The sequence below is a fragment of the Citrus clementina genome, unplaced genomic scaffold, assembly GCF_000493195.1.
Source record: "Citrus clementina cultivar Clemenules unplaced genomic scaffold, Citrus_clementina_v1.0 scaffold_9, whole genome shotgun sequence".
In the NCBI taxonomy this organism is placed as follows: domain Eukaryota; kingdom Viridiplantae; phylum Streptophyta; class Magnoliopsida; order Sapindales; family Rutaceae; genus Citrus; species Citrus x clementina.
The window spans coordinates 17,310,278-17,382,366 of NW_006261964.1; the positions used below are offsets into that span (position 1 = coordinate 17,310,278).

At 33.7% G+C, this 72,089-nt stretch overlaps 1 protein-coding gene and 2 non-coding genes across 3 annotated transcripts; all 3 read right to left on the bottom strand.

Moving 5' to 3' along the window:
- Window positions 1-9,285: 9,285 nt before the first annotated feature.
- LOC112101591 lies at window positions 9,286-9,392 on the bottom strand. Its single transcript, XR_002907616.1, has one exon. It is a non-coding gene; the product is annotated as a small nucleolar RNA R71 (small nucleolar RNA).
- A 20,380-nt stretch (window positions 9,393-29,772) lies between these two features.
- LOC18031913 (receptor-like kinase TMK4) lies at window positions 29,773-33,924 on the bottom strand. Its single transcript, XM_006420976.2, has 2 exons — window positions 31,469-33,924; window positions 29,773-30,682 (listed from the first exon to the last, which is right to left on the bottom strand). Exons 1-2 carry the CDS (start codon window positions 33,747-33,749, stop codon window positions 30,162-30,164), a joined length of 2,802 nt encoding a protein of 933 aa, XP_006421039.1. The 5' UTR covers window positions 33,750-33,924; the 3' UTR covers window positions 29,773-30,161.
- A 21,873-nt stretch (window positions 33,925-55,797) lies between these two features.
- Window positions 55,798-55,901, bottom strand: LOC112095483. The gene has a single exon (XR_002903855.1). It is a non-coding gene; the product is annotated as a small nucleolar RNA R71 (small nucleolar RNA).
- Between the last annotated feature and the right edge of the window lie 16,188 nt (window positions 55,902-72,089).

A 72,089-nucleotide genomic window follows, 5' to 3' on the forward strand; every position in this document is an offset into this window, starting at 1 on the left:
GGTGTAGTTTATGAAGAAAATTTATGAATAAATGGGCTGCAATGATGATGAGGGTTTGTGTTTTATAAGTGACAGACAGAAGGGGATACTAAATGCATTAGAGAATGTATTTCCTCAAGCTTTAAAGAGATACTGCTGCAGACATAATTATGCTAATTTCAAGTAAAAATTTCTTGGTTTTTTGCTTAGGAAACCATTCTGGCAAGCGTGCAGAAGTGCAAATGTTTCTGATTTCAAGAGACACATAGTTGAACTGATTTAAATCAGCCCTGCTGGACATGATTGGTCGATGCAAATATCAAGGTATGTTGGGTGAAGCATTGTTTCTCTACCCACACTAAAAGTAGCCATGTCACCAATAACATGACCGAGTCTTTCAACAACTGGATTAAAAATTTTAGACGCATGCCGATCCTCCGAATGCTTGAAGAAATTAGGAGGAAAAAAATGAGACTCATTCACACAAGACAACAATAAGTTCTTACTTAGTAGGATGAGTTGCCTCCAGTTGTGAAGAGACGAGTTATTAAAGAAAATGAGGCATCTAGATCATTGATTGTGACATTTGGTCACAACAAAACATTTGAGATCATGAAAGATTTGTCTAAGAGGACTGTTGTAGATTTGTTAGCAAAACATAGTGATTGCAATTAGTGGGATTGAGTTCTTACTCAGTCATAGAGTAGGACTGAGTTTTTGCATATTTTGTATAAATGTGATACTAACAAACTCATATTGTAGTGACAATACCATGTATAAACCACTAACTCAGCTATCAGTGCACATTGTTAGCACAATTGTTCTTTTTGTCTATATGGGCAACTACTGGATGTATAGGCTGATGAAATTCAATCAATTGTGATTATTACCAACTGTAAGAGCAGAAATGCACATAATAAATCATTGCATTTTAAATCATGGTGCCATTATGCTTAATGTTATTTTCTTTTGGGTATAAATTTAAATGTTTGTTATTTATGTTGCTGGTTTGGTGATATACAACTTGAACTACTGTCACTTATAACAAACCTCGTTTGGTTTGCAATTTCAAGGATTGATTCTGCACCTTTGCTTGATGGTTTTGTATTTATTTATTTTTTAACCAACTAAATATTGCTGGTTTGGTGGTGATAGAAGCCCTGCTAAAATTGATTAAATGTGGTATAGTTTATTTTTAGCTTGGTGGAGTTGATTTCAGCCGCAGAAACTAAATTATGTTTTAGTGATGTTTTTCTGATTTCATGCGACAGGGACCTATCTCCCGGGAGACAAGCGCCCATTGCTTAAAATTAAAAAATAAAACAAGCTTCTTTAATTTGGGGCGACAGACACCTGTCACCTAAGAGACGGATGCCCATTGCTCAAAATTACAAATATGAAATACTTATTGTGATTTTGAGTGACATGCACTCATCTCCTCGGCCACAGGTGCCCGTTACCCTAAAGTACAACAAGCATGTTTTTGAAATATTGAGTGATGGGCACCAATCTCCTAGAGACAACACCCGTCGCTCAAAATCATAGCAACTCTTGTCTCACTATAAGGATTCTCACCAAGCCACAATCAACCCATAACACAAGATATAAAAAAGGACATAATGATGTATAAGGCGCACTCATAATATTTTGAATTGTTATGAGACAATCATAATAAGTGTTTGAGAAGTCTGAAACTCGACACAAGAATCATGTAGTAATACACACTATATCAACGTCCACAAATTGTTTTTATTTCGTGTTGATGCAGAGCAAGAAATTGAAGAATCCTAATTAGATTCAAATGTATAATATTTAGAAATATTTTAATTAATTTGTATTCTAGTTTAATTTGGTTTCCTATTTAGAGTTTTATTGTTTCGATATTACTTATTTAAGTAATATTTCTAATTTAGGTATAAGTCTTATTAAAATAGGTTTTCTAATCATATTAGAATAAGTCTTAGTTAGTATAAATAAGTGTCTTTTGTAGTTTTTACAAGCAGATGTTCGATTTCAATAATATTTTCAATTTTTAAAATTCTTTGTGAGTATTTGAGTACAGTTAATTCTCGGTATTCTGTGGAATCAATGAGTTTTAACCCCTAAATTCATGACATTATTTTGAATAAACGTGAATTTAATTGTTCTTTTATTCCGACATTCTCTAGAATTTGCGGAATATTTTGAATATTAAGCTTCCGCTGCATCAGCTTGGTATCAGAGCTAAAACTGGTATCACCAATCTAATCCCATCTACCACCAAACATTTCCTTTTTCCCTTTTTGATTTTTTTCCATTTAACTTTGAAAAAAAAACGAAACAGAAGCCAAAAAAAATTCAGCCTATGGCCACCGTCCAAGGCTACCGGCTTTAGTTTTCAGTCACCGATCTAGACGCAACCACCACCATCAAAGACAGAAATAACCGGCCACTAAACCCCGAGCAAAGGAAACCACCGATCAGCCTTGGATCGTCGAAAAAAAGGGCCATTACGGCCGTGACTGCCGCCACCTTTGTTCACACTTTCCGACGTGATTCGACCTCACCACCACCATCAATTAACTCCTCTCCACGAGCTCAACCTTCCTAACCAATCACCACCATCGATCAACGTACTGATAGCTGGAAATCAAAACAAATACAAACCCGCCGGCTTTATTTCCAAATTTAAGCCAAAACACCATCTTTTCCGACAAACCACTATTACCATCATACTCACCAACCCAAAATCTTTCAAAACCACCCATCCTTTCCGACAATCGTCACCGGAAATCTAGAACTTTTGCTTAATTTCAGTTTTGGCTCAGTACGTTCTCCTATTTAAGTACTGCCCTATAATTTTCTAATGGGTAAAAGCTCGTTTAATCCCTATATTTTGAAGTTAGTGCCCGTTTAGTCCCTATATTTTTAAAAATACCTCAAACCATCCTTACCATTAAATTATTGACACTTTTGCCATTATCTTTTGTTCCTTTTAACTTATTTTTATAATATTGCCCTATTATAATAATGTTTTAGACATTATTAAAAAGAAAAAAATAACCCTATTATAATAATTTTTTTAGACATTATTAAAAAGAAAAAAATAAATTACCAGTTTAACACCAAAAAATAAAATAAAATAAAATAAAAAATATATATTAATTTTTATGGAACACACTCTTGAGTTAAAATATTAATTTTTCTAAAAAAATTGATAATGTAATTTTTTACGATATTAATTTTTTAGACATACGTGAGCTTCCACAAAAATTAATATATACATTTTTGGTTTTTATTTTATTTTTGAGTTTAATTTGATAATTTAATTTTTTATTAATATCCAAAAAAGAAACATTATTGTAAAAATGTAATATTGTAAAAACAAGTTAAAAATAATAAAAAATAATGGCATAAGTGTCAATATTTAGTAGCAGGAACGTTTTGAGGTGTTTTTAAAAATACAGGGACTAAATGGACACTAACCTCATAATATAGGGACTAAACAAGCTTTTACCCTTTTCTAATCTTAACTAAAAAACCCAAACCCAAATAAACACCCAAAAAAAGGAGGAAAAAAATTGAATCATGAAACCACAACATCGATGTGAAGATTTCGTCTTGAGAGATGTTTTAATTAAGATGTTGAGGATTTTAGGTTTGATTTCTCAAGATTTAGATAAACTTCGAGATAGAAAATCTTTACATATAAAGTAGGCATATGCATTTGATAAAGTTGTTCATGATGATGTTTGTTATGAGGATAATGAGGAAAATGGTAACTTTGTTTCTCTTGACAATATTATTCCTTTCGAGGAGAATATTAATTGGCCATTCATGTCTACAACAAATCCTCAACACAAAGACATTGATTTGGATCAATTGCCGAAATTTGATGAGTATCTTAATATTATGGGACGAGAAGAGGTAATTGTTCATCCATCTTTTGATCTTGTGGAGGAAAGAGAGATAGTTGTTGATACAATCTCTTATTGTTCTCTTGATTTGCCAAAAAAAAACAAAAAAAGTTGTGATATTTTTCAACAGTTAGTGGATTATGAGAAGAAATCGTTTTTCCTCAACTATATTGAAGTTCGATACGAACAATGCGAGAAGACATTATTAGAGAAATTGTTGATAGAAGAATTTATTTTACATTGTTGGAGTGATTGGATGGACATTATTACAAAAGTTGGAACATTTAAAGTTCGTCGTCTATGTCGAAGCTCTGTTTTAAAAATTAATCCTTATGCACATGAAGTTATTCTTGAAGACTACAACATACAAAATTCAAGGACGAATTTTCTCCAGCCTAGCGAGAATGATGCAGAGCAAGAAATTGAAGAAATCCTAATTAGATTCAAATGTATAATATTTAGAAATATTTTAATTAATTTGTATTCTAGTTTAATTTGGTTTCCTATTTAGAGTTTTATTGTTTAGATATTGCATATTTAAGTAATATTTCTAATTTAGGTATAAGTCTTATTAAATTAGGTTTTCTAATCATATTAGAATAAGTCTTAGTTAGTATAGATAAGTGTCTTTTATAGCTTTTACAAGCAGATGTTCGATTCCAATAATATTTTCAATTTTCAAATCTCTTTGTGAGTATTTGTGTTCAGTTAATTCTCGGTATTCTGCGGAATTAACGAGTCTTAACCCCTAAATTCACGACATTCTTTTGAATCAACGTGAGTTTAGTTGTTCTTTTATTCCGGCATTCTCTAGAATTAACGGAATATTTTGAACATTAAGCTTCTGCTGCATCACGTGTCTTCCTGGCCATCAATGTGGCCATTAAGCCTAGTACAATCTAATGAATCCATATCACAATAACCATTATTCTACTAAGCCTTCAAAAAAACATAGTCAATTCATTACAAGAAAAATAAATAAATGTTATATTTTAGCATAGGATAGTAAATCGACGATTATAACTCAAGTGTCTTACCAAAAAAAAAAAGACATATGTATGTGTGCAACGTTGATACAAGGAATTTAGATATTACTTCTGCTTATCACTTATCAAGCGATAGTATTCATGGATATTCTATACTTGGCAAATAAACGTGTCGGATAATTGAAAATTAATCAGAAGTAAATTAAATAAAGATTAACAACAATTACCTCATCCCCTAGCCACCCCATTAACTCTCTCCCCAACTGTATTTTATAAAATTTCATTGACTAATAGACGTCTTGATCAACTACGATGTTACCAACAAGCCATTAGTCGAACTCATGAAATAGTGTAGGATCGTCCATTCTTCTAAGTGGATTTATATCCACAGTCGTCCTTTCATTGATCTCGCCATACGTCGACTCTATAGGGGAGGGGGGGACTTGTAATGCTCCTTACTCGCTTGTAAGTGTGTAAGTATGGACTTCTAAGGACATATGGCGTCCTATATGAACAACAAAATTTGCTAATGCTGGGATGTGTTTCTTTAAGGATTTGCATGTTGTCATTATTTACGTCCCTATATAAACTATAAAATGACAGCAAGGTGTGATCATGAAGACCTCGAATATCGTTAGGGGTCTGTCAACAATAATAACTGTTATTGTTAAACACCGTAATTACAATGTAGTCAACAAAAAAAGAATAACTATTTAAATAGCTTACCATGTAAGAACTTCTCATTGGGGTATCACTGTAGGATCGCTTGACTGAATTGTTGGTATATGCATTAATAAACTCCATTACAAATTTTGCAAACTCTCTCTGCTCTTTTTGCTCAACCTCATCATCTAACAAAATCTTATTCATCATTTCTTTCATGTCAATAATTGAATGATCGACCCTCTCTATTCGACGAATAACATAATCATAGGAAAGCTTTGCTTTTGTCTATGACTAGAAACCAAAAAAAAATTATGTATAATTTATTAAATCCTACATCATTGTTCTTAAAATAGTTAAAATGCTGAAAATAACATATAACCTCTACATCATGCTAGTCATCAACTTTATATTCATTGTGAACAGGTAGCTGATTGTTCACTTTATATTCATCACCTATTGGTCCTTTATTTTTGTCCTCTTTGATGGGTGGCACGTACATGTTGGGGTGATGCTGCAACAAAAATAAATTATACAACTCACAGTTATTCGAGATTGAATGATAACACTATAACTAAGTTCAATAATTTAGTTCCATTATGGACCCAATGTAGGACTGGTTCCGTGTAATCCTTAACGCTTTTCTAGAATAGAGTGTCCTTCTCGTGCATAGTTGGATTTGTTTAACAATTCCTTATGCATAAAATAACCGAAATTTCTTATTAGGCAAATTATCTATTATGTAATAAATCTTTACAGCCAATGTAAAAATATATGTAATATTTACAATACGAGTCTTGTTGTTGAAAAACTTATACACATCAGTAAAATATATTCTCGAGGACAAAACGCCTTCCCACTTTAATATTTGCTGACTCTTCTTTTTGGTTTTGATAGCCCACTTTTCTTTTAGAAAACCTTCACTTATTTCGAACAACCAAGCCTGTAGCAAGCGAAAATATAAAGTTTGAAACCAAAAATATGCTAATGATTATTAAGTACAAAACAAAATAAGCATTATTTTTTGTCTTTTCAACATACCTGCACTCCATGACAAAAGCCATAAATGTGGTACTTCACCTCTTTAAGAATATTATCCTGGAAAAGCTCTAATTTTTTGTTCAGTGCAGTGTCTAAACTGTCATATACAGTTTCCTAAGATGAACGACCCCATGGAAGACTTCTAAGGTACTCTAGATCATCAACATCGTTTAGCAATAATGAATTTGGTTTACGTTCATCTTTTCTTCCATTGAGCACTCTATCTGCAAAATAATATAGCGTGACTTTTAGCGCATCAACATCATCCATATCATCAAAATTCAAATCCTTCAATCTTGCATCAAATTGTTTAAGATTCACTTCTAGATTGCCATCAAAGTACAAATCACGTAACCTGTGGCTCACCGCAAAGTCTTCTTTTCTGTGTATATCGTATGCACCATAGCAAAGTTCGGTAATTAAGCACCACTCAGTGATCGATAACCATGCTAATTGGCCACTACATTCAAACCATAGTTGATTTTCATCACGCTTGTCTTGTGCTACTTACCTTAGTAATGTGTTGTGCATGATTGCTGATAACTCTAAGAAATGAGAGTTATTACATCTATTCTAGACTTGAATAAAGGCCATTTAGAAAGCAAATAATGTATTTTGATTACATTTTGGTGAACTTTTGCATAAACATTCATTTTAGTTGAGTCTTAACAAGTTTTGCTTGAATCATAGTATTTGTGCTAAAAACAGGTTTTAATTTGTAGGTTTTAAATTCGTAAAAGGATTCAGAGACATTATATGAGAAAGAAGAGGAAAGAAGATGATCACAAAAGAAGGAAAGCACAATCAGAAATGACAAAAGTGCTATTGCGGACATTAGAGCAATCAATGCTGCAGCAATCTGGGAGAAACGCGGGAAAAAATATAGGCGCGGGTCAGCAATTAAATTACAATCTGCATGTTTCCTAATTAAAACACAGGCACGCGCATGGGCGTTGGTTTGGAAAATCTAATTTGCAAATATATAAAGGAGGCATGCACCATATAGAAGCGGCAGTGGAATTAACATTAAAAAACAATTAAAAAGGCAAGAAGAAGATCAAGATTAAGAAGGGTTATTCAGCATCATTGAAGCACCGAGGAAGATCCTTAGACTTTCATCGTGCTCAGCTCATATTATCTTTCTTCCTTTGATTGATTGGATGTATTCTGCGATCAGTATATTTATGTTTATTTTTCTCATTCAGAGTATGAACTGAATTTACTTGTAATTGAGTGACAAATAATCTAATGGGTTCTTGACTATTCTTATATGATGTTATGATAATGCTGTAGCATTATACTTTAATAGTTTTTATGATATAATTGTTATTTCGGTTGACCACCCATTTAATAGTTTCAGTTAAGATAGAGCAGCAAAAGGGCATGTCTTAGCGGACATTATTAGAGTATTACTTGTTCTTAAATTGAGTTTCCTGGATTAGGTTATCTTAAATCCTATAAGGGTAATGCTTGAAATTAAGATTTGTGATATCCTAGACATAGGTGTTCACCTTGTAGGGTAGAGAGATTAAAGATCATAAAGCCATACATTAAATTTATGAGCAATTGGTCATTGTTAGTAGATTTAAAGGTATGAGATTTCCAACATGCGATAGCTACGGATGCAGATTTGTTCTACCCAGTGCTGCAGCACTTATCATAACAACTAGTGCTAATTCGGTAATCAACAGTCACCCCATTAGGAGAGTTTGATCATTCAACTACTATATTCTCAATTGAACCTTGGACACATTTAATTAAGTTTATTTTATTTCGATATTGCTTTAATTCCCATCTTTCACAATTATTATTTACGATAGAATTATTTGGCAATTGTTTGTTTCGGTCTTTAGTTGACGTGCATTATTGTGATTGCTTTAACATTTTGAGTAACATCAATCCCTATGGAGATGATCTTGAACACTCATCACTTTATTACTTGTTGTGTATACTTGCACATTGGCATTGATAATAATTGATTATACAAATCAACCAACAAGTTTTTAGCGCCGTTGCCGGGGATTGATTGTTTATTTTTGGAGTGTGAAGTAAAATGTGATAGCACCAAACTTAACTCAATTCATTCTATTGATTGGCAGATCAGTACGTGCATGCACAAAAATAAATCTGAGGTATTCTAATTCGATCCTGAGATTGAAATGACTATCAGAAGATTGCGAAGAGAATAAAGAAATTCAAAGACTACTTCAGGCATGAATAACTTGCAAGATGAGGGAAATTTGAACCCTCACGGACCTTTACAACCAGTAAACATTCAAGAAGAGTAGAATGAATATGCTAACGAGAGACAACCAAGAAATAACAATATTATTTACATGGCAGACGATAGGGACCGAGCTATTCTAGATTATGCTGTGCTAACTCCTCAAGTTGTCCATCCTGGCATCATCAGACCTGAAGTAGATGCTGCCAACTTTGAGTTAAAACCAGTGATGTTTCAAATGTTGCAAACAGTTGGGCAATTCAGTGGACTGCCAAATGAAGATCCTCATCTCCATCTTAAATTGTTCTTGGAAGTAAGTGATGCTTTCAAAATTGCTAGAGCAACGCAAGATGCCTTAAGGCTGAGGCTTTTTCCTTATTCCTTAAGGGATCGAGCAAGAGCATGGTTAAATTCATTACCATCTGATTCCATCACTACATGGAATGAATTGGCTGATAAATTCCTAATGAAATATTTCCCACCGACAAATAATGCGAAATTACGGAATGAGATTACCTCCTTCCATCAAATTGAAGATGAAAGTTTGTACGAGGCTTGGGAAAGGTTCAAGGAATTGCTCAGAAGGTGTCCTCATCATGGTATTCCTTGTTGCATTCAATTAGAAATTTTCTACAATGGGTTGAATCCGAGTACAAGGTTAATGGTGGATGCTTCAGCAAATGGAGCTCTGTTATCCAAATCCTACATTGAAGCTTATGAGATTTTGGAGAGAATTGCCAATAATAACTATCAGTGGCCTTCAAATAGGCAACCAGTAGCAAGAGGATCAGCAGGGGTACATAGCATTAATGCAATTACAGCCTTATCAGCTTAAGTAACTTCATTGACTAACATGGTAAAAGCCATGACAGCTGCTCCAGCAACAGTAAAACAAGTTACTGAACTTTCTTGTGTCTATTGTGGTGAAGATCATGATTTTGATAATTGCCCTGGAAATCCAGCCTCAGTAAATTATATGGGTAACTTCAATCGACAACCTCGGAACAACCCATATTCAAATACTTACAACCCAGGCTGGAACAACACCCAAATTTCTCTTGGAGCAATCAGAATCGAAATGCTCCAGCATTGAATGGACTAAGTAGAAACACACAACCACAACCACCTGGTTTTCATCAACAAAGTCAAGGGCAAAAGCATATCAGTCAGGATCCAATCACTTCATTGGAAATATTAATCAAGGAGTACATTGTAAAGAATGAAGCAATTGTGCAGAGTCAAGTTGTGTCCTTGAGAATCAAATGGGACAATTAGCTACAGCAATGAGCAGCAGAACTCAAGGAAGCTTACCTAGCAACACAGAAGATCATAGGAGAGAGAGCAAAGAACACTGTAAAGTGATTACTCTGAGATCTGGAAAGCATGTTGATATCCTAGTTGAGGTGACAAAAAATAGGATAGAATGCTTTTCAGCTCAAAAACCAACTCAAAAGGAAAGCATGTTACAGCAAACTCCCCATCAAGACACTGATGCAAGGGACCCAGCTACAGCAACTACAAAAGAAAATCAACTAGATCTTGCTGAAAAAGAAGTTACAACACCAGTAGCCACAACCTGCACTAACTTAAACAAACAGAGTTTGGTACCTCCTGAATCTAACCAGCAGTTTAGACATCCACCACCCTTCCCTCAAAGGTTCCAGAAACAAAAATAAGACAAGCAGTTCAACAAATTCCTGGAAGTGTTGAAGCAACTGCACATAAACATACCTTTTGTGGAAGCTTTGGAGCAAATGCCAAATTATGTAAAATTTCTAAAAGATATCTTGGCACGAAAAAGAAGGTTGAGAGAGTTTGAAATTGTTGCTCTAACACAAGAAAGTAGCCATATGCTTCAGAGTAAAATTCCCACAAAATTGAAAGATCCAGGGAGTTTTACAATACCCTACTCTATAGGGAATAGGTATGCTGGTAGAGCACTTTGTGATTTAGAAGCTAGTATCAACTTGATGCCATTATCTGTATTTAAGCAGCTTGGAATAGGGGAGTGCAGACCAACAACTATCACTCTAAAATTAGCTGACAGATCTCATGCATATCCTGAAGGAAAGATAGAGGATGTACTGTGAAGGTTGACAAATTCATTTTTCCAGTGGATTTCATTGTGTTGGACTTTGAAGCTGACAAAGAGGTACCCATTATACTTGGCAGACCTTTTCTAGTAACTGGAAAGACTTTGATAGATGTGTAGAAATGAGAGTTGACCATGAGAGTGAATGATCAGCAAGTCACATTCAATGTACTAGAGGCTATGAGAAACCCTGATGAAATAAAAGATTGCAATTTCCTAAGTGTAGTGGATCTTGTTGTAGCAAACAGACTGGACAATGCTGCAGTAATACACTTAACAAAGTCACCACCTTTGAGGAGGTTGAAGAGGAAGATGTTGCAGCAATTCAAACAGATTGGATGGACAAACAACAATCTAATGGGCACAACAGAGTTATTGAACACCTGAATCTTTGAGACAGGGAAGTAAAAACAACTTTACCATCTATTGAATCACCCTCTAATTTTGAATTAAAACTGTTACCTTTACATTTAAAGTATGTCTATCTTGGTCAAAACAACACACTCCTTGTAATCATTTCTTCTACTTTGGATGCAGGTCAAGAACAAAGCCTAGCAGATTTGCTGGGAAAATACAGAAGAGCAATTGGATGGATCATGGCAGATATAAAGGGTATCAGCCCATCAATATGTATGCATAAGATCCTTTTAGAAGACTGTTCCAGCAATTCGGTAGAGCACCAGAGAAGGCTGAATCCTATTATGAAAGAAGTGGTGAAGAAGGAAATCATCAAATGGTTAGATGTTGGAATCATATACCCAATATCAGACAGTTCATGGGTAAGCCCAGTTCAATGTGTTCTAAAGAAAGGAGAGATAACAGTGATGGCTAATAGGAAGAATGAATTTATTCCTACAAGGACAGTGACTAGATGGAGAGTGTGTATGGATTACAGGAAACTCAACAAAGCAACAAGGAAAGACCATTTCCTACTTCCATTCATAGATCAGATGCTGGACAGACTTACTGGAAAACAATACTACTGTTTCTTAGATGGGTATTCAGGCTACAACCAGATTGCTATAGCACTAGAGGATCAAGAGAAGACTAAATTTACTTGTCCTTATGGAACATTTGCCTTCAGAAGAATGCTATTTGGGCTATGCAATGCTCCAGCAACTTTTCAGAGATGCATGATGTCTATATTTTCTGATATTGTAGAGTAGACCTTGGAAATTTTCATGGATGATTTTTCATTTTTTAGAGAGACATATGGTAATTATTTACACAACTTGGAAGAAGTTCTTAAAAGATGTGAGATGACCAACTTAGTACTTAATTGGGAGAAGTGCCATTACATGGTGCAAGAAGGAATAGTGTTGGGTCACAAGATATCCAAGGATGGTATTGAGGTAGATAAAACCAAGATAGAGGTAATAGATAAATTGCCACCTCTAACCTCAGTAAAGGGTATTAGGAGTTTTTTGGGTCATGTTGGATTCTACAGAAGATTCATCAAGGATTTTTCCAGAGTAGCCAAGCCTCTATGTTCATTGCTGGAGCATGATAAACCATTTCACTTTGACAAAGAATGCCTTCAAGCATTTGAAGAATTAAAGAAAGCCTTTATCACTGCTCCAGTAGTTATATCTCCAGATTGGAATTTACCATTTGAATTGATGTGTGATGCTAGTGATCATTATGTGGGAGCAGTATTAGGGCAAAGAAAGGATAAGGTTTTTCATTCCATATATTATGCAAGCAAAACTCTTACTCCAACTCAGATCAATTACACCACTACAGAGAATGAGTTGCTGGCAGTAGTTTTTGCTTTTGACAAATTCATAGCTTACCTGGTAGGTACTAAAGTAACTGTTTACATAGACCATGCAGCCATCAAATATTTAATTTCAAAGAAGGATGCCAAACCAAGACTAATCAGATGGATCTTATTGCTTCAAGAATTTGATCTGAAAATTACATATAGAAAGGGGACTGAGAATCAAGTGGTAGACCACTTGTCACGGTTGGAAGCAGACACTAGTACATTGACAAGGAAGGGCATCACTGAAACTTTTCCTGATGAATAGCTGTTAGCAGTACAGCAAGCACAGATGCTGCAGCAGTCAGAATCTTCATGGTATGCAGACTTAGCTAACTATCTAGTAAGTGGGTTACTACCACCTGAGCTGAAGTTTCAAGAGAAAAAAAAATTTCTTCATGATGTTAGAAGCTACCAGTGGGATGACCCACATTTATATAAGTTATACTCAGATCAAGTAATAAGACGATGTGTTGCAGCAGAAGAAATACCCCATATACTAGAGTCATGTCATGCTGCAGTACATAGAGGACATTTTGGTGGTCACAGAACAGCTGCCAAAGTTATGCAATCAGGTTATTATTGGCCTACTATTTTTAAAGATGCTTATGAATTTGTTAAATGTTGTGAGTGGTGTCAAAGGACAGGGAACATAACCAGCAGACATGAGATGCCATTGACCAACATACTAGAAGTAGAAATTTTTTATGTTTGGGGAATAGATTTCATGGGACCTTTTCCCCCATCCTTTGGAAACTTATATATCCTTGTTGCTGTAGACTATGTCTCTAAGTGGGTGGAAGCTACAGCATTACCTACCAATGAAATAGATTTCATGGGACCTTTTCCCCCATCCTTTGGAAACTTATATATCCTTGTTGCTGTAGACTATGTCTCTAAGTGGGTGGAAGCTACAGCATTACCTACCAATGATGCTAAAACCGTGGTGACTTTTCTTCAAAAAAATATTTTCTCTAGGTTTGGTACTCCTAGAGCAATTATTAGTGATAAAGGCGCACATTTTTGCAACAAAATCTTTGTTGCAGCAATGATGAAATATGGAGTCAGACACAAGATAGCAACTGCATATCACCCACAATCCAATGGTCAGGCTGAAGTGTCCAATAGAGAGATTAAAAAGATCTTAGAAAAAGTGGTGAACCCAACAAGGAAGGATTGGTCTTTACATTTGCATGACTCTTTATGGGCCTACAGAACAACATACAAAACCCCACTCGGCATGTCTCCTTACCGAATTGTTTATGGCAAGGCTTGTCATTTGCCCTTAGAGCTAGAGCATAAAGAACACTGGGCACTGAAGAAACTAAATTGGGACATGCATGCTACAACAGAACAAAAGAAGCTTCAACTTTGTGAGCTTGATGAATTAAGGCTGTTTTCATATGAAAATGCAAAAATTTATAAATAGAGAACAAATCATTGGCATGACAAGCATATTCAACATAGGAAGTTCATCCCTGGTCAATTAGTGTTGCTCCACAATACAAGACTAAGATTGTTTCCGGGAAAGCTCAAGTCACGATGGTGTGGCCCGTTTAAGCTATTGAAATCTTACCCTCATGAAGCTGTTGATCTTTTAGATGAACAAACGGGTCACGAATTCAAGGTTAATGGGCACAAGGTTAAGCATTACAGACACCCACCAGCAGAAGGGTCAAAGGAATTGTTATCCCTTCAAGAACCCCACTATTGAGCAAAGACAGAAGGTCAGGCTGAAGGACCTTAAATCAAGCGCTTCATGGGAGGCAGCTCATTCAGGAAGCAGCCACATCAAACCAATTTCAATATCCTTTGGTTTTATAGACATCTATTCCTCTTTACCATTTTATTTAATCTTGTTTTGCCATATTAACCATTTATTTTTATCCTTTTACATTATTGCATTCCTTCTTTTCGATTTACTTTAATCTACCTTATCTTAATAATTTTAGACTTAATTTTAGTTTGAAATAAATGTGACAATTGAATTTCATATTGACAAGTGCAAGTATATGGTGGCAGAATTCAAAGGACAACAAACACGTGTCAGACGCTTTGGTATGGATTCTGTACCCGTTGTTGGAATGAGCAAATGGGGGCTGTAGCAACATATTTTCCCGTTACAGTAAATTAAAGGCTGGAGCCTTCACTTATCGTTGGAGATGAAATCGTGACAGATAGGCGCTCGGATATGGATAGAAATTACATAAACAAATCTCTGAAACCACAGTTTTAATTTCAATGACCGATAATTTTGGGATATGCACATTTAATTCAAATATTTTATTCCCTCAATTATCTCTAATTACTGTGGTTATCTTCAAATTACAGTCCACTATAAAAAGGAGTCACTGTGCTTAGTGTCCACGCCACTATTCCCCACCTCCTTCGCAAGTCCAACTCTCTTAATTCTTTAACACTTCTTCTCTTTTGGCTCTCAGGAACAATAGCCTAACTTTGTTACTGCTACAACAATGCCGCGATATAAGAAAACAGCGAGCCGCCTCAAAGATCCATCACGATTCCAAAGTTACCATGCCGAAGAAAAATACAAAGAATTCATAGAGCCATGCAAGATTCTGGAAGAAAAAGGGTTTCAATTTCCAGACCAGGAATTGTGAAAACAATTCATAATGCTGCAACAAAGCGAGGATGGCTAGAGTTTTGCAAACACCCTCGCAATGCTGTACTGCCAGTGGTAAAAGAATTTTATGCCAATTTGGTAAGCCCTGATCAGCACAACATCTGGGTAAGAAATACACTTGTTCCATTGGACTCTCGTGTTATCAATGCTTTTTATAACTTACCTGCTGAGATTACTTGTGAGTATGCTAAATTGTGTGATAAGTTAACCCCGAAAAAGTGGACCACCATTTTCACAACTCTTACCATCGAAGGGGCATCATGGGTTAACGAGGAAGGGCGTGTAGTTAACAGGATAGATTTGAAACCTATTGCTAAGGTGTAGGTGAAATTTTTGAAATCTAGACTTATGCCCACCACTCACACTACTACGATTTCACAAGAAAGATTGGTTTTACTATATGTCCTTGTTAGAGGGCTCCCCATAGATGTGGGTAGCATCATTGCCAAAAAAATCTGAGAATGTGCAGCCAAAACTCATCGAATTGCTGCTTTGCTATTTCCTTCACTTGTCACCAGCATTTATGTTGTTTCAGGTGTTCGTCTTGAAGCCAGCGATGATCATGTCAAGAATGAGGGTGCTTTTATGACACGAACAATTGAAAGAGTTGCTGGCGAGAGTGCTGGAACAACAACTGAACCAGCTGCTGTAAAAGGAGCACGACGAACTCTTGGATTAGAACAGACCATCCAAGCACTCAGCACCAGTATCAATCAATGTGTGGAAGCTCAGCAGAGGGAAAATGGTCTGTTTTGGAGTTATCTACAGCACCTGGATGGACAACTACACAAATTTGCTGAGTACATGAAACGCAATCATCGAAACTTCCCTGCTTCCTTGCTCCAGCAATTCAATTTTGACACTAGCACTACAAGTACTCCAGCAGAAACCAGTGAAGAAGCCACTGCTTCAGATAAACCAGCAAAGCAAGCTGCAACTGAACCACCAGTAGAAGTTGACTCAGAAGATGCTGAACCATCTAACCCACCTGAGGATGAAGGTGACAAATCTAATACGGATAGCTCACCCTCAGAGGCAGAGGATAATTCAGAGCATGAACGTGAGGAACCACCCATCCCCACCTAGTCCAAAATTAGGAAGCAATATATTATTCAAGAAGAGGAGGAGGAAGACCTTGACGTGGAACCTCCTATTCCAGTCTTTGTGGGCAAAGGAAAGGCCAAGGGTAAAGCAAAAATGGCAACACCTCCAGCCTCTGACGATGAAATGGAGCAAGTTGATGTTGAGTTAGTTGCTGCAGTAGTTAGAGCCATGCCTACATCTGAGCAAGCCAAACCACTACTTGAGGTAATAGCTGCCATCACAGCCGAGGGCCAGGCAGCTGACGCATTGACTCAAAAGACTCCACAGCCAAGTCCTAGCCAGCCTATCCGCACCGGTCCAAGACAACCCAGCAAACGAAAAGGCAGTACATCTGCGGGTACTGCTACAGCAACCCCAGCCACAACTCCTCTCACCAGCCCTGCAGCAAAAAAGACAAAGACATTGCCAGCTACCTCCCCAAAGGCTTCACCAAAGGATAAGCTGCGCAGTGCATCAAAGAAGCGCTGATAACATCACATCATGGGCTGCAGTCCCCACCACAGTGGAGTACTTTTCTCTCACTAGTTTCCTTCTTGTTTGAAAAAAAAAAGAATTGTTTGTCCATTTGTGTGTTTGTATTTTGTTTACTTGTGAGGACACAGCATCTCTCAAGTTTGGGGGGATTGTTTCCGAATGCATGTGTTTTATGTATGTGTTTATGTTTGTGTTGTGTGAAGCTCTATTATCTGTTATTTTTGTATGGATTTGAAAACCTAATGAAGATAAATTGAGTGCTGTTAAGTATTTATGAGAATGCCAAGTAGAGATAGTTATAGATAGAAGTGAAATTCTGTCCCAACATTTAGCCCGTGATTGAGTGTATGAGACTGCTAGAGCAAAACCAAAAGAATAGAAAATGTCTTAAGATTTGAAGGGAGAAGCATGTTGATTGACTGTGATATTTATGAAATAAAACTCTGCTCCAATGGCTTAAGTTGCTGAGTAACCAGATCTGAGTATACACCCCATATGCAGAAATGTGTAAAAAAGTAGCGAGAGTTATGAGCAGTGTTGTAGCATATATATATATATATATATAAGAAAAAAGTCCTCTGTCTAAGGCATTGAGTAGCCAGGTCTGTTCATGACCCCCATGTTCAGCCTTGAGTCAAAGATACCTTGAGATAATATTATACTACAAATATTGCTGCAGCAACTCTGATCTGGCATAGCTTGAGTAATTGGGTGTCATTATAACAAGTGATTGACATTCACATGAAAAATAAATATTACAGTGAAGAGGTTGATTATCCCACAGGTTATCAATATTAAAGCTGTCACAGTTTGAATATGTGAAATTTTTGTTACCCCTTGTAAGAATGAAGTATGTCACTGCAGAAATTTCTACAGCCCTTTGGTAATGTTATAGCGTATCTGGAATTCAATCACAAAGGCAGCACATACACAATATGGATAGAAAGAAGCTTAAGTCTAAAACTGATTTGCTGTGGGCATTTTGTAAGATTGGGATTATGATCTGAAGGTGGAATAATTTTTGCAAATTTGATAAAAGAGCTGAAGTTGTGTGCATGTTTGTTTGCGGGAAATGTTAGTGTGTATCATTGCTTGAGGACAAGCAATAGTTTAAGTTTGGGGTTGTGATAACTCTAGGAAATGAGAGTTATTACATCTATTCTAGACTTGAATAAAAGCCATTTAGAAAGCAAATAATGTATTTTTATTACATTTTGGTGAACTTTTGCATAAACATTCATTTTAATTGAGTCTTAACAAGTTTTGCTTGAATCATAGTAATTTGTGCTAAAAACAGGTTTTAATTTGTAGGTTTTAAATTCATAAAAGGATGCGGAGACATTAGACGAGAAAGTGGAGGAAAGAAGATGATCACAAAAGAAGGAAAGCACAATCGGAAATAACACAAGTGCTATTGCGGATGTTAGAGCAACCAATGCTGTAGCAATCTAGAAGAAACGCGGGAGAAAATATAAGCGCGGGTCAGCAATTAAATTACAATCTGCATGTTTCCTAATTAAAACACAGGCACGCGCATGGGCGTTGGTTTGGAAAACCTAATTTGCAAATATATAAAGGAGGCATGCACCACATAGAAGCGGCGGTGGAATTAACATTCAAAAACAATTAAAAAGGCAAGAAGAAGATCAAGATTAAAGAGGGCTATTCGGCATCATTGAAGCACCGAGGAGGATCCTTAGACTTTCATCGTGCTCAACTCATATTATCTTTCTTCCTTTAATTGATTGGATGTATTCTGCGATCAGTATATTTATGTTTATTTTTCTCATTCAGAATATGAACTGAATTTACTTGTAGTTGAGTGACAAATAATCCAATGGGTTCTTGACTATTCTTATATGATGTTATGATAATGTGGTAGCATTATACTCTAATAGTTTTTATGATATAATTGTTATTTCGGTTGACCACCCATTTAATAGTTTCAGTTAGGATAGAGCAGCAAAAGGGCATGTCTTAACGGACATTATTAGAGTATTACTTGTTCTTAAATTGAGTTCCTGGATTAGGTTATCTTAAATCCCATAAGGGCAATGCTTGAAATTAAGATTTGTGATATCCTAGACATAGGTGTTCACCTTATAGGGTAGAAAGATTAAAGATCATAAAGCCATACATTAAATTTATGAGCAACTGGTCATTGTTAGTAGATTTAAAGGTATGAGATTTCCAACATGCGATAGCTGCGGATGCAGATTTGTTCTACCCAGTGCTACAGCACTTATCATAACAACCAGTGCTAATTCGGTAATCAACAGCCACCCCATTAGGAGAGTTTGATCATTCAACTACTATATTCTCAATTGAACATTGGACACATTTAATTAAGTTTATTTTATTTCGATATTATTTTAATTCCCATCTCTCACAATTATTATTTACGATAGAATTATTTGGCAATTGTTTGTTTCGGTCTTTAGTTGACGTGCATTATTGTGATTGCTTTAACATTTTGAGTAACATCAATCCCCGTGGAGACGATCTTGAACACTCATCACTTTATTACTTGTTGTGTATACTTGCACATTGGCATTGATAATAATTGATTATACAAATCAACCAACAATTGCGCTGCTAAAGACATAGGCATCCATTTTTGCGAAATGGCCAAATACATCTTTTTTGAATAATCTTAATTGTTGTTTGGTTAACTTCCTCTTGATAACTTCCATCACATTTTCAAATTTAAAGGTATTTGTAATACGCCCGGGAAAATGTTCGAATGTCGGAATCTTCATCGTGCTTGGTTCTTTATATGGACTAGGTGGATTACGCTTAGACTGTGACTTTTTGGCCATTGTATTTGCAGGAAAATCTAATTTTTTATTCGTTAGTCATAGTCATAGTTCAAAATATAACTAATAAACACGCATACGTCTTTTTTTAATTTCGTACGATAAGCTTGTCACACAAAATTCAAAAACCAATTTCGTGCAACAAATAAGATGTCGCATGCATAACAAGCACAAAATCGCGTGCATGATAAGCGCGAGACGCGTACCCATCACGTGCGTGATTGTGTAGAAATGTAAAATGGCCTCTAAAGCTCATTGTCGCAATATTTTCGTGCGAGATGATGAGCTTACAAAACAGGACTTCGTATAAATGCGCCACCAACACCTTAAACTACCTAAAACGAGCCAAACAAACACTAACAGACATTTTGTCGAGCACCTCATGTGCCATTTATTAACTCCTAATTTCATTCAACCATTTTTAATATTTAGTGACAATCAATCCTAATGTTCATCTATAATAATCTATATACTCATCTGTCATCAATCAATCTTAGGCAAACGAAAAACAAAAAGAACTTACAATGTCACGATCGCCAAAATTACTGGAAACTAGAGAGAAATATTGCAACCAAAATGCTGAAAGTAGAGCCATGTGCTACCGGAGATAAACTTGTCGTCCAACACCCGTCCAACTGCCGTCACTTGTTGCAGGAAAACTCAAGACCTAGACTTAATTTAGACGAAGCGAACTCACTACGATTGCTAAACACCCCTCACACTTGGCACATTTACCTTCTCATGATACAATACATCTTTGCTCATAGTTTCATGTTCCTCTGGGAATCTCTTTGAAAGTTGGAATATCTGAACTGAGGAACCAAAGGAGGGTCCGAGGTCTCTTTCAGGAATCGAAAAATATGCAACAATAAAGAAGGGCTTGTTTTTGGGGCTTGTATGTGGGTGGAAGTCATTTTTTTTGTTGTCCCTTCACCGTCAAGAAAGGAAAGATGAGGGATCACTAGCGCGCAAGAAAGTCACATGTAGGCTCGGAGGGGATTTTGGCAGGCTATTTTGGTCCACAATTTTATAATGGGGCTATTTTTGTAAAAGTACCCTTACTTTATTGTTGCAAAAAAATTGGGCTGAACAATTGGTTTCAGTATTTTAGTCATTTCCCAGGTCAACTAACGATCAACTCGTATATATACTAACAGCAAGCGAGGTAAGTGAGAATTCATTCAATCTCGCCATCTAGCTGTAATTATATCAAACCTCAAGGGAGGTATTTAAAAATAACTCTTTCATTTTTACTTTGTAATTTATACAAGGATAATATGCGTTAGTGGTACTCCTAAAACTTCATAGATGGACCACTTTAATGTTGAACAAATACTTTCATTCTAAACTTTTATCATCAATTTTTCATCTTTAAGAGATATGCCACTTGTGTAGTATTATCCTGAAAATGAAAAAAGTAGTGTAATAAAGGATGTATAAATTTTAAGTGTTGTATGCATAGCTAACAAATCGAGGTAGTAATTTGTGACACCACTCATCAATTAGACACAAATCAACAATTTTAATTGATCTAAAATGACTACGATTATTAATCGGGTCAAATTGGAGTCACATTGTTGATTAATCATAAGGATTTAAGTTTAGAGATTTCAAAGACGAACTTATTTATGACACAATTAACTATTAATTAATTATATATGTCATACTAGACTTATCTTTCATGCAATATGTATATATTATGTATTTCATATTTTAAAAGTTGCTTAGTTATATGTAGATTGAAACTACTAAGAGTTTGTTGAATGAATATTTTTTTTTAAACCACCAAGATGATAGGGGTTAGACCAGACACTTACATATAATATATATATCAGAGAATAGGTTAAAAAAACATAAGGGGGGCACAAACCAACACCTTTAATCATAAAAAAATAAAAAGTACATAATAGAGGCATGTAAGGGCAATAATAAGACAAAAACGATATACAACACTATCGCCTAATTAACATGAGGGTTTTCCTATGCATCGAAATGAATAATGCCAGATAAACTAGGTGGAATACCAAAAAGCACTCATGAAATTGGTGAGTACAAGTCTAGTCAGCCAAAAACTCAGTGGCAAAAGTCTATTCTCAAAGAACATGCCTGACCAAGACAAAGAAAGCAGAAGACAGAATGCAAACTCGATGCAAAATATAGGTGTAATCCCAATGCGCATAACCTAGATATTGAATCCAAAAGACCATGATGTTCGAGTTAAACTCTACCTCATGCACAGAGTAACCACGCTGAACAAAAAGTTTTAAACTTGCAGAAACCACCATCATATTAGTACAAAGAATCAACTGATGGCTTAGAAAGGAACCAGAATTAGTTAAGACTATACATCAGTGATCATAGAGAATATAAACCCCAGAAGACAACTCGAGATTGGCCTTAGAGCAACCATCCACAATCAACTTCACCACTCTAGGTGTTGGTCACAACCAAGAAAATAATTTAATTGGCCTCCTTGGTGGAATAATAACTACCAACCCCGCCGCAATTCGAGAACCCAAAACTCCCTCTAATTGGGAAGGTTTACAACCAATGGTAGAGCTAGCAAGCCTAGGGTCCAACATCACTCGATAAATAACAACACCTAAGGAAAAGGCCACCAAGTCAAACCTGAAAGCATTACGAGCCTTCTAGATATGCCACAAAATGAAGCAAGGAGAAGAACTAAAAAATGACTACGATAAAGAGCACAGTGCTGCCAATGAGTAAGTAATTCACGAGGGGACAAAAAGAGAATGTTGCAAACCAAGAGTATGGAGAAAATGATGCCAAACCTATCTACTCCATCGGCAATCAAGAAAAAGATGCTGACAAGTCTCAGCAGCTAACTGCAGAGATAACAAGAAACCATATAAAATCCCCTTGAACACAAGGGATCATCAATAACCAAGAAGCCATGTAACAACCGCTAGAGAAAAAAAAAAAAAAAGAAATCCCACAAGGAATATGTCGTCACCATATAACTAAGGATGGCAAAATGCGGGCTTCGGTTGGGCTTTTTCAAGCCCAAGCCCAAGCCCATTATAGAGAAAGCATAAGGGTCGGATCTGGATCGGGCTTGGGCTTTCATTATTTTTTAAAATTTTATAAAATTAATCTAAATATAAAATGAGTTAATAATCAGCAAGTTGTTATAATTAATAATGAATTAAAGAAAATGAATATTTCAAAATAGAATAATAAATAAAAGAAAATGAAGCAAATAAAAGCTCACAGAATTAATTTTTTTTAGGGATATTATAATTTTACCACTAAAATTATTTTGACATATTATGTTAATACCATGCTTTGCTGAAAAGTGCATTTTACCACTAAATATTTGTGTTGTTATCAATTTACCACAATTCCGTTAAAAAAAGGTTAATGTTTAACAAAAAATGAGTTAAAAGTCGATTTTACCCCTAGAAAAATAAAAGACAATTTTACCCTCTGAAAAGAAAGAAACAATGAACAAAAATAAGATTTAGAAAACTACTAAAAATTGTAATTAATAAAAAAATAATGAATAATATGCATAATTACCATAAATGGAAAAGAAAACAATTAATAAAAATTTATGTTTAAAAATTAATATTATAACCTATGAAATTTTAGTATTAAACACAACTAAAAATAATAACAATTTAATAACAATTTATAATAACAATAACAATTAATAAGATTTAGAAAACAACTGAAAATTCTAATTAATAAAAATAATGAACAATACACAAAATTATGACAAACAACAAAAATAAATAAAAAATTCTACTTCAAAATTAATATTATAATCTATGAAATTCAAGTATTAATCACAATAAAAAACAATAACAATTTAATTAAAGAAAAAAAATTAATAAGAGAGAGGGGCCGATTTTAGGGCTATCAATTTCCTAATTCGCTAATTATTTCCCTTGATTTTTTTTTACTTTGTTTTATTGTTTATTTTACACTTGCAATGCAGCGTTTTGGCTTCAATAGAAAATGTCTTTGATGCCCTTATGACATCAGTAAAATATTAGCAAATTTTTAATTTTTTTTAATGAAAGGGTGGTAAATTGATAACGGCGCAAACGTTTAGTGATAAAATGCACTTTTTGGCAAACCGTGGTACTGATATGATATGTCAGAATAATTTTGGTGGTAAAATAATAATAGCCCTTTTTTTAATTACTATATCTCTAATTTAAACAACCTCTTAACTAGTTAATGCTTAAGAGAGAGTTTAATATTATAATTTTAGATTTTTTGAATTATTATTGATTTATGAATTAGGAATTTAAATTTTCTTTTTCTATTTTTCTATTATTTTTTAAAATTTAATTTATTATTCTAATTTATTAGTTTATCTATATCTATATATATATATAAAGCTTGAACTTGAGGAGGTGATGTGACATCACCATTTCTCATCTTTGTATATTCTTTATTATCTAATAAATAGAGAAATTGTCTTTTAGATTTGACTTTTCATTTTCTCATAATTAATTTGATTGTTATTACACAATAACAATTATGTAAATATTTTAATGAGGCACATTCTTTGTAATGAACATCCAAGGGGGAGTGTTATAAATTTATTAAAATAAATGTAGATGTTTATAACATAAAATCTCTTAGTCTCTCCACTATCTCCCATTAGCAACATTTAGCTTCCCTATAACTCCCACTATCTCACAAGAAATTATGATCCATAATTTTTCATTAATTTCATGGAGTGATTATGTAACTATAAAAGGAGAGCTCATCTTTTTATTTTGTATACACACAATTGGAATCAATAAAATCATTATATAATATATTCTTTTATTTTATTCTTTATCTTGCATTACTTCTTTATTTGTATTGCTAGCTAATAGCTTTTTATGTTTTTTATAAGGCTGCCTCATTTTAAAAAAAAATCAATTCATATTTTTTATCAGTTTATCAAGTGTAAAGTAGGAAAAAAGGATAATACTAAATTCTTTTTTCAAAGCCGCGTGAAGCGCGGTTCTATTTTTTAGTATATATATAAAGCTGGGACTTGAGGAGGTGATGTGGAATCACCATTTCTCATCTTTGTATATTCTCTATTATCTAATAAATAGAGAAATTTTCTTTTATATTTGATTTTTCATCTTTTCATAATTAATTTGATTGTTATTACACAATAAAAATTATGCAAAGATTTTAATGAGGCATATTATTTGTAATGAACATTCAAAGGGGAGTGTTATGAATTTATTAAAATAAATGTAGATGTTCATAACATATATCTCTTAGTCTCTCCACTATCTCTCATTAGCAATATTTAGCTTCCCTATAACTCCCACTATCTCATAAGGAATTATGATCCATAATTTTTCATTAATTTCATGGAGTGATTATGTAACTATAAAAGGAGAGCTCATCTTTTTGTTTTGTACACACACAATTGGAATGAATAAAATCACTCTATAATATATTCTCTAATTTTATTCTTTATCTTGCGTTGCTTCTTTATTTGTATTGCTGGCTAATAGCTTTTTTTGTTTTTTATAAGGCTGCCTCATCTTAAAAAAAAATCAATTCATATTTTTTATCAGTTTCATCAAGTGTAAAATAAGAAAAAAAGATAATATTAATTTTTTTTTCAAAGCCGCGTGAAGCGCGATTCTATTTTCTAGTTTTTTTAATAAAGAGAGAGCAGGGCCAACTCAAGCTTTTTTGTCCACCCTACATATAACAGAAAAACCTCATCCTTTAGTCAATAGCCTCAGACAAGCTCCCAAGCTGTTCGTAAATGAAATTTCGATCGAGAGCAAGATCCCAACAAATCAAGTCTGCACCCATACTAGAAATAGGAATCAACATAATCTATTTGACAATTTATGAGGGCAACATATTCAGGAGTTTACTCCTATCCCAAATAGTACCCGATCAGTAAAAGGAAACTAACACTATAGATGTCGCATTAGAATTATAAAAGAATAAAGGGAAAGAGTCTAGCCACCAATCATACCAGAAACTACACGCCTAACAGCCAATCATCCAATGCACATGAGGCTAAACAACACATTGAATCAAGTATTTTAATAAATATGTTAAAAAATGTTAGACTGAATTTTTTATTTAAAAAATTTATAAAATAAGTTGATGACACGGCTAATAAACCAGTCAGATTGATTCAAATTTAACTTGACACCCCACACCAAACTATAAATATCAATGAATTTACAAAAACAGAATGATTGTTCTCACAATAACGAGTACAATACTGAGCATAGAACAATGCATTTTAGACACATTATAAAAACTAAAATTGTAACGCTTAAAATACTTTCAAGTAATTAATCTTGGCCCTCACTTCGTTACGCTCCCTCATTCTCTCTTCTCCCAAATCCAATCGCCTAACAGCCAAGTAATTAATCATCCTTGTCTCTCTCATCCCATCTCTGACATATGGGTATGAGAGAGACAATGATGATTGATTTGGAAGAAGAAAGAGTGAGGGAGCAAGACAAAAGATAGAGAGAGCCCAGTCGATTGCTTCAGAGCGTTGATTTGGGTGTTATAATTTCAGTTTTCAAACTAAGTCTAAAACGCAGCGTTCAATAATGTCCCACTTGTTTCCGGGAAAGCCAATTCAAGCGAATTTGGAAAAATGCAAATAAAAGCTAAGTACAAAACTAAAAGTAATAGAGGTAGATGAAAAGCTTATTTGAGATTGAGGTTGGACAGTTGCACTTTAAAAGTTACAATACTAAAGTATTAGATAAATACTAACTGTTGTAGTTTCGAAAATAAGTTAATTTGATTTTATACTTCAATGATGAAAAATCTATTATATTTATATCTTTACTAATTTTATCAAAATTATTATTTAAAAATTATATTTATTATATAACATTGACTTTTATTTCATAATTATATATATATTTTTTTTACGACACTTTAATTCCAAACAGAATTGAAAGCTCAGTATGTTCTACCATATAATGTGTTATCCCAACTGTGACATCTCATTTCAACTGAAAATTATTTCAAATGACAAAATCTTACAACAAAGATACGTATTAATTGTATATCATGATGCAAGGTATTGACACCTCATATATTAAAGAAATTGATAAATATGCAACAAAACATATATAGTGTTTATTTTATTTGATATGTATAACACGGCAGAAAAATCGTAGTGTCCTTTCTATTGCATTAATTTCCACTTGCTAGTGGCTGCTATTCCTTTTGCCTTTATTTCTTGAAATTGTATACGTACACCAAGCAGGTTATAGAGCATTCTTTGCCAATAACGTTGAGTTTGGCTTTATACTGATATCTTTGTTATTGAAAAGGTAGAAAATTAAAGCAGAAATACAATATAATCTCTATAAATTATTACTCTATAAATTAATTATCTCTATTATGTAATAATTTTTTACCGTCCTGACTTAGGCCAATAAGTTAAATTAATAATTTTTATAAATTAATAAAATATTATTTTTTAAAAAATACTTATATCTCTATGGCACCATTCATATTATAAAGTCATAATTTACTAAAATTATAAATATAATTGTTATGATATTTTATATTATTACTTGTTTTTCTTCAAATATAAATAAAGTTGGATCTTATCTGTAATTTTACTTAGTACTTCTAGAAGTTTTGTGGTTGAATTATCAAATTGTAGGAATTTGAATTTTTTTGTTAGTTTATTCTTTATTAATGGATTAATTCATTTTTAATTGACTAGACTGGTAAAATACAATGAGCTTTTAATTGATCAAATGTATTGTATTTACACTCTATAAATTAATCTGTAAATTAATAAATATTAATTAATTAATATATCTATAAATTAATAAATTTTATATGGTCCCTACATTATTAATTTATAGAAGTTATATGATAGGATATGAGGGGGAGAGTACATGTTCTATTTTCACTAACATAAGAGCATATATATATATATATATATATATAAAACTAAAATATAAAAAAAAAAGCACAGATTTCAATTACATTGAAGAATGTTTTTTTTTTTAATCTTTTAATGACATTGTAATTTAAACAAGATAAAGATGTTCTCACTAGAAAATGATAGTGTGTGTGTATCATACGACTAGTGCAACTGAAAAAGTAATAAGTTAGATCTTCATGTAAAGAATAAAAAAAAGTTCCTTAATCTTGTACCATTTGCAATCACCAAAAAAAAAACTAATTTATTTTGTTTATTATTGTTATTACTATCTTAAAACAAAGCAAAATTTACATTAAAATAAATCAAAACGCAATATATTGAATACATTTTTATATCTTGCCTAAATCTAATTACCAGAGAAATTTTATCATAAGCAAATTTTTTATTTTAATAAAGTAATTGATGAATTAAAGAAAAAAAAAATACTCTTTTGGATGTAGTACATTTTATTTTGTACCATATTGAAGTATAGAGAGAAACAATCTTTTGAATCATTATAATTTTTTTGAAGTATAGAAAGAAATATATGCGCTAGTGGTACTTAAGCATACCTCCATCAAATGACAATGTGTACATAACATGCTTAAACTATAATATAAATTAGCTCTTCTAAACAACGCTTCACCATTAGATTTGGCACATCCAACTGATATACTTAAAAAAAATTATTTTTATTTATTTTAATATAGAACAAACCCATATAATTCCATTAAAATCAACAAAAAGCCCCAAAACTACCTTAAATCAATGCTTGGGTGAAAAAAAAAAACATTAACATAATTCTGTTAAGACCTATAATTAAATAATGGTTAGTTGTGGTGGGTAAGGTTTTCCAAAAATATTGGACTGTGTTTATACATAAGCTAAATAATTTGTCCACATATATATCCAAAATGTCTACATCAAAGCTAGTTTTAGTTCCCAAAAATTGAATAAAGATGACATCCTCCACATTCCTTTTATTTGTTGGCTGAAAAGAATTAAAGAAATGGTTTGAACTTCAACTAAACGAAAATATGAGCTTCAGTTTAGCTTCAGCACATGGGATGGCCTAGCTTCCTTGTAGTAGTTGAGATTTAAAAGAAAAGGCAGGTCGTTTAGATGATTCGATGTTATTTCAGCTACTTCTCATTATGATTACCCGCTAGCTGTTTTAGTTTTTGAGTGGTCAACATCAAATAACATAATTATTAGCAATTATTAACCCCTTAATTATTATTTTTAAAAAATGTTTGGCACAATTAATTTTTGGACATAAAACAGTCTTTGATGTCCTAAATTTTTTTTTTTAAGGTTCAAATTCACTTTCTTGTAAATTTTTGGAAGAATAATCAATTCATACTTGTCACATAATATACTTAGAATCATTGGATTTATTGTTAAAATATTGGTGTTAAGCATGAAACTCCCAACGAATGGCCAATTAATCGAAGAAAAAAAAATTAATTCCATTTTTCATCTGATCTCTTCTTTTATATACACAAAAAAATGCCTTTTTTATTTTTTCTGCATTATATATATATTATTTTTTTAGTAATTATAAATCTGATTCACAAAATTTCTATCTATTTTTATTATAAATATTAATAGATTGATATATAATTAAATTTAAAAAACAATCATGGGCCAAAATGGTTGATTATATTGCAATTTTGCAAGGTCAAATAGCGCGTAACAAATGGCCCCGACTGTGATTGATGCTTAGCTCTACGTTTTCTGCCGTCTCAATCTCAATTTTCCTTGATTAAAATTTTAAGTCAAGTCAATTGATGAACGACTTCACATGATATTTGCCAGCAACATAGTCATTGAAGCCATTGTCGTTATCATCCACCCTCAACAAATCAAAAGACCAGATATCTGGTCTTTTCATTTTGGTTTCGAATCTAAACTATCATTTCAGTTTAATATTTTAATTAATTTAGTGAATGAACCAAAAAAGTTAGAGATTTCTAAAGGGTCCCACAACGTGAGAAGCATTAAAGAATCTTCTCTTTCAATGAGAAAAAGTCCAACTTTTACAATCAATCAAACATGCCCTTGGGTTTTCAATCTCACCTAATTCTACCCCTTTTTCTCTCTCAATTCCTCAAAACAACTTTCTTTATTTTTCCTTTAATTTGAAAGCAAGTAAAACATCTTAGCTGGCAAGGATAGCATCCTAAGCTGTATTTGTTTTGCACAGCCTGGAAAACATCAAATCACTAAAAATTTCCCTGGAATGAAAACCAATAATTACACATTTCTATCAAGAGTCAAAGAATATATATAATACAGAATAGGGGGATTCAACTGTTTCCCCCTTTTTGATTGAACTGCTCACAATCAGACCAAACCAATCTGTTAGCCTTAAAGAATATAACAAAAACAACAGCTCTACTAGTTCAGGTTTCGCACAATCCAAGATAAAGCAAGAAATACAACAAAAAGGATCATTAGATATATAATCATAAATTTTTTATTTTCTTTTGATCACCCATTTGATTCGAATGATTCGGCATCCTATTGTTTCTTCAAAGTCATTTCAACTTTACCTCGTCATCATCTGCAATCTGCTGAATTGAATGTGTCTGCAAATCCGGAGGGTTTTGAAGGTATGCTCGAATGGGATTGGGAGTATGATGAAGACATGTCACCAAACATTGTTGACGTACCTTCATTAGCTTGCCATCTTTGTAGAGCTTGAGGTAGACTCATGTGGAGGTCAATACCATAACCATCTTCATCTTCACGGGTGGCAGGTTTCCATTGCTCTACAAGAGGACCCAAAACATTGACTGCATGGCCCATATCTGGTCTTTGTTGTGGTTCGCGCGCAGTACAATGTCCTGCCAGCTCAGCCACTCTATAAATGCTCTCAATTGTCTCTTCGTCAAGATTGAGGTTTGGATCAATAGCCTTTGGGATATTTTCTTTGCTTATTAAGACCCGACGGAACCATGTAACCAAATGAGCCCTGTCATCTGGCATAGTATCATCCAATGCTTTCCTACCGGTGATGGTTTCCATCAAAACCACTCCAAATGCATAAACATCAATTTTCGTTGTCACTCTTCCAGTAGCTGTCATATGACAACAAATAAAGAAGACACAATCAATATTTAAACTAGAACAATTTATTCAGGGTAACATTCAAAGTTATCTAAGAACAAAAGGAAAATTTTAAAGACGATAAAGGACAAACAAGTCTGCAACACAACAACAAATTTCATACAAGTGATTGAAAGAAGATCCTACCTACTATAGATGCATAACATCCAACTTGAAGGATGAACTAGTCATTTATCAATTAACAACGTACAAAGTAAGTTCTGTAATTAGAATTTAATAAATTTGAATGAAGATTCATGATTAAGCTAAGATAGTTTAACAAGAGTTACTACCACATAATTGCCAAAGTAATTAACAAGAAATGATATTCTGATAGTTCAAATCATATTTGTGCTAATGCCTACTATTGCATCCTCTATCATTCCTCAACATTGAAGAACTAAAACGTCACAGACCAAAAAGCATGTTGAGGAAGTTTTGCATTAGAACAAGCTAGGGAAAACATGACTAAAGTTTAAAGATGATATGTTCCAAACCTTCAAGGTATCATGTAGGCAAAAATTTGAATACTCACATACAAACCACAGGTCACTCCTACTTTCATTGAATAGAAAGGTAACAAAGGTTAAAGAACTAAAGTACTATTTATGATAATCAAGGCAGTATTTTTGCAAAAATTTAATAGTTCTAAAGCATATGCAGTATCACTTCAAAAAAATGATTTAAGCAACCTAGCATTATGCAAATGAAAAATCTACTGAGAGGACTTTCAAATCCAAATCAAAGGCTAAACATACCAGCATACTCAGGGGCAAGATACCCAAATGTTCCAGCCAACCGCGTCTCCACGGAGTACTTCCCATCAGGTGCATTTTTAACCAAACCAAAATCTGCAACCTTAGCCCTCATGTCATCCCCAATGAGAATGTTGGAAGGCTTCAGATCTCTATGGATGAAACTCTGTTGTGCCAAGCTGTGTAAATACTCCACTCCTCGAGCAACATCTAGTGCAATCGTAACCCGCTGCTTCCATGTAAGCGGAGTGTATCCATGATCATGCCACTCAAATAAATGTTGTGCCAAAGTTCCCCGAGGCATATACTCATACACCAATAGCCTCTCACTGCCATTTATACAATAACCTAAGAGAGCAACCAAATGCCTATGCCTGACCTTGGTAAGCACTGCAATTTCAGCCTGAAACTCACTCAATCCTTTGTTGCCCATTGTATTAGACTCCATCCTCTTCACGGCAATTTTAGTCCCATCAGGCAATTCCCCTCCATATACAACACCAAATCCACCCCTACCCAAAATGTTAGCTTCGCTAAAATTATCTGTCACTTGACGAAGTACCTCTATCGAAATCGCCACATTTCCACCCTCAAAAAGATGGCGATCACTAACATCTCCACTGCTTTGACTATGCAACTCACTAGGAACCCCATTATACCCATTCGTACCATTACCACCAGTTACTCCATTTTTATTCATTTCATTCCCAACTTCTGGATTCTTTACCCTACCAAACTTCCTATGCTTTCTCCTAGCAATAAACTTATACACAACGAAGAACACAACCGCAATGAAAATCACAACAACAACAACTATAGCAACAATTGTACCTACAGACAGCTTACTCTTGCTTGATGCAGCAGGACTCCCACTGGGACCACTAGGTTTGGATCCGGGAGTCCCCGCTCCCCCAGGAGTCGTATCCACATTAGTGCCAATGAAAGGGTTTCCAGGTGACACAGTAAACTTCACATTACTCCCAAAATCAGGGACCTTCCCAGAAAGATTATTATTCGATACATCAAGATTCTGCAGGGAAGCTAGTTTGGTCAAGCCATCAGGAATAGGACCGGTCAAGTTGTTCTGCTGCAAATACAAATTCTTCAATGACGTCAGATTGGCATATGCTGGCGAAATCTTCCCTGCCAAATGCTTATTCGCGAGATTAATGATTATGATCCTTCCCTGAGAACATGTGACAAATGGCCAACCATCGCAAGCATTGTTTCCTTCCCAAGAGTCAGACAAAATCGCCGGATATCCCATATCTCCGGCAATCTGAAGCAACGTCGTCACCTGCGGATCACACGGGGTAGCCGCATCTGAACTGTTCTTACAAAAATTATTATGATCAAGGCTAACCTTTTGAACCTTACTAGGAAACAGAGGATAAGGACCTTGTAACTTATTGTTTTGCAAAGAAATGTTCAACAAAGCGGGAAGCGAAATAACAGAAGCAGGAACCACACCGGTCAATTGGTTGTCACGCAAAGACAAATCAAACAAGCTCTCACATTTAGACAAATCGGGAATGGGACCTGTGAACTGATTCTTATGAAGCCAAACTTGCCTCAACTGAGTCATCCCAGATAACACATCGAGAGTACCCGATAAACCCAGTTGCTGATCATTCATCCAAAGGTTTTGTATATCAGATTTCGCAAAAGAAGCAGGCAGAGACCCAGTAAAATTGTTGTAAGAAAGCCTCAGATTCTGCAGATTTGAAAAGGAATCAAAAAAGTCAGGGATTAGACCAAAGATGTTGGCATTATCCATGTACAAAGTTGTGAGGCTTGTAGATTTGGTCAGTTCATTAGGAAAAGGCCAAGGGGCAAGATTTGGGTTGTCGCTGAGACTCAACACTTGCAAGTTCGTTAAGCCGTCGAAGCAGCCAGTGGGTACGCTGGTGAAGTTGTTGTTGTCCAAATAGATATCTTGCAACGACGTCGCGTTGGCAAGGGAGGGAATGGCGCCGGCAATGTTGTTTATTTGGAAAGAAAGGGTTTCCAGCTGCGTGAGGGATGAGATTTCCGGCGAAAGAGTGCCACTGAGTCCGCTTTTTGCGAGGCTTATGCTTGTCACGCGGTTTGAGTTGTCGCAATTGATGCCGGTCCACCTGCAGTACCCGGTTGAGGATGTGCTGGACCAGTCAGAGGGTAGGTTCTGCAGCGACTGAGCTAGCTTCAGCATCACCGACCCGTCGTCGCCCAACGACGTCGTCGTCAGCTGGAGCAAGAGAAGGACGACGGCGCAGATGGAAACCTGGGGTTTTTTGCGCATCATGTGTCTGTTTGTTTTGTTTTGTTTGTTTGTTTCTTTCTTTTGGGGTTGGTTGGATTTTCTTCTTTTTGAATGAAGGGAGTTGCTGTTGCTTTCTTTTAGTTCAGCAGCCAAACCGAACTGTCTGCCTCCCACTGAAAGTCTCTCAAGGCATGTGCTTGCTTGCTTACGCTTTTAATCTTTTGGTTTTGTAAAAGAACTCCTAAACCCGAAAGGGAAATTAAAGGATTTTAAAATTTTATTTTTATTTTATTTTTCCAGAAAATCAAAATAGAATAAGATTCATATTTTTTTTTCCTAATATAATCCATTTTCAAACTTCGTATAAAAGATACTTCTTTTACATTACAATCTTATATTTATAATTAGAAGCTTACCAAAAAAAATTTTTTTGGTAGTAAACCTTCTAGATTAGGTCATTGGTTGGTAATGGAATTGAGAAAAAAATTATAACTATAAAATAAAAATTGATAATACATAGTTAATCTAATTTTTAAAAGTAATTTTGATAAAAATAACAAAGATATTGTAGGTCTTTTATCATTAAGTATGAAATCGATTCAACTTACTTTCTAAATTACAGCAGCTAATGGTTATCAAATATTTTAATACTGTCGCTTAAAATTACAGCTGTCTAATTTCAATATCAAATAAGATATTAATTTGTGATAAGAGATTAAAGTAATTGAAACTAAATGAAGTGGATCTACTTATACATGGAAGAGAATCAATCTCACATTTTGTATGAAACAACGATCACTGCTACTTTTGCATACAGTAAATGATGCAATTTGAAATTTGATCAAAGAGGGACGAATTCAAAAGAGAAATTTCAATAAAAATAATAACTAAGTTTAATGAAATAAAAGAGAATAAATTGGAAAGAAGTCATGATTTAGGTATAAAAGGGAAGGAATAAAAATTAAAAAAAGCATAAGCATCGGAAATTTGGACAAAATGGATAAACAAAAATTACAAGGGAAGTTTCGCTTTACATAATCGAAATTTTGAAAAATTAGAAGGGGCTATTAAGATAAAACAACTTCAAAATTTATCCTTTTAAAAAGGAATAGAAACTTTGGCAGAGCCCATCCTAGCCCTTAATTGGCCCTGCTCATAATCTTCTTGCATGATAAAAGGCATAATTTACGATTAAATAACTGTGGTTCTTAATTAACAATTGTAGTTTAAGGATAAATTTTGGATCACAACTCTTGCAAAATAACTTTTTTTATAAGAAAAAGGTAGGGTAGGTAAATGAAACCTTTTATGCTTTATACACAAGGGAGCTGCTACCTTACATTAGCAAAATCCTATACATAAAGTTATGTTTGTGGTTTTATAAAGTGGAACCCACAAATGCCAAGAATTGCTGCGTGGTTGATGGTGTTGATTGGGTAGAATCGGCGGTTGGGGGCCGCGGTATGACAGCTGGTGCTTATCTGAAACCGCGTCCATGTGATGTGACTCAACTTCAACTCTCACTCGCCGCTTCTTTTATTTTTATATTCTCTTCATGATATTATTCTCTTCGGAAATTTCTTTTTTCTTTTTCTATTTTGTATGGTTTCGGTTTGGGTTGTTTCCATTTTAGTATTTTACACACTTTTTAATGCGTGTCGATAAATAACCCGACCCAATTCAAAAAATTTAGGTTCAGGTAAGACGTGGATGTAGGGTCTCAATCGATTGGATCATAGTCAAATTACAAGCGAATTATTTTTTTCCAATCAAATCAACTTGAAATTCAATAGGGTTGATCCAAATTTGATTGGAAGTTAAATTTGCCTACTCCTATTTTTTATTATCTTAAATCTCTTACATTATTAAGGTAAGTGATGAATTAGAAAAAAAAAATATTTTAATACAATATATTTTATCTTATACCGTATTAGAGTGTGTATATTTACTATTCTTTTAAGAATCTTTTTATTTAAAAAATATGAGTTCTCTTACTGAAATATTACTATAAATTAAAAGATCACACTTACGGTCAGTTTTTGACTACATATTTTTTTGTTAATTCTTTCTAGATAGAAAATTTATGGAGATAATTAGACTTATAAAGTTTTATAAATCTATTCAATATTAATTCAAGGACGTCCCTACTTATACAACTAGTTAGTAATATATTTTTATTTTTATTTTTAATATTAACAATTTTTTTTATTTATAATACTAGTCAATTTGTGTTCAATCTTGTTTTCTTAAAATTATTATCACCATCTTTACAAAATTTTTAATTCAGTTGACATTTCATTTTGAGGTTTGAATCTCTTTATAATTGTGGGAGTAATATTAAAACAAAAAACTATATTATCACTATCAAGTTTATTTTCGAAATAGTTTAACCCTTACTTTTTGTCAAAAGAAAAAGGAAAAATGGTTGTCCAAAAAGTAATTGTTGTTAAAATGGTTTTCTTTATAGAAGTACAAGAGTAACCTTTATTTTATTTTCATTTTTTTTTTTTGACAAAAGAAAAAGGAAGAATGGCTCCAGTGCTTCAATTGAAAGCTCTCAATATAAAGTCCAGACTGAACTGTTTATGTACGTGGGCTTAAATGGGCCTATATGCAAGGCCTAAAAGCCTGACAGTCCATTAGGTCCGTCAAGTAACATATTCCTTGTGCTGTTCATACAAATCAGACCCGAACCGATGCTACACCGCTTGATTTTGTAGAGGAAATGGCTAGTGGAGCTTTGCTATAAATGGGCCACCATCCATTGTAGACTGCAGACTTGCGCACATTTTGAAAGGAATGGAAATCTATTGCTTGTTCGTTTTCTCAAAAATAATTATATAGTATTATTTCGTTCCAATCTTCATACTCTTCTTGTACAAAATTACTCAGAATACTTCCACATAGATCCACGACATATTATCAGCACGAGTTTGCTCTGGATATGAATTTTTTAAAGGGGATTGCATGATGAAGAGATATTTTTAGCTGAAAGTGCAACTACACGCACTATTCTTTGTAATAAGAAATACTTTATGAATTTAACATTAATTGAATCTAAAGTGAATGCTATTCTCAGGTCCTATAGATCTGATTGAAGGATTTGGAAGAGCCATGTTCATATTAACGAATCGATTAATACTATAAGTATACATTTAATAAAGGTTAAAATTATCATTTTTCACTAACAGTGTTGATAATACTAACAATTTAATCACATTTCCGAATCTGTAACCCATTTTATGAATTGTCTATTTTTATTTGTTGTTAAGTATGATTTTGTGTATTGTAGGTAAATCCTTAAATTCCCGATGCTTGGATCGGAGAAACAAATGTTTTAGATTCTGAAGACTCATAAGCTTTTAGAAGAATTACTAACCCTTCGATCAAACATTAATTTTGAAAGATGAGATTGTTTATTGTGTCTGAACTCACATATGCTTCATTGCACTAAATTTAACACTTATCAATGTAGTAGTTTAACCAACTTGACAAAAGATGCAATGAAGGGTCTTGATTTGACTTCATTTATAGTCATTGATTAGGTTGAAATAATGTTCCATAATGGTTACAATTTTAGACCCTTGATTACATTAGTAAAACTCATCTAAAGGTTGTAGTTGCAATCTCACAAAAAATATCATGTAGATGTCTACATTTGATCAACTCAGAGTTTGCCTAGAGATCTCACAAATGAGTGGTGGATTTTAGAGGTTTGCAGAGAAAATTGGTGTAAATCTATAGTGAATTTTTGGGAAAAGTGTAGTTAATAAGAGATTTGTTTCTTTCTTCTCTTTTCTTTTCAATTTTCTTATATTATACTTTTACAAATTCATTAAATGAAATGAGTGTTTTGTTTACCAATATGAGTGATTGATTTTCTAAGTTAAGGTGAAAGGTGAAGCTCAATAATTCAAATTATGTAATTAATTACTCTCTCAAGTGAGTTTTAAATTTACCATTTTTAGTTACATGTGTATAAGTTATATTTTCTACTAGTTATTTTTATTTTATATTTGTTTGTAAATCTAAATCTCCCTAAATCTACATAGGTGTCTAGACATAATGTCGACACACCAATACCATGTGGGAATAATCCAATACGCTTGTAGCACATTATATACTTAACCACTATATTTATTTCAAAGTGGTCAATTAAAAACTAAGTCACATAATTTTCAAATTGCTAAAAATATAAAATATAAGTATGAGAGAGTATTATAACCATGATTTGAATACTAAGAGTGGATCACGTTACTTCAACTTTTTTTTTAATTTAAACTATTTATTCTTTACTTATTTTTTACAATTAATTTCATTTAATAATTAATAATCGGATTTTTAAATTCTCTGTTAATTCGACCCCAGACCCATCGAGTTATATTATAACTAAGAACTCTTATATTTAGAGGTAATCAACCATTTTTTAGTCGTAAAGTTTTCTAAATTTGATGTCAATTTCATTTTATTTTTTCCTCATTTTTTTATTTATAGTTTGCTTTTGAGTTTTCCCTTTCTCATTTCTTTTGTTTAGTTGTCACAATTTTCATAAAATTTCAGTTAATGCCCCTCATTTTCCTAAAATTCATGTACTACTATAAAACTTGCCAAGAAATTCATTTTGACCCACAAATCCTTGCATAAATCAGTCGTAGATCAAAATTTCACATAAAATTGGAAACTTTAACCTATGAATTGTGATTTATCCTTGAACTTCCTTGAAATATTTGACTTTGTAGACTAAATAAGCATAGATAATAATGTAGGAAGTTATTTTAGGTATTTTAAAACTCTGGAATTTTATTATTTTAAAACTTTCTATTTTAATTAGAGTCAATTATGATATTTTATTATTTTAGAACTTTCTATTTTTATTAGGGTCAATTAAAGTATGAGATGTAATTAAGTTAGGAAAATATCTTTTATTTCCATTATAATTGTGATTTAGTTTCCCTTTTTAAGTTAATTTAGTGAAGTAGGTTTACTCTATTATAAATAGAGAGGTTTTGTTATTATTTTGATAGCTGAGATTCAATTATTCAATAAAATTCTCCCTTTTATAACTCCCCCCCTGCGATTATCTATCAAAATCTCTCTTGTAGAGTCATTTGGATTAGAACGTCATCTAATCTCGCTTAAATGCGTTATTAAAAATCTCATTGAGTCATTTGGGTTAGAACGAGATGTAACCACACTTCGATTAGAGCGTAACCTGATCACGTCAGCTTGGTCTACTACTGAACGATATATAGTGTTTTTTACCCTATCAATTCCGCTTCTACTATGCCTCGCTCCATCAATTGGTATCAGAGTGGTTCTGTGTGATTCGCACAACTTTCCTGAATACCCAAATCCTCTAGATCCACCCATACCAAATCCACCACAAAAAAAAATCAAAAATTCCCAAATTGACAAACCCTAGCCGCCGCCATCTCCGGCCACTATAGTTGCTATTCAACCCACTACCAGACTCACCATCACTCAGTGCCCAAACCCCAGCCATCGCCGCCTCAACCGCCGGCTGAACCATTGTAAATCACCAATCCAAACCCACGACTCCACTAAGCAATCCACCACCGTTCAGCCACTTTCACCGCCATCCAACATTGCCATCAAACTCACCAGCCACTACTAGCCAAATCCCAGCTAGCTTCGCCTTCAACCGTTGCCATTCAGCCACCGTGTGAAAGCAACCAAATCCCGCAAGCCACCACTCTAAAACCCGCCGCCTACAGCCTTCACCACTGTTGACCAGCACCACTGTCACACTCCCCTTGAGCCATACATCCAAAATCAATCACCAATTGCCACTAAACACGGCCAAAAACCACCACGAACCACCATAAGCCACTACACTTTTGAAATGCAAGTTATGCAACCCAAGAGGGGGGTGAATTGAGTTTTTATAAATTATACTAAACAATTCGCGCAACAATTTAATCTAATGCTTTAATGAAATTGAAAATAATAAATTCAATATAGCACAATAATAAAAGAGTAAGGGAAGAGAAAAAAAAACAAGGATTTTTACGTGGTTCGGCAATCCCTGCCTACGTCCACGCCTTCAAGCCAAACAAGCTCGATGATTTCACTATCCAAGCCTCCCAAGGCTTCAAGTTCTTACAATTGACTTCTAAGGTGTCAATGAACCTTTACAATCAAGAGATTATCTCTCCAATCTCTTCACCCCAAGTGTTTCTCACACTTGTACACTCACAATTTGATAAAAAATAAAAATTACAACAAAACTCTCTTTAAGAGTGGCTATGCAAATAATAGCACAATAATGATTAAATAAATGATGATTTACGAAATGAAAGCTCAATATGTGTTATATGATATGGCCCCAAATATAATAATAATTTTTAAAGAAGTCCTTTTCAAAATTTAGCATAATACCCATATTTTTTAAAGTTCTCAAAACTTTTTACTTTAGTCCAAAATTAAAAAATATAAGATTTTCCTCAGGCGGCTAGCCGCTAGCCTTAGGCGGTTAGCTGCTCACTCTCTATCCAATTTTTGATTTCAAACGTTTGGATTACATTCGGATTCTCAAATTTTTATAAATTATAATATGGCCCAAAATGTTTCAAATATTTACAAATAAGTCCAACTTCGGAATTCAAAACAATACTTATTAAAATGAAATATTGCAAATCTTTTTTTATTTTAGTCCTAATCACTCAAATACACAAAATACTTTATTTTATAAGTGTAGAACCTTTTAGTTTTTGAAAATTAATTATTTAAATAAACTCTTGAGCTTCTCAAATGCTAAATCATGCATCAATTAAATCATACCGGCTTTACAAGATTTTTTCGCAATAATTTATCCGTTGAGCTCTAAACTTTATTCTTGATTTCGCCGTGTCCGTTGAGTGTCTTGAACTTGATTTCACTTGATTCACTTGCATAAATATTATCCTTAAAAAAATTAGTGAAAATGTGAAATACAATATTTATTAAATCACTTAAGACACATCTTTGTTATCATCAAAATTACATTATGTGTAGCCCTTTAGGCTAACAATCTCCCCATTTTTTATGATGACAAACATCTCATGTATTTTGATATTTATACTCCCCCTTAATACATGACATACATAATTAAATATATAAATCGAATTTAAGATAAAACTCCCCTTGAATATATGGTCTATAACAATTTGTACTCCTCCTTAATATTTCAAAACCATACACAAAGACTTCAAGATCAAAACTTCAAGATCAAAATATGTATTACCTGTCTCCCTGTCTCCGAATTCAAAATACATGACTTCTCTCCATTCATCATCAAAATTACTATAAATCCATGCTAAAAAAAAACACCTCATTGATTAATCAAGCAATATATAAGAATTAAGCATGTAATTAACCAAAGGGTTGTACTATTCCAAGGATCTAGAAAAACATCATCCAAATATAAAATATCCAAAGATCAAATAACAAGCATCCTCAATCCACAATCTAGGTAATAATGCATGTAGAGATGTAGTGCATAGTGACAAATGACTGAAAATAAAATAGAGTTCTAAGGAGATGGTGGATGTGATGAAGAGGATGGTGGTGGAAATCCAAGAGCTGCAAAAAGTTATTGCTGGCCATCAAGAAGCCGCTGCTGTTGAGCAAAGAGGTGATGTTGTTAATCAAATAATTGCTGCTGCTGCGCAAATAGTCGTTGTTGCTCCGAAATGGATTGAATTGAAAGGCCTCAAGTTGGGATTGAAGTTTGCTTTCCTGGTCAGAAAGAGAATCCACTTTAGTCAACAGCTGCTGCATCGGATCCTCAGAGACAGCTGAAGTAGAGTGGGAAGGGCCCTTGGAAAGTGGAGGATGTGAGTGATGTAGAGCACTGAGATCAGGGAGCTTGTGTGGTGGAAGGACATCGTTAAAAAAACGATGATTTTTAGGAGCAAGTTTAGTAACCTTTAATTTGTATCTCCGATCTTTATACCATCTATTTTCCACCCATATAAACCTCAAATTTACTATTGCTTCGTCTCCTAATTCCCTCGGATTAAAAAAGATTGGCTCGGATATAGGTACTCAGAAATACTTGAGAATGCGGGTAATAATACACGGAGTGCTAAGCATATGATGAAGGATAGTATAACCAACATTGAGCACCTTACGCTCGAGAATGCAGTCCAATATGGCCACGTCTAAGCTGTTAATTTCATCTGTATGTCCAAACCTAGGAGTTATAACATGGTGAAGAACATAATGAAGGATTCTAATTTGAAGAGGTAGGGCTTGAGATTTCAAAGGAGATCGACAAAACTCGGAGGACAAGTCATGTCGTTGACAAATTTTCCGAACAACATTCTCAATTGAATAAAAAACCTTGACTAAATTTTCATAATATTGCTCCTTAACAACCAATACATTTTTCCAGCCCTTCGTAATAAGAAAATCACTAAGAGTTTTGTTACAAATTTCTAAGTTCGCTAAATTACTAAGATTAACAAAATAGGGAGGAATGACTGACCTTGACATGAAATAATCGAGAAATCGTTTCTGAAGCAAGGGATGCGGAAAATGAGTCAATATAAACTCCGAATAATCGCCATCGTCTTCCTTGCGCTTCTTGGCCGCTTGCTTGCCATTGGACTTTTCACCGCCCGTCATTGTTGAAACAAAAACAAGCTTAAATACCCAATTTCAGGTTTTTAAAATTATAAGGGAAATTGATGTGTTTGAGCCAAGAAAATCGATCCTATAGATGAATGAAGCTAATATATGATGTATATTGGATCAAAAATGGGCTAAAAGAAGCTTGAAAATGAAGAGAGAGAAACGGGTATAGTTGAGTTTTTAATTTTAGGTTTTATGTGGAGACTTGATGAAATGTTGTTTTGAGAGTGAAAATTGAAGGAGTAATGGATGAATAATGATTTGAATGATTGATTTTAACAAGAAAATGAGTGAGAGATAAAGAGATTTGAGAGAGAAATGGAGAAGTACTATTCAGGTGTGAGAGAGAGAAAGAGGAACAAGTAAAGAAATGATGATTGGGAAGTGTTTAATGAAGGTTAAATGCATGGGTAATGGTTTGAAAGATTGATCTTGGCATGAAAAAGAGTTAGAAATGAAGAAATTTTAAGTGGAAATGGGAGGAGATATGTTCGGCTTTGAGCGAGAATGAGGAGAGGTTGAAGAAAGTAAGTGAAAGGGAAAGAAAAAAGGGAGAACCCGTGACCAAGCGGTTAGCCACTTGCTCTCGGGTTTGGGACAACGCCCAAGCGGCTAGCCGCTTGTTCTTTGCTCCTCTGCACATAGTTTGCTTTCCGGCTAATTTTGAACGATTCTAAGACCATTTTGTGATCCTGAAACATTTCAAAAGCCATTTTAATGCATGAATCAATATAATTGACATCCAAAAGATCATAAAAACTCAAATTTAAAAAATGTTCATCATGCATATACATCACAATTATGAGATATGATAACACTTTATGGTTGAAATTACTAACATATCACTCATTTCTCATACTAAAACACTTCATAAACAAAAAAAAAATTATTAATCAATCAATTTTAATAGTTTCAATAACATGATTAAGGATGTTAATGTGAAAATTTCAGCATCTCAAGTTCATACCGAATTTTTGAAAATTGTTCTTCGCAAAGAGGTTTTGTAAAAATATCGGCAAATTATTTTTCCGTAGAGATAAATTCTAATGCAATAATATCACCCTTTTGAACATGATCTCTCAAGAAATGATGTCTAATCTCTATATGCTTGGTTCTCGAGTGTTGAATGAGATTCTTTGATAGATTTATAGCACTAGTATTATCACACTTGATCGGAATTTGTTCAAGAATAATAACAAAGAGAGTAGTATTCGCTTTTCCCATCGAAAAACTGTTATTCAATAAGAAATTTTTAAGTCTATCATACCATGCTGTAGGTGCTTGTTTTAATCCATACAATGCTTTTGATAACTTATAAACATGATTTTGAAATTTTTCATTTCAAAACGAAGGGGTTGTTTCACATAAACTTCCTCCATAATATAACCATTTTGAGAAAGCACTCTTGACATCCATTTGAAATAAAATGAAATCTTTATGACATGTAAATGCTAACAACATCCTAATGGATTCTAATCTAGCTACAGGTGCAAATGTTTCATCAAAATCGATTCATTCTTCTTGGTTGTATCCTTGAGCCACTAATATAGCTTTATTTCTTACAACCACACCATATTCATTCATTTTATTTCTAAATACCCATTTAGTGCCTATAATGGATTGATGTTCTGGTTTAGGAACCAATTCCCACAATTTATTTCTCTCAAATTGATTTAACTCCTCTTCCATTGTCATAATCCAAGACTCATCATTTTCCGCATCCACAAAAGATTTTGGTTCAATTTGAGAAATAAATGCAGCATGCTCACACGTGTTTCTAAGTGATGATCTAGTTGTAATACCTTTTAAAGGATCACCTAAAATTAAATACTTAGGATGAGAGGAAATATACCTCCACTCCTTGTGGAGTGTTTGAGAAATACCTTCTTGTTGCTCTATATTTGTTGTTCTTCATGTTTATCCTCTTGATTTTCTTGTGGTGCGTTCTCTTATTTATCTTTTGATGATTCTTCTTGTAACTCTCCGTTTGCATCATCATTAACAACTCCTTTCTCCATAGAGGATGGGTTAGACTCATCAAAAGTAACATGCATAGACTCTTCAACAACTAAGGTTCTTTTGTTATAAACTTTATTAGCTTTACTTGAATTTGAATACCCAAGAAAGATGCCAACATCGGATTTTGGATCAAATTTACCAAGGTTTTCTTTTATATTCAAAATAAACATTTGCATCCAAAAACTTTGAAATAACTAATATTAGGTTTTCTATCTTTCCAAAGCTTCTAGGGAGTTTTATTGAGATGAGGTCTAATTAACACCCGATTTAAAACATAACAAGTGGTGTTAACGGCTTCGGCCCAAAAATATTTTGGTAAAGCATTCTCATTTAACATAGTTCTAGTCATTTCTTGAATAGGCCTATTCTTTCTCTCAACAACTCCATTTTGTTGTGGAGTCCTAGGTGATGAAAATTGATACTCAATGTCAAAATCATTACAAAAATTTTCAAATGCATGATTTTTCAAACTCTCCACCATGATCACTTCTAATACACGTAATAAAATAACCTTTTTCATTTTGAACCTTTTTACAGAAAACTCTAAATGCTTCAAAGGCATCATCCTTATTAGCTAAGAACAATACCCATGTATATCTAGAATAATCATCCACAATCACAAATGCATAATATTTGTCATTTAATCTAGCATATCTAGAAGGTCTAAATAAATCTATATAAAGAAGTTGAAGTGGTTTTAAAGTAGAAATATGATTTTTATTTTTTAAAGAAGTTTTGATTTGTTTTCTAAATTGACAAGCTTCACAAATTCTATCTTTTTGAAAACTAATTTTTGGAAGACCTTTAACTAAATTATTTTTTGAAATTTTTGAAATCAAATCCATGCTTGCATGTCTTAGTCTTCTATGCCATAGCAAACCATCATCATGCAATGTCGAAAAACATTTATCATGGGTATATGCACACTCTATATCAATTGTGTAAACATTACAACATTTATTTCCAATAAACAAAATTTTCCCATTACATGTATTCTCGATAACACATCTTGATTTATCAAAAATAACTTTATAACCCTTGTCACACAATTGACTAATACTAATCAAGTTGTGTTTCAAATTTTCAACCAAACATACATTTTCAATTAGGGTTGACGACACTTTACCGACATTACCAATTCCGAGAATCTTTCCTTTTGAATTGTCTCCAAAGGAAACATCTCCACCGTTTTCGATTTTGGTGAAACTTGAAAACCATGCATAGTTTCCGGTCATATGCCTCGAACACTCACTATCCAAGTACCATTTATTTTTCTTCTTCTTCAAGCCCTTCAAAAAAAAAAAAAATTCAAGTCTTAGGTACCCAAACCTTTTTGGGTCCTTGAGCGTTAGCAATGGTTCCTTTTTGGAACTCAAATACATTTTACTCCATAATATGCATTTCTTTTGACAGGACATCTAAGCTTCATGTGACCATTTCTATTGCAATAATGACAAACAATCTTATGATCACTTGTGGAGGTAGCTTTAACAAAATAATTCTTATAATACTTTTACTTCAAGTTAGGTTTATACCCAAGTCTTCCTTTATCAAATACACATTTCTTAGAGTTAAACATGTTATCCAACATCTTTTGCCCATTTCTAAATTTTAAAACAATCTCATTTAACTCATTGTTCTTCTTCTTAAGCCTTTCATTTTCATTTTTCAAGTCATCTATGTGTGATTCTAAATGCTCATGTGAAGTGTTAGGTTTCTTATTTGATAATGTAACTTTATTATGTAATGTTTTATTCTTTAATTCTAGGCATGTAATCTTTGCACTTAGAGATTCATTTTCATTTTTGAGCTCTATCATTTTCTTTTTAAGACATACATTCTTTTTACCAATTTTCATAAACTCATTATGCAATTATTTAAAAGCATCATACAATTCATCATAGGTAGGATCACTTACCTCATTGAGATCATCATCATCTCCTATTGGCATATGTGCTAGGTTTGATACTTCTTGCGACTCTTCTTCATCACTTAAATCTTCATCGCTATCATCCTAAGTAGCAACCATAGCTTTCTTTTTGAGTTTGTTGAGAAGTGGGCATTCTGATCTTATATGGCCAGACATTTTTCATTCATAGCATATGATTACCTCTTTCTTCTCCTTTTGGCTCTTAAGATTTCTAAATTTCTTCGCTCACCGGTTTTCTTGAAAAATTTTCTGAACCTCTTGGCTAGCATAGCCAACTTCTCATCATCCGGCTCACTTTCCCCATCACTCTCATATTTTGTGGCTTTGAGATCAATGCTTTTCTTCTTTTCTTCATTTCCTCTTTCGGTTGCCAAATCTTCCTCATAAGAAATAAGAGAACCAATTAAATCATCAATAGGTAAGATATTTAAATCTTTGGCTTCCTCAATGGCAGTCCTTTTTGTCTCCATTCCTTAGGTAGCGACGTAATGATTTTCTTAACTTTCTCGCTATTTGAAAAGGTCTTTCATAGAAATCTTAGAGTGTTCACTATATCCCTAAATTTAGTATACATAGAATACACACTCTCATTTTGCTGCATTTGGAACAATTCATATTGTCGAGTGTACCTACTAATTTTAGACTCTTTCACTTGATTCGTGCCTTCATAAACCACTTCGAGTTTGTGCCAAATTTCATTAGCACTTTCATAACTAGACACTTTATGAAGCTATTTCTTATCTAGTGTACAAAATAAAGCATTCATAGCTTTGGAATTTAGAGAAGCTTTTCTCTTTTCTAATTCATTCTATTCCCGTGAAGGTTTTGAAATATCTTCCCCGACTTCATTTTTAGTTAAGGGCATAAATGAGCCATCACATACAACTTCCCAAATTTCATAATCTAGTGCTTGTAAATAAATTCATATCCTAGTTTTCCAATACGGGTAGTCATTTCCGTCAAAGAACAATGGCCTAGTTGTGGACTGTCCTTCCCTAAAGGTTGAGTCATTTTGGGTTGCCATGGATCTTTTACTCCAGACGGTTAAGTCCTAACAAGAGAATCAAGCTCTGATACCAAATGAAATGCAAGTTATGCAACCCAAGAGGGGGGGTGAATTGAGTTTTTATAAATTATGCTAAACAATTTGCGCAACAATTTAATCTAATGCCTTAATGAAATTGAAAACAATAAATGCAGTATTGCACAATAATAAAAGAGAAATGGAAGAGAAAACAAACACAAGAATTTTTACGTGGTTTGGCAATCCCTGCCTACGTCCACGCCTCCAAGCCAACCAAGCTCGAGGATTTCACTATTCAAGCCTCCCAAGGCTTCAAGTTCTTACAATTGACTTCCAAGGTGTCAATGAACCTTTACAATCAAGAGATTATCTCCCCAATCTCTTCACCCAAGTGTTTCTCACACTTGTACACACACAATTTGATAAGAAATGAAAATTACAACAAAAACTCTCTTTAAAAGTGGATATGCAAATAATAACACAATAATGGTTCAATAAATGATGATTTGCGAAATGTAAGCTCACTATGTGTTATATGATGTTGTTATGCTTGCATTAGTCCTTAAAATGAAGTTGGAGTTGAGTTTTTATCGTTAAAGCTCGAAAACTAGCCGTTATAGACAAATTCCCGCAACCAAGCGGTTAGCTGTTTTAAAACTCTAGAATTTTATTATTTTAAGACTTTCTATTTTAATTAGAGTCAATTATGATATTTTATTATTTTAGGACTTTCTATTTTTATTAAAGTCAATTAAGGTAGGAGATTTAATTGACTTAGGGAAGTATCTTTTGTTTCCATTATAATTGTGATTTAGTTTTCCTTTTTAAGTTAACTTAGGGAACTAGGTTTACTCTATTATAAACAGAGAGCTCTTTTTATTGTTTTGATACCTCAGATTCAATTATTCAATAAAATTATCCCTTTTATAATTCCCCTTAGGATTATCTATCAAAATCTTTCTTGTAGAGTCATTTGGATTAGATCGTCATTTAATCTCGCTTAAATGCGTTATTAAAAAGGAAAATTATCCACCGACCATCTATTTTTTTAGCTTTTTCAAAAATACACATATCTTTATTTTTTTTTACTGAATTTCACTTGAAATTATATTTTTTTGCACTCATCCACTTCCGTTATTAAGCTGTTAAGACCTTGCTAATGTCATAGGGATAAATTTGTCATTTGACCTGAGCAATAAAAAATGACATCATTTTTAGCTTCTTCTTACCTCTCGAAAAGCTTTGATTTAAGCCTCTTTTTGTTTTTTCCTTCGTGGTAAACCTCTTCTTCACCTCAAAAAGACATGACAAAGCCTGATGATAATGATATAATATTAAACACATTCGTTGATACTATCTTTAGTATCTTCTCCTTAAGCATATATTTATTATTATCAACTACCCCTAACTAAAAAATGTTGCTTTCTTGCCCTGTCTTTCTTTGTTGCAATGATTTCGAGAACCAAGAAATTTTCATAATCTTCTCTATGCTTATTCTTGTCATCGGATTTGGATCACGGAGATGATACATAAGCGAACTTGGTGGTTGTGACATAAAAGACGGGAACTGATAATCGCTTTGATTAATCTTCTTATACATAGCCAGAAGATTGCTATCATCAAATGGTAAGTAACATGCAAGCAACATAAACAATATTACCCCACAGGACCACGTATCGACCATGGTTCCGTCGTAGCTGCGCCAAGCCACCACTAGCTTCCCCAATCCCACAAGATCCCCATTTCCTTTCTCCACTATATAACCCCCCTCTCACCAATAATCTCCTTCACTTTCTCTGCACCAGTAACTTGATTTGAATCGACGACCGTGCCAACAGCAGTTCAAGCCTTGAAGATCGGTTGTCCATCATCAAGGTCATTGATCTACAACCTGACAGCCACGACTTCTTCAATTTTTAGATTGAGTTTGGGATTAGGCTCAGGCCAGCCGTGACTTTTGATTTTCCTTTTTTTCCATTTATTTTGGGTAAATTTGTAATTCTTTATTTAAGGACAAAAAAGTCATCCAATCAATTTACCGTTAATTCTCTGAACATCTTAATAACGGAAGTGGATGAGTGTAAGAAAATATAAATTCAAGTGGAACTCAGCCAAAAAAATAAAGATATGTGTATTTTTTAAAAAGCTAGAAAAAACAGGTGATCAATGGATAATTTCCCTATTAAAAATCTCATTGAGTTGTTTAGGTTAGAACGAGATCTAATCACGCTTCGATTTAAGCATAACCTAATCGTGTCAGCTTAGTCCAGTATGACAATGATATTTAAGTAAAATTAAGTCAGTGGTTTAGTTAAGAAGATGATTAAACAGAAATGAAAAGTTTTCATTTTTGTTCCATAGATTGCTCTTTTTTCCAGTTTGCTTTAATTGTAAACAACCTATTTGCTTATTCTATCAAGGGAAATTATCATTCATATACCCTATATTTGCTCTGTTATAAAAAATACTATAACAGTTTGAGGGTGTATCAATCGTCCACCCTTAGTTGACAAAATGTATCAGCCGACCACCAAACCGTTAGTTGTCGTTTGAAAGTTAATGGAGTTACAGTGAAGTGACGATTTTACCCTTGAAAATTATCACTTGTATACCCTTAAATTCTCTTTTTATCACTTGTATACTCTTAAATTATCACTTGTATCATATGAAAATACCAAATTTCCCTTCTGACGTCATCATAGTTAAACGACAACTAACGGTTTGGTGGTCAGCTGATACATTTTGTCAACTTAGAATGGACGATTGATACACCCTCAAAGTGTTGTAGTATTTTTTATAATGAAGTAAACTAAGGGTATACAAATGATAATTTCCCTTCTATCAATTCTGCTTCCGCTACGCCTCACTCCATCGTAAGAACTTTTAAAATTTGTTAAAAAATAATAATAATAAGATGTCCACATCTCGAGGTAAGTATTCCTTTCCTTCTTCTCACTTTCTAATTTCATATTTTTGGTTCCATTTTTTTCATTTTCATGTTGCATTTGTTTATTATTATTTTTTCTTTAATTCTTGTTGTGTACATTTATATTACTTGTATATTTAATTTTTGATTTTGCATTATTTTTTATTCTTGTAATTTTCATATAACGCATTCCTCGTTTGTTTGTGTATCATCTTTATAACTTAATCTAGCAAGGATACACATACATCATCAATATTGTATGAGACACTGGTTCAACAAAAATAATGGCAAAATAAATAGGAAATCATCTTCACCTTCCTTAGATGTAGCCGATATTGATGCTGACAACTTTTCAACTAACCAAGCACTTCAACATCATTATAACTAGCCTGGGACATTTAGAGAATACATGTATCCTACTAGAATAGGAGCACCTTAATGTATAATTTTTCATCTTGATGCATCACATTTTAATTTCAAACCTAGTATCATTTAAAATTTTCCTACTTTTCACAATTTTGAGTTTGAAATTCCATACCTGCACTTGAGAGAATTTGTGGAAGTGAGTGATAGTTGTACTGATAAAAAATGTTGTATGAAATTAATTAGACTTAAGTTTTTTGCCTTTCTTACTAAAGGAAAAAGCTAAAGCATTGTTAGTTGTACCGATAAAAAATGTAGCATGAACTTAATTAGAGTTAAGTTTTCTCCTTTCTTACTAAAGGAAAAAGCTAAAATATTTTTACGAAATCTTAGGTCAGGATCCATCAAAACTTGAGATGACATGCAAATGCAATTTTTTTTAAAAAAAAATTCTATACCCCACAAAACAAATTCTTTCAAAAGACGAATCACCACTTTCACTAAAAAGTCAAGAAAGACCCTTTACCAATGTTGGAATAGGTAAAAGGAGTTACTTGACATTTGTCCACACCATGGTTTTGAAATATAGAGGTTAATATCATATTTCTATAAGATACTAACTTTGCAAAGTAGACATGTTGTTGAAATAATGTGTAATGGTGAGTGTAGAGTCAAAATTCCTAAAGTTACATTATATTATCTTGACTATATAATAGAGAGTGCACAACACTAAGACACGGTTGGTCCTTATGAGTCATTAAGTAAACTCCAATCATCTCTATCTGATGAAGGCGTATATACCCTTCGGGAATATTATGACCTTCAAGCCAAATTTGCATCTTTGGCTAGAAAAGTCGAAGCATTAGAGTTAAAAAGTTGATTATGTTAAATCTATTTAAGATATTCCATGTCATGTTTTGTAGTTCTATTGACCATTCTACTCAAGATTGTTTGACCTTGCTGATTTTGAAAGAAAGTTTGCAAGAACAAGTAAATGCTGCAGACAATTTCAAAAAGGTTGAATCTTAATCCATACTAATTAACCTACAACTCTGATTAAAGGAACTACCTAAATTTTAGTTGAAGAAATGACAATTATGCACAAACTTCACAACCACCTCCTGATACATATTAGAATTTTAAAAACTCTTAAAGTTACCCACCTTATATCCTGCCATTAAGAAAACTCTTGAAAATACATTGCATTCTTTTATTAAATCAATAGTCCATTAATAACTAAACTAAGAAAACTTTGAAAAACTTAACAGACAGTATCTCTAAACTTATATTTGCTCTTATCATTAATGAAAAAAGTAAGTGTTTCTTCTCAGTGATAACCAAATCCTAATAGTTAAACAACACCCTTAAATGTGTAGTATAGAAAGCCAAAACATTAGCTAAGTCAAATCGGTTATATTAGGTAAGGAGTCAATTTCAGAGAGTAAAGAAGAGGTTGACGAACCTTTACCCAAGGAAGAAATAACCAACTGCCCTTTGTACCCTTATTCTCTCAAGCCCTGATCAAGCCAGGGAAATCAAAGAACAATCGTAAGATTTATAAAGTTTTCAAACAGAAAAAGGTCATCTCTAAATATCATTAAACATACACCATCTTATGCTAAATTTTTGAAAGATCTATATATTGTTAAAAGGAAACTTAAGGTACAAAAGAAAGTTTTTCTAATAAAACATGTAAGCTTTATTAAATGCAAGGCTCCTGGTTGTCCAACTATCTATTGCATTATTGGGGACTATAAAATTGAACGTGCTTTACTTGATCTTAGTGCTATTTTCAATTTGCTTCCATACTCAATGTATTGACAACATAATTTTGGTGAGTTAAAACCAGCCTCTACCATTCTTTTACTTGTTTATAGGTCGATTAAAGTACTAAGAGGGATAATTGAGGATGTATTAGTCACGTCGATAAATTCATATATCTTATGGATTTTTTTGTTTTGGAAACTGAACTAATTGTTGATGAATACAAGCAAATTCTTATTATATTAGTTCGGCTCTTTTTGGCCATTGCTAATGCTTTGATTAATTATAAGAATGGAGTGATGAATGTTAGCCTAAAGGGCTACACATAATGTAATTTTGATGATAACAAACATATGTATTAAGTGATTAATAGATATTGTATTTCACATTTTCACTAGTTTTTGAAGAGTAATATTTATGCAAGTGAAATCAAGTTCAAGACACTCAACGGACAACGGCAAAATCAAGAATAAAGTTTAGAGCTCAACGGACAAATTAGTGCGATAATTGACGCATGATTTAGCATTTGAGAAGCTCAAGAGATTAATTTAATTAATTACTTTTTATAAACTAAAAGGTTTTATTTTTATAAGATAAAGTACCTTGTGGTTTTGAGTAATTTGGACTTAAATGCAAAGTTTTGAAATCTTTGATTTTAATAAGTATTATTATTGAATTTCGAAGTTGGACATTTTTACAAACATTTGAAATGTTTTGGGCTATACTATAATTTATGAATATTTTGGACTAAAGTGAAAGATTTTGAGAACTTTAAAAAATATGGGTATTATGTTGAAAATGACCTTTTTGCAAAAGAATAATATCTTTGGGGCCATATCATAATTTTAAAAAGTTTTGGAAAGACAACTATTATTAGGAAATTCTGAAATTGGATCTATTTACAAAGTGTTATGACGTTTTGGGCCATAATATAATTATAGAAAGTTTTAGGCCAAAGTGTAATTTCAGTGAACAGTGTTACTGTAGAAAATTCAAAAATAACGGTAATATCACTGTTCTTAAGTGGCTAGCAGGATAATCAAGCGGCTAACCACTTGGGTGCGGGAATTTACCTATAACGGCTAGTTTTCAGGTTTTAACTATAAAAACTCAATTCAAACTTCATTGTAAGAATCAATACAAGGAAAAACAAGATGATATAACATATATTGAGCTTTCATTTCGTAAATCATCATTTGTTGAATCATCATTGAGCTATAATTTGTTTATCCACTCTGTTGAGTGTTAGAAAATGTATATTTATAAAGGAGAAAATCATCATTTTACATTTCAAGTTTTACTAACAACCCTTACTTTTATGTATTTAAGCTTCTTGCAATTTTAATTAAGTATTTTATGTATTTTAGGGGCATTATGGTCATTTCACAATAAATGAGAGATCAGACGGCAAAACGGACATCACTTTTGAACTCAGGACGGTCGAAAACCTTAGGAGGAGCATAAAAGGAAAAATGGCACTATTCACATGTACGGTACTATTCACGTGTACGGTACTGTCTACATTACTGTTCATGACACTGTTCACATAGACGGATCGATGACGTGGCATTGACCGATAATGTGGCATTGACTGATGAGGTGTCACGATCCTGTTGGGCTAAAATTCTTATGTATTGTTGATGGTGACATGGCAGCATATCAGTGGACGAAAAATCTCCCGTACGGTACATGCATCACATAGGATTATTTTCAACCAAATCGCGTCACTGTTCAACCCGGGTCAAACCATATTACTGTTCATCCACGTGGTCAAACCGTGTACTGTTGATTGATGACGTGGCGCAATCCTGAGCGTCCAAACTGTTTTTAATCTGATGGCCATGATTTACTCCATGTATCTATAAAAAGGGGGCCTCTCCCCCCTAATTTGATATCTCTGAATCCATTTTTGGGATTCATTTTCTGTAATTTCTTCTCCATCTTGTATTTTCTATGTATTTTAATAAATTTCCATTTTGCCCCTAGTTCAATTATGAGTAGCTAATTTTCTTTCACGTTTGGGTTGAAGTTGAAGTCTCAACATGTGTCATGGACTTAATTTAGTAAATTGATTTTCTCTTTCCCTCTAGTTTTTGTGGATGTTTTGACTTCTCGTCGACAAATAATAATAATCTTGTCTAGATACCGTATTGGTTACACCGGCTCTCTAGTATAAGGTTATTATTATTTGGCACGATAAGTCCTTAGCACCATATTGATTAGAGCGTGGTTCATGAGGTGTGGATTCCCCCCTCATGATTTAATTGGCATTAATAAGGAATATTTAGCCCATGATGCATGTTGAAACGGATCCAGATACCCAAGTACGTCATTTCAATAGAATTTTCTTCAATTTATTCTCGCCATTTCAATTCCAATTTTAGAATTTATTCTCGCCATTTTAATTTAAGTTTTAGCATATTCCAAATCATTTCTACCAAAAATCCAATCACTCATTTACAAAATTAATTCTACACACAATTAAAATCCACCTCCTTGTGGGATCGACACTCGTCACTATTGATCTTTACTACAATAGATTCGTGCGCTCGCGAGTTCATTAAAATTTGCACAACAAGTTTTTGGCGCCGTTGCCGGGGAGGTAAGTAATTTTAATTCATATAATTAATTTTTGTAAATAATTTCTTTTAAATTATTTTCTTGTATTTTTATTAAAAAAAAAAAAGAAAAAGAAAAGTGAATCTATATTTAAAGGCTAGTATTTCTTTTCTTCTTCTCTTCTTTAAAATTCTGTAATTTAATTTTCAATTTATTTGTCTTTGTAATTTTTTTTGTTTATCTTATTAATTTATTTTTAGTTAATTTATTTCACGTATTTGTTTTTGTGTATTTTTATAGAAAGGTTATAACAGCGTAATAAGGTTAGGATCGTAATTTCTCATTTTTCTTTATTTTTATTTGTTTTGTTCCCATTTATTTTTGTGTTCCTTGCATGCATGGTCGTAGGTCATTATTTCCTAATCTTGAACCTATAGACCTTGAATTAGAAAAAACTCTTCGCACACACAAACACGTTAAAAATAAAATGGATTTACAAGCACCACATGAGAGGCCATTTAAGGATTATTTCAGTCCTTTAGCAAATTTGAGCACATCATGTATAAGATACCCAAATGTAGCTGCTAGGAGTTTTGAACTAAAACCTAGTGTGCTAAATTGTCTCCCCACATTTTATGGCCTAGAAAATGATGACTCATATAATCATTTGAATGATTTTCATGCCATTTGTCAAACATTTAAATATGAAAATTTTTCAGATGATGATGTTAAACTCAGATTATTCCCATTTTCTTTAAAAGATAGAGCTCGTTCATGGTTAAATACTTTACCTACCAATAGCATCACATCATGGGAACAAATGGTAACAAAATTTCTAAATAAATATTTCCCAATGCATAAAATCAACGCTATTCGCAGGAAAATCTCAGAGTTTACCCAGAGAGAGGACGAGCAGTTTTTCGAAACATGGGAGCGATTCAATGGGCTACTCTTGAAGTGTCCACATCATGGGTATGAGAAATGGCACCAATGCCAATACTTTTTGGAGGGATTATTGCCGAATGTGCAAGAATGGCTCATGGCAACAAGTGGAGGAGAGCTAATGTCAAAAAGTGCATCAGAAATTTGGGAATTCTTCCAGCGACAAGTGGATAATTCCCAACAACGGAGTCGATCACTCAGGAATACTAGAAGAATTAAAAGATTGAATGAGGTTCACATTGGCGAATCTAGTTCAGAAATTAAAGAAGTCAAAGCAATAATTGAAGGTCTCTCTCAACAAATAGCATCGTTATCGACTGCTAAATCAATAGAGCCACATGACCCTAACTCATATCCAGATCAAGCCAATGCCATAGGTGTAATGAGAAAACCATCAAATTACAACCCATACTCCAACACATATAATCCTGGATGGAGAGACCATCCCAATTTTTCATGGTCTCAAGGATTCCAACAGAATGGACCAGCAGCTCCAGCTCCACCAATGCAACAAATTCCTCAAGTTCCTCAAGCCTCTCAGCCACCATTTAGACCATACAATTAGAACCAGAACTACTCTCAACCCAGACCATGGGAGGATGCATTCCAAAATTTCAAGAATGTTACTCACTCCACGATTGAGCAACAAAACCGCACCATTGATGGACTACGAAATGAGTTGAGAGCAGGCTTTAACTCACAAGCTCAATCAGTTTCAAGCCTCGAGAAGATGGTGGGACAACTTGTTTCTTCAGTTCAGACCTTGGCAATGACTGTTGAAAAAGGTAAATTTCCAAGTCAACCGGTGCCTAATCCTAAAGGAGTGCATGAAGCAAGTACCAGTTCACCACAGCAGTATGGAGAGGTCAAAGCAGTCATGACCTTGCGAAAAGGAAAACAAGTCGACAACAAAGTGGAGATGCTGGTGATAAAAGAAAATCAAATTGTACCTATGAGTGTTGAGGACTCATCACTGGAGGAGAAACAAGAAACCAACCCACAAGAATATGTTTCCAAAGCTCCATTTCCTTAGAGGTTAACTAAAGGAAAGAAGGGAAAATCCACAGGTGAGATTCTTGAAATCTTCAAACAGGTAAGTGTTAACATTCCTTTACTTGATGCTATAAAGCAAGTTCCATCTTATGCCAAGTTTCTTAAAGACCTTTGTACTAAAAAGAGAAACATTCATGTTCAAAAGAAGATATTTTTAACAGAAAATGTTAGTTCTATCCTCCAACATAAAATTCCTCTAAAATGCAAAGACCCAAGCTCCCCCACTATCTCATGTAGCATAGGGAACCACACAATTGAGAATGCTTTGTTGGATTTAGGAGCTAGTGTAAATCTGTTGCCTTACTCTGTATTCGTGAAACTTGGACTGAGAGAATTACACCCAACTCCAGTAGTGCTGCAGCTTGCAGATCGGTCCACAAAAATACCTCGTAGTATTGTGGAGGACGTGCTTATCCAGATAGACAAGTTTTATTTTCCTGTTGATTTCATTGTAATTGACACTCAACCAATCCAGGATTCAAGGAAGCACATCCCCATTATCTTCGGCCGACCTTTCTTGGTAACCGCGGATGCTCACATTCAATGCAGAACTAGAAATATGCAATTGTCCTTCGGCAACATGACTATGGAACTGAACATCTTCAACATTGCCAAACAACCTCATAATGCAGATGATGGAATTATTGATGTGGATTTAATAGAAATAATAGTTGATAATACTTTTCTTTCAAACCTTAATGATGATCCTTTACAAACATGTTTAACTCACTTTGGTTTGGATTTTGATATTGACAGATCGGTCGATGAGGTCAACGCCCTACTTGACTCAGCACCATCCATGAACACTAATAAATGGAAGTCAAAAGTTGAACAACTAGCACCATCAGAGAAAAAACTCATCCCATCATCAGAATCACCACCGAAACTCGAGCTCAAATCATTGCCTAGCACTTTGGAATATGCATTTTTGGGAGAAGAAAGTACTCTGCCGGTAATCATCTCATCATCCCTAAATGACGAACAAAAAGGTAAGTTGTTGGATGTTTTAAAAAAGCACAAAGGAGTATTAGGATGGACCATAGCAGACATTAAAGGTATAAACCCAGTAGACTGCATGCATTACATTCACCTTGATGAAAATGCTAAATCTACTAGGGAAATGCAACGTCGGTTAAATCCTAATATGAAAGAAGTTGTTAGAACAGAAGTCCTTAAGCTATTAGACACAGGTATCATTTACCCAATTTCTGATAGTTCATGGGTCAGTCCTGTACAAGTTGTCCCCAAAAAGTCAGGAGTCACAATAGTTACGAATGCTGATAATGAATGAATTGATACCAGCTAGAGTAACTACAGGATGGCGTGTATGCATTGATTATAGAAAGTTGAATTCTGTCACACGTAAAGACCATTTTCTTTTACCATTTATTGATTAAATGCTTAATAGATTAGCAGGCCATGAATTTTATTGCTTTCTAGATGGCTACTCAGGATATAATCAGATTCCCATAGCACCAAAAGATCAAGAGAAAACCACTTTCACTTGTCCTTTTGGCACTTTTGCATATATGAGGATGCCATTTGGATTATGTAATGCACCTGCTACATTTCAACGATACATGTTGAGCATTTTTTCTGATATGGTTGAACGATTCCTTGAAGTCTTTATGGATGATTTTTCTGTCTTTGGTGACTCGTTTGATCAATGTTCACATCATCTAACACTAGTTCTGCAGAGATGTGTCAAGAAGAACTTAGTCTTAAATTGAGAGAAGTGTCATTTTATGGTAAAATAAGGTATTGTTCTTGGTCACATCATTTCGAGCAAAGGTATTGAGGTTGACAAAGCCAAGGTGGATCTCATTTCTAATCTTCCTCCACCCAAAATAGTCAGAGAAGTAAGATCTTTCCTTGGACATGCTGGTTTCTATATACGTTTCATTAAAGATTTTAGCAAAGTTTCTAGACCCTTATGTAATTTACTTGTTAAGGATGTACCTTTTATCTTTGATGATTCATGTCTTGTTGCGTTTGAAAAACTAAAGCAGTTGTTGACATCATCACCCATCATTCAGCCCTCAAACTAGAGCTTACCATTTGAGCTCATGTGTGATGCATCTGATTATGGAGTAGGAGTAGTATTAGGACAAAGAGTTGATCAAATTCCCCATGTTATTTACTATGCTAGTATGACATTGAATGATGCACAGTTGAACTATTCAACTACTGAAAAAGAAATGCTAGCAGTAGTGTTTGCATTAGAAAAATTTTGATCTTATCTCATTGGTTGTAAAATAATTGTATTCACAGATCATGCTGCTCTTAAATATCTTCTCACAAAGAAAGATGCAAAAGCTAGACTAATTCGTTGGGTGTTACTTTTGCAGGAGTTCGACTTGGAATTCAAAGATAAGAAAGGCACAAAAAATGTTATGGCGGATCACCTCTCTCGTCTCCATTTTGACACAATTACAAAGCCATTAATATTGAATGAGTCATTTTCAGATGAACAATTAATGAGTGTGGAAGTATTACCATGGTATGCTGACATCGTGAATTATCTTGTTACAGGTCAACTTCCAGAGCATTGGACCAAGCAAGACAAGGTTAAATTCTTTGCAGAAATAAAGAATTTCTTTTGGGATGACCCCTATTTGTTCAAGTATTGTGCAGATCAAATTATTAGACGATGTGTCCTAGAAAATGAAATTCAGAATATTCTTTCATTCTGCCATGAACAAGCTTGTGGAGGCCATTTTAGTGCTAAGAAAACAGCAACTAAAGTTTTACAATGTGGTTTCTATTGGCCAACTATATTTCGAGATACTTACACTTTCTGTTCTTTATGTGATAGGTGTCAACGAATGAGGAGCATTACACAAAGGAACATGATGCCACTAAATCCAATTTTAGTGGTTGAGATTTTTGACGTATGGGGTATCGACTTCATGGGACCCTTTCCTCCTTCTTTTAGCCATCAATACATATTGGTTGCTGTTGACTACGTATTGAAATGGGTAGAAGCAATTCCATATAGAACCAATGATCACAAGGTGGTGATAGGATTTTTGAAAAGCAACATTGTTTCACGCTTTGGATTCGCTCGAGCAATAATCAGTGATGGTGGTGCCCACTTCTGTAACAAAGCATTCAAAGCTCTTTTGACAAAGTATTCAATCACTCACAAAGTGGCGACCCCATATCATCCGCAAACCAGTGGCCAAGTTGAGATCTCCAATCGAGAAATAAAGCACATAAAAGACGGTGAGGCCAGACAGAAAAGATTGGTCATTAAGACTTGATGATGCATTATAGGCATATAGAACGACTTTCAAGACCCCGATTGGGATGTCACCCTACAGGCTAGTGTATGGAAAAGCTTGCCACCTACCTATGGAACTCGAGCATCGTGCATATTGAGCAATCAAGAAATTCAACTTTGACATGCAACAAGCCAGCTTAGAAAGAAGATTACAACTGGCAGAACTTAAAGAAATTCGCAATGACGCATACGAAAATGCCAAGATTTACAAGCAACGAATGAAAGTCTTCCATGACAGGCAAATTATGAGAAAATCTTTCACTCCAGGTCAGAAAGTGCTTTTATTCAATTCTCGCTTGCACCTATTCCCAGGTAAGTTACGCTCTCGTTGGTCTGGCCCATTTATTGTGCATACTGTTTTTCCACATGGAGCAATTGAAATTAAGGACCCAAAGAACGATGTCACGTTTAAAGTTAATGGTCAAAGATTGAAGCCATATCTAGAGTACCAACCACATGAAGAAGACACCGAAATAAATTTGAGTGACCCACCAGATTTGAATTGAATTTTTTTTTCTTTTCGGTGATTTGATATTTTTTTTCTTTCTTTATATTATTCTTTTGCTAATTGAAATTATTTTTGCATAAGTGTGTTTGTTTAACTATTAAGTTTTCTCTTATCATTTTTAATCATGAGTACCTTACTTAGACCGTTCCTCCTTAACATTCTTAAACCACTTCAACATGTCAAAACTCATCTCAAAAGGCAGATTCAATTTTGTAAAACACATCACATTTGGGCACTACAACCACCAGAGTTAGTAGCCTATGTTGAGAATCTAGAAAGCCAACTTAGAGATATTGAGAGAAGTGTTTACGACATCCAGTTGGAGCTTGAGGTAAATTCAATAAGAGGACGAGTTTTATTTTCTGTGTGTTTTAATTTATTTTTCTGTTTGTGTGCTTTAGTTTGTTACCCCGGTGAAGTGGCGGATAATGGTACTCCGTGACAATCAAGTCGGTTACTTCAGTTTCCCATAATAACTGATATTCTGAGGCAAAAGTATGGACAGAAATGAGATTCTAGCGAAGCTTCACAAGCGATTCCCTTCACTTCCTCAGAATGCCCTTCTTATGATCTATAAAGCTCGGTCCGAACGCATGTGATTACTAATGAGGAATAACATACCTGCTGACATCCGTTGGTTAATTGAGGCTAAAGTACGATCGGCAGGTGAGTTACCTCCAAAATTTATTGCATACATGTCTGGTTGTGGTAAAGAAAATTATGCAAGAAAACGACGAGCTCGAAGAATTTCTATTGCTTGTCATAAGTGTGCCAAAATGAGATGCGATAAAAACCATGTTCTTTAGGTATATTGTCTGATAACAGGGAAGATAAGATTCAATTCATTAAGGATGGCTTGAATAAGGAGTCATTGGATGATATCCTTCTATCTCTTGAAACGCATTCCAGTGGATATGTGCAAGGAGCGATTCTCCAGTTATGGCCATTATTCTACAAAGAGCATGCACGATATAGTCTCGGGAATCTGACTATAAACGACCTTGTTTGCTAGTTTATAAGAAAACTGGATAGGAAACCTATCCTCGACCCATAGAGGGCGTTCAAACCGTTTCTGGACGTAAAATTAGAGGAAGATGTGAGCCACAGTCGCAACTACCTGTAAATATCCTTTTACTTTACTGTTATTTTATTTCACTATTGTTTTATTGTGTGCATTATTGTCCTTAATAATTTTATTACTGTTTGCTTTTTCCTTTTTACTGTTTCCTTTTTTATTTGCGAGCCACGTGCTTTACGCGTTATTTGACACTGACATGTTACCTCATACACAACTGTGACCCACTGTCACCAAGACTCTTAAATGTGATTTTTTTTGTCGAGCACTCACAAATTATTTTTTGAGAAGTATCCCAATGGTAGCTACTCCAAATAGACAATTCAAGAACTTTTGTGTGCTTTCTGTATTTAACTATGGCAAACATAAAGAGTTCGTTGAGGCAGCCATAGATCTTGGTTGAAGCATTGCAGCGAGAAAATTAGACTTGGTGTATGGAGGAGGTAATCGAGGGTTATCAAAAATGGTCTCAGAAGCAGCTTTTGTTAGAGGAAGTCAAGTGTTAGGCATTATCCCAAGAGTCCTAAAACCTTTGGGCAGTTTGTCTGACTCATCGACTGGAGAAGAGTTAGTCGTCTCAGGTATGCAAGAAAGAATAACTGAAATGCTTAATCATGCTGATGCTTTTATTTTCCTTCCAGGAGATCTTGCAACACTAGAGGCACCTATCACACTAGCATCTTGAGCCCATTTGCACATTCACCAGAAACCCATCGGTTTGTTAAATGTCAATAATTTTTATGATGGCTTTATCGCATTTCTTAACCATGCAATAAAAAACTATTTCATTCCCTCTAATGCGAAAAAACTCTTTATTTGTGCTCACATTGCTAATGAGCTACTTGATCTGTTACAAGCTTATAGACCGGAGCCAAACCCTTGGACCTTTGTGTTGGAGCGTCCAAATAATGATGGCAACAGTAGCGGCAGTAAGAAGTACAAATTAGATTTAACTCTCCGCCTGTAAATATTTTCTTCTGTGTTGCACCACCCAGGTGATGTCTTCTAAACTCTACTTCTTTCCTTTAAAACATTGAGGATAATGTTTCGTTCTGGTTGGGGGAGGGAATAGTCGACAATTGTGTTGGTTAAGTTTTTACTAATTTTTTGTGTTGAAGATGGCTGAATATGGAGTGTAGTGACTCTAGAAACGCATCTTCATCGTTTTAAAAAAAATTCTTTTCTAATTAGTTTTTCTGCATCATTTTCACATTTCTGCATACGGATTTTCCTTTCACGTTTAGAATAGGTTAGGGGGTAGGATGTTGTTTGAAAAAAAAAAGTGTGATTTGTTTTAACATTGGATGACATGATTAATTTTAAATTTTAGTATTTGTATTATCTTTGGTCTTAAGTGATGTTACATTATGTTTGCTACTCTACATGTTGATGTCGGAGACAAATATGAGTTGCTTGAAGGAATGAACATGTCATAATAAGTACCAAGTGAGTTTTTGAGCCTATCATTTTTCTTGGAGAGTAACCCTTTTGCCCATTCTTCATACAACTTAACAGTTTATTATTGTATACACGATCTTTAGATTTCTTTTGAGTTAACCCTTTAAAAAAAAATTGTAAAATTAAAAAAAAAAGAAAAAAAAAGTGTGTTGCTACATTTGGAGGCCCATGTAACTAGTAGATATGGAATATTATTTAGAGCTCTAAAAGACGATGGAAAGGCCATCTTTGATCCGTTTGAGCCTTTCTAGCCATCCATTTTATCAAATATCCATAGTTAACCCTTTTGAGCCTTTAAAAAAAAAAAACTTTTCTTTGTCAACTTATCATCTGACCCACTCCGATTTGGAGTATTACCCAATGTCTTATAAGTTCCATCACCTATTTATGTTTGAGAAAAATATAAATAATTATTTTGTTCACTGTTCCTAAGCGGCTAGCCGGATAATCAAGCGACTAACCACTTGGGCGTGGGAATTTGCCTATAACGGCTAGTTTTCAGTTTTTAACTATAAAAACTCAAATCAAACTTCATTCTAAGAATCAATACAAGGAAAAACCAGATCATATAACATATATTGAGCTTCCATTTCGTAAATCATCATTTGTTGAATCATCATTGAGCTATAATTTGTTTATCCACTCTGTTGAGTGTTAGAAAATGTATATTTATAAAGGAGAAAATCATCATTTTACATTTCAAGTTTTACTAACAACCCTTACTTTTATGTATTTAAGCTTCTTGTAATTTAATTATGTGTGTTTGATTTTAATTAAGTATTTTAAGTATTTTAGGGGCATCATGATCATTTCACAATAAACGAGAGATCAGACGGCAAAACGGATATCACTTTTGAACTCAGGACGGTCGAAAACCTTAGGAGGAGCATAAAAGGAAAAATGGCACTATTCACATGCACAGTACTATTCACGTGTACGGTACTGTCTACGTTACTGTTCATGACACTGTTCACATAGACGGATCGATGACGTGGCATTGACCGATGATGTGGCATTGACTGATGAGGTGTCACGATCATGTTGGTCTAAAATTCTTATGTACTGTTGATGGTGACGTGGCAGCATATCAGTGGACGAAAAATCTCCCGTACGGTACATGCATCACATAGGATTATTTTCAACCAAATCGCGTCACTGTTCAACCCGGGTCAAACCATGTTATTGTTCATCTACGTGGTCAAACCGCGTACTGTTGACTGATGACGTGGCGCAATCCTGAGCGTCCAAACTGTTTTTAATCCGATGGCCATAATTTACTCCATGTATCTATAAAAAGGGGGCCTCTCCCCCCTAATTTGATATCTTTGAATCCATTTTTGGGATTCATTTTCTGTAATTCCTTTTCCATCTTGTATTTTCTATGTATTTTAATAAATTCCCATTTTGCCCCTAGTTCAATTATGAGTAGCTAATTTTCTTTCAAGCTTGGGTTGAAGGTGAAGTCTCAACATGTGTCATGGGCTTAATTTGGTAAATTTATTTTCTCTTCCCCTCTAGTTTTTGTGGATGTTTTGACTTCTCATCGACAAATAATAATAATCTTGTCTAGATATCTAATTGGTTACACCGACTCTCTAGTATAAGGTTATTATTATTTGGCACGATAAGCCCTTAGCACCATATTGATTAGAGCGTGGTTCATGAGGTGTGGATTCCCCCCTCATGATTTAATTGGCATTAATAATGAATATTTAGCCCATGATGCATGTTGATACGGATCCAGATACCCAAGTACGTCATTTCAATAGAATTTTCTTCAATTTATTCTCGTCATTTCAATTCTAATTTTAGAATTTATTCTCGCCATTTCAATTTAAGTTTTAGCATATTCCAAATCATTTCTACCACAAATCCAATCACTCATTTACAAAATTAATTCTACACACAATTAAAATCCACCTACTCGTGGGATCGACACTCGTCATCATTGATCTATCGTATCTCATAATTGTGATGTATATGCATGATGAATATGTTATAAATTTGAGTTTTATAATTTTTTGTGTTAATTATATTGATTCATGCCTTAAAATGGCTTTTGAAATATTTGGGGATCACAAAATTATCTCGGAATTACTCAAGCTAAGCCGGAAAGCAACTTGGTGCAGAAGGGAAGAAACCAGGCGGCTAGCCGCTTGAAATCTGTCCCAAACCTGAGAGTAAGCGGCTAGCCACTTGGTCATGGGTTTAAGAGATTTTCCCCCTCTTCGTCACATGTTCTTCTTCATTCCTCTCTCTCCAAAACCGTGAGCCACTCTCTTCCGTTTCCAATCAATTTCTCTTCATTTCTCAACCATTTTTATGCCAAAATTAATCATTCAAACCAATACCCATGCATTTCACTCTCATTAAACACTTCCCAATCATCATTTCTTCACTTGTTTTTCATCATTTCATCATCATCTCTCACACGTGAATAGTACCTCTTCATTTCTCTCTCAAATTGCTTCATCTTTCACTCATTTTCTTGTTAAAATCAATCATTCAAATCATTATTCATCCGTTACACCTTCAATTTTCGTTCTCAAAACTTCATTTCATCAATTCTCCACATAAAACCCAAAATCAAAAACCTAACTCTACCCGTTTCTCTCTCTTCATTTTCAAGCTTTCTTTAGCCCATTTTTGATCCAATCTACATCATATATTCGCTTTATTCATCTCTAGGATCGATTTTCTTGGCTCAAACAAATCCATTTCACTCAATTTTTTGTAAACCCGAAATTGGATCTTTAAGCTTGTTTTTGTTCCAACAATGGTGAGTGGTGAAAAATCCAAGAGCAAACAAGTTGCCAAGAGACTCAAGGACGATTATGGAGATAATACGGAGTTCATATCAACCCACTTTCAGCATCTACCTCTTCGGAAACAGTTTCACGACAATTTTATGTCGAGGTCGGTTATCGCTCCCTATTTTGTCAATCTTCGTAATTTGAAGAATTTAGAAATATGTGACAAATCTCTTAGTTATTTTCTCAATTGCTATGGGCTGGAAAAATGTTTAGTTATTAAGGAGCAATACTATGAAAATTTAGTTAAGGTGTTTTATTCGAATATGATTATAGGATCCTCAAATAGAATTGTTATAAGTGTTGGGGGAATTCATATTGAATTTGATGATTGATGATTATATGTGTGTCGCTTGAAGAATTGATGGAGTTGTTGGTTTGTTATAATTGTTTAAGCTTATATGGAAGAGTTTTTAACCATGTTGTGTATTTGAGGATTTGTTCATTTTTAAGGGGAGACTCTACCAAAATTTTTGCTCGCATAAAATGGGTAATATCCTCATCGAATTATTTTTTATGATCTTGTTTTGAATTGCATTTATCTATCTTTTATTTTTTATGATAAAGGGGGAGATAAATATGATAAGTTTTTGGATAATATCATTTTGGTTAAATTTTTTAATTGGCCATATATTTAGGGGGAGCATACAATATGATTTTAGATAATATGCATTTTGAGCATTCTTTTGATGGCATGATGGTTCATGATCATTTTATGGTTAATTGGATGTTTGATTATTATATGTTTCTTGATTAACCATTGACATATTATCGATCTTAGCATGAATTTCTAGTAATTTTGATGATGAAGGGGGAGAAGTCATTTATTTTGAATATGAAGACATATAATATGTATTTTGATCTTAAAGTATTTGTGCATATTTTTGAAATATTCAGGGGGAGTTTTTGTTTTGAATTTGATTTATATGTTTAATTATATATGCCATGTATTAAGGGGGAGTATAAATGTCAAAATACATGAGATGTTTGTCATCATCAAAAATGGGGAGATTGTTAGCCTAAAGGGCTACACATAATGTAATTTTGATGATAACAAACATATGTATTAAGTGATTTAATAGATATTGTATTTCACATTTTCACTAGTTTTTGAAGGGTAATATTTATGCAAGTGAATCAAGTGAAATCAAGCTCAAGACACTCAACGGACAACGGCAAAATCAAGAATAAAGTTTAGAGCTCAACGGACAAATTAGTGCGATAAATTCTTGTAAAGCCGGTATGATTTAATTGATGCATGATTTAGCATTTGAGAAGCTCAAGAGATTAATTTAATTAATTACTTTTTATAAACTAAAAGGTTTTATTTTTATAAGATAAAGTACCTTGTGGTTTGAGTAATTTGGACTTAATTGCAAAGTTTTGAAATCTTTGATTTAATAAGTATTATTATTGAATTTCAAAGTTGGACCTTTTTACAAACATTTGAAATGTTTTGAGCTATACTATAATTTATGAATATTTTGGACTAAAGTGAAAGATTTTGAGAGCTTTAAAAAATATGGGTATTATGTTGAAAATGATCTTTTTGCAAAAGAATAATATCTTTGGGGCCATATCATAATTTTAGAAAGTGTTGGAAAGACAACTATTATTAGGAAATTCTAAAATTGGATCTATTTGTAAAGTGTTATGACGTTTTGGGCCATAATATAATTATAGAAAGTTTTAGGCCAAAGTGTAATTTTAGTGAACAGTGTTACTGTATGAAATTCAAAAATAACGGTAATATCATTGTTCCTGAGTGGCTAGCTGGGTATAACGGCTAGTTTTCGGGTTTTAACTATAAAAACTCAACTCAAACTTCATTCTAAGAATCAATACAAGGAAAAACAAGATCATATAACATATATTAAACTTCCATTTCGTAAATCATCATTTGTTGAATCATTATTGAGCTATAATTTGTTTATCCACTCTTAAAGAGGGTTTCATTGTTATGATTTTCATTTCTCATCAAATTGTGAGTGTACAAGTGTGAGAAACACTTGGGGTGAAGAGATTGGGGATATAATCTCTTGTTGTAAAGGTCCATTGACACCTTAGAAATCAATTGTAAACATTTGAAGCCTTGCGAGGCTTGGATAGTGAAATCTTCAAGTCGGGTGAGCTTGGAGGCGTGGACGTAGGCGGGGATAGCCGAACCACGTAAAAATTCTTGTGTTTGTTTTCTCTTCCCTTACTCTTTTAATATTATGCTTGATTGAATTTATTGTTTTTTTATTTGATTAAGGCAATAGATTAAATTGTTGTGCGAATTGTTTTGCATAAATTTTAAAAACTCAATTCACCCCCCTATTGGGTTGCATAACTTGCATTTCAATGAATCTATCTTTCAGCAACTTAAGCGTCAAGACTTAATGTGTTCAACAAGTGTAAACAACCTTATGATAAGAAAATTGAAGATAGTAAAAATGAGGATATTAAGCTCATTGAACCAATCATTGAGGAACGCATTCGAGATGAGGATCTTTTAGACTCTATGGAAACTTGTTTAACATATGTTCTATACTCGATTCTATTTAGTACCTAAAGATGACAGTGGCCAATTAAATTTTGAAGACATATGACAACTTGAAGAGACAAAGGAAGAGGAAGCACAAAGCTTGAGTATAAATCATTTTGGGCCATTAAAACATTTAATTCAAATCGTGATGACGCTAGCAATGTGCATAAATTACAAATGAATAAACTTAAGGAATTAACAGATGATCCATATGAGAATTCAAGAATTATTAAGGCAAAAACCAAAGCTTTCCATGATAAATGATTTTTTGGAAAAGTAGTTCAGTTTGGTCAAAAGGTGTTGCTTTATAATTCTCGTCCTCATTTATTTCCATGGAAGTTAAAGTCAAAGTGGAGTGGCCCATTTGTTGTGAAAAACGTATGCCTATATAGGGTTGTAGAAATTGAGCCAACTTAATATATTGAGAATTGTTTCTTCTTTTAAACCTATCTATTGTGAAAATTAAGTATCATTTTGTTATTTATTTTTGTTTTTGCTTTTTTTTTCTTTTGTCTTTTGTGTATTGTGTTTTTCTGTTTAATAGGGTACTTAATTTTTCCACTGGTTAAATGGCGGATGACAATATTTCGTGACTCTTGTAGATGGTTCTTTTAGTTTTCCCACATAACTAATACCTATGTCAACAAGCATGGCAGAAATTGTCAAGAAACTGAATTCAAATTTTTCTTCACTCTTTATAAACTCTTTAATAAATATTTATCAAGCCACGATTTAAAAGAACGAGGCTATTGACGATGTATGGAATCCCTAAAAATGTTTGTTGGCTTATTGAAGGTAAATTTTCATTAGCTGGTGAGATCTTTGATGTATCATTTCTTTGTCCCATGCCTAGCTTGGGGAAGAGCACTTACACCAAAAAGCACAAAGTTAAGATGTTGGGTGTTATACATGTGCATGCTAGACTTACAACACAAATTGTCATTTCTTGAGGTATGTATCTGATAATCATGTGGATAAGATTCAATTCATTGTGCATGGGTTGAGTAAGGAGTTTTTCAATGACAACATCTTATCAACTCTTGAGACGCATCATAGTGGTTATGTGTAACGCGTGATCCAAGGATTAATGACACAATTTCAACATGAACACAAATAATTCAGACTTAGGAATCTGACTTTAAAAGACGTTATATATGCTATTGTTGGATAAACATATATTAAAAAATTGATTAACCATATACTTAAGGGGAGCATATATTTAGGGGGAGTAAAATTGCATAAATATTTAGGGAGTGAATCTACATTTTCTTTTTTCATTTATCTTGTAAGGTTTGTCATCATCAAAAAAGGAGAGAATGTTACAATATATATGTCTATAATATTGATTTTGATGATAACAAACTTTATATGTTTTTATTAAAAATGTTGGAGCTTTCTTTAATAAACAATTTTTTAAAAGCCGTATAACATTGCTAGAAATGTTCATGAAATTTGGATAATCATTAACTTTAATCGGAAAATCATTTTCTGTGAAATTTTATAAAAAAAATATTGATTCTAGAAAAACAATGGTGAATTGTTTACTGCAATCAGTTAACCAATAATTTTTAGAGAGGTATTAACTTTAATCTTGAACCGTTTAGCAAGAACGGATAAGCATAATTTGTTTTGCAGATTTTAGGAGTTAACTAGCGCCTTTAATATCAAACGGTTAACCAATAATTTCCATAATGAAATTACATGTTAACCTTGAACCATTTAGCAAAAATGGTCAAGCCAAATTTGTTTTGCAGGATTTTGAAAATTAACGGCGAACCGATAACTCTAAACGGTTAACCGATTATTTGAAATTCAGTCTAACGATCATTTGGACTAGTCAAAATGGTTAATCGATAGCAGTTAACGGCGATCCAATTTCTCTTAGAAAGTCAACAACGGCTAGTTTTAAGCTCCAACTATGAAATGACTCAATCAAATTCAAATATGATGAGATGTAAGAGTTATTATTGAGCTTGCAATTGAGAATACAACCTTCATTGAGCCTTAAACTTGTTCTTGTATTTACACTTTGAGTATTCATTTGCAATCATTTTCATTGTGTGAGAGAAAATTCATTTATAATCTTTGTTTTTGAGTAATTGTAAGTGTTGGGATATACTTGGGGTTAAGAGATTATGGATAATCTCTTGTTCTAAAAGTCTATTGACATCTTAGAAGTCAATTGTAAGAGTTATTAAAGTCTTGGAGGCTCGCTTAGTGAAATCCTCAAGCCTGGTGAGCTTGGAGGTGTGGATGTGTTAGCCTAAAAGGTTACACATAATGTAATTTTGATAATAACAAACATGTGCTTTAAGTGATTTGATAAATATTATATTTCAATTTTTTACTAGTTCTTGAAGGATAATATTTATGATGAAGTGAATCACGTAAAATCAAGTTCAAGACACTCAACGAACAGCGAAACGATAAAGAATAAAGTTTAGAGCTCAATGGACTCATTATTGCAACAATTCTTGTAAAGCCGGCATGATTTAATATATGTATGGTTTAGCATTTGAGAAGCTCAAGATTTCATTTAATAAATCATTATTTTTCATAAATAAAAGGTTTTACAATTATAAACCAAGCATTTTATGAAATTTGCTATTTTTCAAGATATGGACTAAAATGAAAAAGTTTTATAATATTTGATTTTAATAAGTATTGTTTTGAATTTCAGATTTCGATCTATTTGTAAATATTTGAAACATTTGGGCCATACTTTAATTTCTAAACATTTTGGGGTCAAAATATAAATATTAAAAATAGACAAAGAGTTAACTGCTAACTGCCTGAGAGCTAGCGGTTAGCCGCCTGAAGAAAATTTCATATTTCCAAATTTTGGACTAAATTGAAAATGTTTTGAGAACTTTGAAATTTATAAGTATTTTGTTAAATTTTGAAAAGGATTTCTTTAAAAAATATTATCATTTTTGGGTCATATCATAATTTCAAAAAATTTTGGGAATGACAAATATTATTTAGAAATTTTGAGGTTGGACCTATTTCCAAAGTTGTATGACATTTTGGGCCACAATATAATTACTACAAGTTTAGGCAAAAATACAATTTTTGTGAACAATGTTACTATAGCAAAATTCAAATTTAACAGTAACTTTACTGTTCTGAAGTGGGGAGCCGACTAAATTAAACGGCTAGCCGCTTGCTTGCTAGAAGTTACCTATAACGACTAGATTTTGTGCTTAAGATATATAAACTCAATTCCAATTTCAATTTCAAGATTTTTGCAAGCATAAACAAGTGCGTACAACATATATTGAGTTTTCATTTCGCAAATCATCATATATTGAATCATCATTGTGCTGTAATTTGTATATCCACTCTAAAAGAGAGTTTATTTGTTGTAATTTTTATTTTCTCATCAAATTTGTGAGTGTATAAGTATGAGAAATACTTGAGTGAAGAGATTTGGAGATGATCTCTTGGTTGTAAAGGTTTATTGACACCTTGGAAGTCAATTGTAAAGAACTTGAAGCCTTGGGAGGT

Excerpts from the sequence above, each read along its gene's own strand:
- LOC18031913 (XM_006420976.2), bottom strand. The coding sequence starts at position 33,749 with ATGATGCGCAAAAAACCCCAGGTTTCCATCTGCGCCGTCGTCCTTCTC. Across the intron at positions 30,683-31,468 it reads TCTTGCCCCTGAGTATGCTG|CTACTGGAAGAGTGACAACG; the intron begins GTATGTTTAGCC and ends GTCATATGACAG.